We start from the raw sequence: 60,948 nt of genomic DNA, 5'->3' as shown, positions 1-60,948 counted from the left end.
TCCAGACAGTCTTCTGTTTTAAGAAAGGAGGAGCTACTCAGTAACAACCAGTGGGAGGATCTGTTATAGGTACGTAAGACCTAGACTGAAAATGAGGTAGAGGGAAAGAAGTGAACAGAGATATAGGTCTAGACAAGCCAAGCATATATAGAAACGTGTGGAGCTAAGTTTGATTTAAGAAACTTTAAGGGAAGGAGTAGAGAGTAAAAATGCAAGGCCACTGTTTTCTACTTAATCTGAGGGTAATGTGAGCATTACTAGACATACGTAAATAAAATTCGACCCTTATAGTTACCAGGTTGAAAATAAATTCTTGATTGATTAAAGACGTAAGTATCAAAATTTTTAAAAAGTGAGAATCTTGCCGGTAAATTTTGGAGACTATTTTTACAATCTTGGGGCTGGGTAGACCTTCTTCATCTAGTTTAAAAACTCAGAAGTTATGACAGAAGAGATGGAAATATATCAGTATTGAAAGTTAAGATTTCTCTGTATTTAAAAAGCTAAATCAATGGGAAAATGATATGATCAGAAAAAAATGTAACAGATGATTCTAAAAAGTATTGATTTCTGTAATATGCAAAGTATTCTTACAAACACAAAAACTCAAAATTAAAAGGAATCTCTGACTCTTGGTTTTTTATTCCACCAGGTAGATTAATTTTCTAAATTGTAGCTCTAGTCAAGTCACTCATTGTTCTCTTTTCTTTCTTCTTCACTCCTTGAGTTTGTTGAGGCAATTTAACACATTTATTAGAATTTTCCTTATGCTATACATCCTTTGTTTAAAGTCTTTTTTTAGCACTTACATTACACAATCCCAGATGGAATATATCTATCATCTATCTATCTATCTATCTATCTATCTATCTATCTATCTATCTATCTATCATCTATCTATCTAATCTATCTATCTATCTCTATCATCTATCTATCTATCATCTATCTTTTGTATTTTTTAGCGGTGGCTTGGGAGTTTCTGCAGGGGAGGGTTTCAAATTGTTCTGAGATGAAACTGACTAGGATTCTGAAGAAAGAAGCACTAAATGCCAGAGTGATCATTGCAAAGTGTTTACTAGGGGAACTTATGTACAGAGGAGGCTGCTGTGTATCCTGGTGATGGACAATAAGACAAGGGATGTTCTGCTTAGGTATATCCACAGTGAGAGGGTCAGGTTATGATATTTATCTGAGAGCTTAAGGAATCTGGCTTAGGTCCAGGGTTAGTATCCTTTGGTGTTTGGGGCAATAACCTAAATACCTTTATCAGTGGCTGAAAATGTTCAAGGCCCAGGCCTGGGTTTAGGCCTGCAAGGGAAAACATGCAGCTGGCTGATATCTCTTGATCAGGAAAGAGAAAAAAGTAGGGGCAATGGAGGAATCCTACATGATGGTACATGTATGTGAACGGGTATATTTGTGTGCATGTGTGTCCACAATCCATCCTGGAATTCAGTGGTCTCTTTTCAATCTGAAAAAAATTATTCTATTATTTATTTAAGCACCAAGTCTTCTCCACCTATTCCAATTTCTCTTAATCTATCCAGTAACCATTTTTCCCTCAATTTATCTACTCCTGTCTTTAGTTGCCAAATGATATTCTTAAGCTCTGAATAATATTTCATGTTTCACTTGAATTCCCCTTAAGATCTCTTCCTATTCCAATGCAAGTTGACTTCTTTTTCCTCCTCAATTTGCCTAGCTAGGCATGTGCTCTGATGTTCTGAATCATTTCTCTGGATACCGATTCATTTACATGGGATGGTACATTTTTGATAGCTCATTGGGGCTGATGTCTGGTTATCAGAATGCTCCTTGTGGTCGCTGTTCTACAGGCGGTAAAAGGTGAAGAGGACTACTTCTTTCTGTCCAAGATATAGAAACCAGTAATGCATTCTCTTGCTGATGTACATAGAGAAGGCCTTCCTGTCTCCTCATTTTTAGTCCTTTCCTGGCCTCAGGAAGGACTCAGCCTACTCCTTCATATTTTTCTTAACCTGTGCAGTGCTAGTGCCAGGCATTCTTCATGAAGGGCTGACTTTGACATTTACCAAAGTCCACACCAAGTTCTTTCCAAGATCTGCCACTCTCCCATTCTCATCTTGGAGGTTCCTGAAGCTGTTCTCCAGACACTTGTCTGACCCATTTAGGTGCAATGATATATATTATATACGTCATAATATAAGTGATTTATATTAGCGAGTGTATGAGATTACTTGACCGAAATACATGTTAATTGCCAGAAGCTGAACTGTCTTTAGGGTAACTTCCCTTTTACACATACACATAATTGCATAAAGTAAGGCCCCTTGGTGATCATCTGTGCTGAGGCTGCAGGCCACAGTGCGCATGATTAAATCTTGAGTTCATTATTTTCTCTAGCTGGTTATTTATTTGTGGTGTAGTTAGTATTTTCTGGAGAAAACTATTGAACCGAGTGAAAAATGAACTATCCATGGGATACCCATTATCCCAAACACGGTGTAAAATCCATGATCCACGTCTAGTACTAAGGAATATATGAGGGAGGCAGAGATAGAGCAAACCAGTGAAGGAGAGAGAAAGAGAACATTTTACAAGATATTATTTTATTCATATGCTACCCATTATGCAGATTTAACAGTGTTGGCTACTAAGGATTAGGTGGTAAAATACTACACAGTGGTCGCCATGCTGTGCTTGACCAGAGCTGCCCACTGATTTCCAGATAAAGGCTGCATCTATGACAACAAATTTCTGAATGAAAAATAGAAAATTGTATTCACTAGTTTACATGTTTCTGATTTACTATTTAAAAATGCTTCCCTGGACATTGACATAGCTATGCTTCATATATAAATAAGGATTTAAATTTAGAAGCGAATTATCATCATATTAACTACTACAGACTTCCACTCTATTGTATGCATCAAACCAAAGATACAAACATTAGAAACTTTAATACATCAGATTGTTCAGGATTAGTGTCCTGCTTAACTGAACGTAACCAGAATCCCTCTTCAAATCTTTCTGTAATATATTTGTAAACTTGTCTGCATGCTGATCCAATTAGGAAATATATTAATTTGTTTGATTGTAGGTACTTTTGCAGTCTTGGGGACGTTGAATCTCAGTTCCTACTGGTCAAATCTGTAAAGTACAAGATAGATTAGATGGGTGCTAGTGACCAAACATTTACCTTTTTAAATGCTTATTAATTTTTTAAAAAATAAACTAAACTTCAGTAATTCACTTAGTAATTTCTTCTAAAAACTAACAATAAATGATGACAAATAAAGACAAATAAGTAACGATAATCAGGATATCTGAACATCCTCATAGGTAGGGCGCTTTATTAATTAAGGCTTTATTAAATGTGGCCAGCAATCCTGAATGTGAAAGTATCTCATTTTTTTAATAAACTCTGAGTATTATTAATTTTTTAAGAGAAGAAAGAATATTGAATAATCAAGCATAAATGGAAGTCTTAGATAACTTGGTTTTGCAGGAAATAAACTATGTCTAAAGCAAAATTTAGTATTTTATCTTCCCTCATCATTGTAGATACAACATAATACTTTAGCTCAAGAGAATTACATATTTATCATCATCATTAATTCTCCTCTGTTTTCTGTTCTTTAATTCTACCACCAAAACCCGCTGATCCCAGATGGATTTGCAATTTCTCATCTTTACCACTATTTGAATTCTATTTCAGGACTAAGGCACTGCTATGGCAGTAAAAAAAAGTCAGATTAATTATCTAACATTTTCTTTAATCTATGCTAATATTTTACTGAACTGGCTCAATTAATAGTAATTTGTTTACATGTATTTTTCCACTGTGAATATGAAGGATTTATTTTGCATTTATCCTCTGCTCCCCATGAATTTAAACACCTTGAGGCCAGGGTCCATAGATTTCACTTTCTTTTCTGGTCCTTCACAGACTAAACCTACATTCTGGATGGCACCTATAAATGCGGAGATTTCCACTAGTGAAAGTTGTGTTTCCATTAGTGAAGTTGTTCAAAACAAACAAACCTGTTTTGCTACACGACTGAGCTCCACCGCAATATCCACTCCAGAATTTCCAATGCCGATCACTATGATTCTTTTCCCTGAAAAGTCCTCGGGACTTTTGTATTCCCGACTATGGAAATAACAGCCTTCAAATTTCTCAATGCCTGTGGTGGAAGAACATTTCTTATTATTAGGAGTATTTTTCACATTGCTAACTCAACACATAGAAAGTTATATTCTGGTTCATCTGGAAGAGCAAGACTTTGAGTCTGGGTTAGCTATATGGAACATTACCCTATGTCCTAAAAATGTAATTTTATATTTCACAGAGCTCAGGAAAGCAGGGAGTAAACTCAGACTTAGTACCAATAGATGCTAAATATAGACTAGTGACCATATAAAGTATTTAGTAAATAGTAGATCTATCTGTCTTGGACCTATTCCAAATTGAAAGTTTCACAACAATTTCACTATGATCTAATTTATTCATGATTACATTGTCCTCTGCAGTCTTAGGCAAAATGATGAAGCTGGAAACTGGTTGTTGTTTGGTTTTGTTTCATTATTCTATGAGGAAGTATAGGGCCTTTCTTCATCAACTTGACATCTCCTCTGACTTCCAAGTGCCTAATACCCTCATGTTGTCCCTGGCTCTGCTGAGAGCTTCAGAACAGCCCTAATCTGTGTCTGGCATTCTCGGACATTGTCTCACTCTAGGCGTGTTTGTATCTCTGTCCCCTGAAACCTATTAAAATATATATGTCCCACAAGTGTCTCTGTAGGGTATGTCTCTCAGCCAGGAAGCAAGTCAAAAAGAAGCTGATACATATACTACAGTTATTAATATAACCTATATATTTTGTTATAATTATATAATAATTTCCAGAATATATTGCATTTTAACATTTAGAAAATCAGGTATTTTTATTTTGTAAATGTTTGTGTTGGTGTGCAGACACAGAAAGGTCAGGTATTTGTCATACATGACTGAGCTAGTCAGTTGGACAACCAAAATTCAAGTTTAAGTCCCTTGATTTTCATCTAGGACTCTTCTGTTTTCAGTTTGCCTCAACCTCCAAAGAATTTCTTATGATGGCTTGTTAGACATCATGGAAAGGCACTGAGATATCAAGTATTTCTTGATTGACTTCTGATAGCAATTGATGTAAAGGGAGGGGAAAGGGATCAGAAGTAAAGGGAGAGGCTTTAGTTAGAGGGGATAGGGAAGCTTTTTTGTTTTGTTTTGTTTTGTTTTGTTTTTTCAAGTAATAATCTCATTTGAGATGGGCACCATTTTATCAAACAGAATTCAAAGGAAACAGTAAGTTGCCAGTGTGTTTTTATCAACCACTGCAAACCAGTGATGAATGTTATTTAAAATTTTGTCTCATACTCTAAAATTTCTAAGTTTGTGGATTTGCCAGCTTTTTGCTTGATTTGCTTACCATTTGTCCCTTATTTTTAGTAATTTCACTTTCTCTGAAAGGAAGTGAGATAAGATGAATGGACACAAAACTAAAACCAGTTGAAAGTGGGCCAGGGCTAATTGTTATCATTAATTAGAATCTATTTAAAACTATAGAAAGTAATAAACAAATGTTATGTGTTTGCCTATTTTTGTTGTTTAGTTTTGTCCTGTTAACAGAAATATTGGGCATTTAGTTGTTTGTTATTCAATGTGACCAGAGACTAGTAATAAAGTTCATGCTCAATCATTTTGCTCTGTGGGTTATCTGGAAAGTACTTTTCTACCAAACAGATTCTTAGCGACATACCTGGGAAGGACTGAAGTGGTAAGTAGGGATCTGTGTGGTGTCCACTGCAAACTAAGACCCCATCAAAGACCAAAGTCTCTTGTTTCTCTTCAGTCTCCACAACAACATCCCATTGTCCATTGATAGAAAAATCTGGGTGCTTCCTCACACTTTGCACTTCAGTCTGAGAACAAGATGATACACTATCACAGTCCTCAGGTTTAATCCCTCCTCCCCAAAACCCCATAAGTCTGAGTAATATAACTTATCTGAGACTCTTCTATCTTCATCAGAGGCATTTGCTCTCTCTTTAGTTCCCACTCCCATAGTGACTGCCTTTGCCGTGTGTGCATTTTCAAGATATTGTGGGTATTTTATTTAAAAATCCAATTTTCCATAGAAATAGAAATAGTTGATACTTAATGGGGAAAAAACAGAGGAGTGACTGAAGCTGCAAGAAAAATATCTTTCCAGGATGACTTCCACATGAAAGAGACTAATATTCCTTATATTTTTCATATTTTAGCACAAACTTCTCCAGTTTCCCTGCACTTGGCTTTTGAGTTTCAGACAGGAATTAATATCCCACCATGACTATAGAGATAGATTTTTAAGTGTGAGTAGGGGGTCACAGTGGTAGATTATGGGAACTACATGGATCTGAAAAAAGTCTTCCTTGTGTTGTTTATATGACCTTCATTCTTATTCTACTTACACACAATATAATATGGCTCAATTACTACTGCCACTATTGTAAGTCCTTCAACAGTTGAATTTAAGGCTGACAGAAAGGACCCTTACAATGCCACACCAAAGTCTTGTTAGAATAGGTTCTGTTGGGCAAAATTCTTCAACCTTATATTCAAGTGAAATATTCAAAACATTACTTCTTTATAAGTGGTGATTTTCTAGGGTGGAAGCTCACTGATGATCTCTTCCTCTGATCATACCTGAAGATGCCAAATATAGCTCATGTGTGTACAACTGAGTGTGTCTGCACACATACATGCATGTGTGCTCACATGCACACACACATTTACTATGCAATGATTCATTTAGATTTTACCTTAAAACGAATGTAATTCAGGAGGCCAAAGTGTGTGGCATACATCCCGAAGTAGTCCATGAGTTTGGAGTTGTGCATGTAGTTGGGAAAATGATCAGGGACAGGGAAGTCACTGAAGCACATCATCTCCTTGGAAGTATTGATGGTCACAGATTTGTAGATACTAGGCATTTTCTCTGAAGTATTTTTCTATAGAAGAAAGCTTCTCTTAATAAAATAAGCTTTACAATAACAAGGGAATCTAAATAAAATATTTTAGAGAAGAAAAGTAATCGGGTATAATAAATAACATTGCCTTTTACTTTTCCATGAATATTTTCTCTCTTCTGTCCATATCTACTAGAGAAAAAAGCTACTCTGAATCAACAATAGGCTTATGCTTGATTGCTCAATGGAAATGATAGAAGTCAGAAAAACTGGAATGTTATCTTTAAAATGCTGAAATAAACTTCAATACCCAGTGAAAATATCCATCAAAATTGAAAGTGAAATAAACCTGCATTCAGACAAACAAAAACTGAGAGAATTTCTTGCCAGCAATCCCACACTATGAGAAACATGCAAGGAAGTTCCTCAGGCTAAATGGGAATGAACAAAGATGGAACCATGCAAATACAGGAAGAAATGAAAACACTAGGAATCATAAATATGTGGATAAACATAAAAATATTGACTAAAACATTAGTAACAGTAATATCTTGTGGGGTTTATAAAATATTCAAGTAAAATACATAATAACACAAAGGTCAGAAAATGAGGCTAAACTGTTATAAGAGCTTTGCCTTCTTCAGGTAGAAAGTAATAAGTCAAGGATATGCATTAAAATTAAAAAGGATAATTCAAAAATGGATATCTAAATAATTAATGTACAAAAAAATGAGTAAAACCAAAAGAAAGAAGGAAATGAAGAGTAAAGAAAGAAAGATATAAAACAAATCAAAAGCATACCAGATAGTAAATTAAAACCCAATATATTAATGCTTGATTATATGTAAGCACTCCAATTAAAACAAAAAATAAAATACCAGACAAAAGCCTCTTTATTTTATTTACAAAAAACTAAAGGCAACTGGAGTGGCTACATTAGACAAATTAGATATCGTGGAAATATTAGAGATAAAGAGAAAGAAATAATAACAATATAAAGGTCAATTCTACAGGAAGATATTAAAATCTTAAATTCAAATGCACCTAGTAACATAATTTCAAAATATGTAAGGTAAAAATTAACAGAATCAAAAGGAGAAACTAATATACAAAGTTTTTCTAGGAGAAACTCATAAACTCATATTCATAGCTGGAGAATTAAACTCATCTCACTAACTAATAGAACAATAGAACAAAATTTGGTAAAGGCATAGAATATTGAAGAACATAATTAAACAACTTAATTGATATATATGGACAAATAAACGCTACAAATTTACACATTCTTTTGAGGTACCTATAACATATTTTCCAATATAGGCCTGTGTTGGGACACTTAAAAAGTCTAAATAAATTTTAAAAGATTAAAGTCAGAGTATGAGGCCAGGTGCGGTGGCTCATGCCTGTAATCCCAGCACTTTGGGAGGCCGAGGCAGGTGGATCACTTGAGATGAGGAGTTGGAGACCAGCCTGGCCAACACGGTGAAGCCCCGTCTCTACTAAAAATACAAAAATTAGCTGGGTATGGTGGCGCACGCCTTTAGTCCCAGCTACTCGGAAGGCTGAGGCAGGAAAGTTGCTTGAACCCAGGAGGCAGAGGTTGCAGTGAGCTGAGATTGTGCCATTGCACTCCAGCCTAGGTGACAGAGTGAGACTCTGTCTCAAAACAATAAAAAATAAAAGTAAAATAAAATAAAGTCACAGTATGTTCTTCAATAACAGTGGAATTAAATTAGAAATTAATGAGAAAAAAATAACCAGAAACTCTCCAATTGTTTAGAAATTAACACATCTAAATAACCTTGGGGTCAGAGACTATATTACAAGGACATGAGAAAATGTTTTGAACTGAAAAATAATGAAAAGATAATGCATCAAACTTGTGGATGAAACAAAACAGTGATTAGAGAAAAATGTATAGATTAAATGCATATGTTAGATAAGAAGAAAAAGCTGTAAATGAAATAGCTAAGCTCCAAATCAAGAAGCTAGATAGGAGCTCCCAGAGAGCTGAACCCATGGAAGCTGACAGGAAGGTGAATCAGTAAAGATAAATTTTGACGTTTTTTGTCGACGATAATTGGTGCCCTACACAGGTGTCTCAGAGAAGACTCAGAACTCCCGAAGGAGTTGCCTGAACCCAGATCTAAGGTACCAGCAGGGGCCCATTGAAAGATCCCCCGACTTCACGCTTCCCCTCTGGTGGAGCTGCAAGAATTATCAGTGGAATTTAAGATAGTCAACTAGACACAGCCAGGAAACACATCTCCCTCCAAGAGACTAGGACATGGGAGGACTGGCACACTCAGAGCAGATCTTCAGAAGGAAGAAATGAGAGTGGATGGAGGGAGGACGCAGGTGCTGGCCTGAAGAGGGAGGAAGCTGAGAAGCCTGCATGAGGCAGCTGAGCACCAGGACTCATTCCTAACCCCCAGCAACTCCTGGGAAAGGGGTGAGTTGAACAGGTGACCTGCTCTTACTGTAGACTTCTGTAATCCTAGCAGCAAGAGACCCCATACCTCCCATGGACACTTGAGCTGACAGGAAAAGCTGCTTACAGAGGTGGTGGGGCAGGACTCAAGCAAATTCAGAGCCCAGAGGGTTAGGCATAGTGGAGCATGGCTGGAGCACCCATCTCCCAAGGCTCACTGTGTTCTTCTAGGAGACTTTAGCTTTAGTGTGACATTGGACTTGGACAGAGCAGGGTGGTCTTGCCTGTAGGATCAGGACAGTCTGATCTGAGTACCCCATCTGCTGGCCTCACCTGGGGTCCCAGCCTGGCTGCACCCGCTGGCAGTGCAACCATGGATGCCCAGCTAGGGTGCTTCCCAGGTCTTTCATCATAGCTCCTTCTTGGGCTGCCTGCATCCAACTATAGGAGAACTCCAGCAGAGAGCCACCCTTCCCCCACCAACACACAAGTAAAAGTAATAATCTGTATACCAAATCCCTGTGACATGCAATTTACCTATATAACAAGCATGCACATGTACTGCTGAACCTAAAATAATTTTTTTAAAAAACAACCTAGATATACAATAAAATAAACATAAAAATGAAGAAAAAGAAAATAATAAAAATATAAGCTGAAATCATTGAAATATAAATTAAATGAGCAGTACATGGCATGATATTGTTTGTTATTTTAGAGGATTAAGAAAATTAATAAATCCCTAGCAAGATTAACTACCCCCAAAAAGAGAAAACATAAATTGTCAATATTAGGAATAAAAATAAAATAACACTATAGAATCTAAACATAATAAAAAATATTTTAAGAGGTTATTATGAATAATATCCCTCAAACTGTTGACTTAGAAAAAAGGACAAATTCCTTGAAAAACAATACTTACCAATCTGACATGAAAAGAAAAAGAAAATCTGAAATCCTTGTATCTGTTGAATTTGTCATTAAAAAGCTTCTTACAAAGAAAACTGGCTCAGATAGCTTCAGTATTGAATTCTTCCAAACATTTAAAGAAAATAAAATAATGCCAATAGTACAGAAATTATTTAAGAAAATAGAAAAAGCAGAAACATTTCTCAACTCATTTCATAATCTTGAGTTAGAATGACCTTGATATCAAACCTGACATAGGCATTATAAGAGGGGAAAATTATAATACAAGGTCTCATAAACATTGATGAAAATTATATTTTAGCAAGTTAGAAATATCAGAAAAAAATTAATCTAGCAATGTAATCTAGCAATGACTAAAAATATTTTCAAATGATCAAGTAGGTTTTTCTGAAGACAAAAATTTATTTTATCATGTGAATATTAATCTATAAAATGTGTTGCACTAACATAACAATGCTAATTATTGAGATGTTGATCTCAGGTGATGTAGAAAAATCATTTTATAAATGTTAACATATGTTTGTGACTTTAAAAAACTCTCCATAAACTATTTATAGATGGAAATTTTCTTAATCTACAAAAATCTTAGCTAACATCATGCTTACTGGTAAAATACTGAGCAGTTTTTCTTTTAGGCGAGGTTGGGAAGAGTAAAAAGATATCTTCTATTAGCACTTTTATGTAACATTATTCTTAAGGACCCAGCTAATGCAATAAAGAGCAAAAAGAAACAAAAGTCATAAATATTGGAAAGTGAGAAGTAAATCTGTTATTAAGCATAGAAGTCATGATTATGTACATAGCAAATCCAAAATAATCTACATTCAAAGCATTACAAAATTTAGCAATGTTGCTGGTTACAAGGCTCACATAAAAATTAATGGTTTGATATACTAGCAACAAATTGAAAAGTGAAATTTCATAACAGCTGTTATTTACAATAACATAAAAAACATCAAATACTTAAGAATAATCTAACAAAAGATATGCGAGGCTTCTACATGATTGCTGAGAGAAGTGAAAAAGTCATAAATAAATAGAGAGAGATACTATTACATAAATGAGATGACTCAGCATTATTACAAATTTAATCCTTTCCAACTACATCCATAAAGCCAATGCAATCCCAAATAATATTCCAGCAGATATTTTTGTGAAATTGACAGCTATTTCTAAAACTTATATTAAAATGTAGAGATCCTTGAAAATTAAAGAAAATACTTATGAAGAAAAACAAAAATACCAAACTTTACTATAAAGATACAGCAATGATGCATGGATAGAAACATGGACCAGTGAAACAGACTAAGAAACAAACTCACACATAAACAGCCACCAAATTTCCAAAAATGAATGAATAAATAAAAGGCACTATTGTAACTCAATGGGGGAAATAATGGTCTTTTCAATAAATGGTGCTATATCCACTGGATATCCGTATGTGGGAAAAATGAACGGGATCCTTATATCTCACCATACACAAAAAGTAATTCAAAATGGATCATAAATCCAAACATTAAAGGTACAGCAATAACAGTTCTGAAGGAAATACAAGAAACCATCTTCAGGACTTTGGGATAAATAAAAGTTTCTTATCTATAATACAAATAATTACAAACCATTAAAAAACTGGATAAAGTGGGCTTCATTAAAATCTTGAGCCTCTGTCAAAAGTTATACTATCTTTATGACAATAAAAACACATAACACATACTAGGAGATATTCACAACAAATGCATGCAACAAAAGACTCATATACAAAATATAAAAAACAATTCTTACCAAAGAAAAAAGATAGACGAATTAGATTGACAATGGACAGAAGACTTGAACAAATTTTTAACAAATGAGAATATCTATGCCAATAAGCATATTACAAGATGTTCAGCATCTGTACGCATGAGGGAAATACAAAGCAAAACTACAATCAATACCACTCCATATCTACCAGAATGGTCAAAATAAAAAGACTAACAATACTAAGCATTTGGAAGGATGTGGAGCTCTCATACGTTATTGGTGGAAATGTAAATTGATACATTCATTTTAGAACACTGCTTGGCAATATCTACTGATGCTTAAACTTTGAGCCAGTATTTTACTCCTAGGAATATTCCCAAAAGAAATAAATTCGTATCCACCAAAAGGCATGTGCAAGAATTTTCACAATTGCCAAATAGTAAAAACAACCCAAATTTCTACCAAAAAAGAAAGAGTAAATACATTGTGGTATATTCAAACAATGGAATACTATGCAACAATTAAAGTTTTTAGATGAATTAAAGCTATTCTCATATAATGAATACATTTGACATACACAAATGATGGGTGAAAGAAACCAGACACAAAATTTTATCAACAGGAGACTAAGTGAATAAATTGCAGTGTTTTCATATACTGGAATACTACACATTAATGGTAAATAGAAAAATAAACTACTGCTACATACACGATTTGAATAAATCTCAACCACATACATTAAAAGTCAAAAAAATACAAAAAATAGTATAAATGCATTATTTCAAAGACAATCAGGAGTAATTAATGGTGATAGACATCAAAATAGTGGTTATTCTGGGAATGGCTAAGTATTGACTAGGAAGAAACACACGGAACTATTTTAAGATTCTGGATATAGTCTATATCTTACTTAAGCAGTAGTTGTATAGATATATAAATATGTAAGAATTATCAAGCTGTACACATAAGATCAGCTTACTTTATGTATTTTAATGCATACATTACACCTCAGCACAATTTTTAAAATAAGAAAGATAGAAGGTTTTACATTGAACAATAAAGTAAAATCAGATTTTATGCAGGCAAACCTAAAATAAAATGAAGTAAAATTGAAAATTAAGTGATGGAAAAATATGCTTATCAAGTTATAACAAAAATATCTACTTTAGTAATATTTTAATTTTACTTTTAATTTTAAATTCATGCATACCTGTGATTAATAGCACACAATATAATTAAAGGTAAAAGGAACAAAAAGATATTTCATATGGATAAAAGGAACTATCCACTAAGAAGATATAATAGACACAAACCTTTTTTAAATATATGATAAACATTCAAAAAGAAATAGAAAAAAGTCAACATATAAGAAATTATAAAATATTTTTTAAAAATCCATGTATCTAGAAACCTGGTACAGTTTGCTGTGATCTCCCATTGGAATATTATTGAGTAGCTTTCAAACTGGACAATTTTCTTTAGCGTTTCTTTGTTTTATTCTCAACAGAGCAATCAGGGTTGTCTTTTATAATTAAAACACAAGCTGTAGAACATTGCTCCTTTATTTAAAACCATCTCATGGTTTTAATCTATATGGAAGTCAAAGTCCTTATCATGGCCTCTAAATGCCAATATGATCTGGACTCCCATTCCCCTTCTGACCACCTCCTAGACTTCTTCCTCTGGGCCACTACGGTCTAGACCCACTGGCTCCCTGACTTTTCTCTAACATACAAGGCATGCTCCCACCTCACAGCTCTGCACTTGAAGATTCCTCTGAATCCCCTTCCCCAGATCTCTTCTCAGCTTTCTTTCTTACTTTACAATTCTTTGTCAAAAATCATTTTGAGGCTTTTCATGACCACTTATTTAATTTATATTCGTGAAACTCTCATTTCCTGGTTTATTTTTCTCTATTATACTTACCAGCACTAACCATGCTACTTTTTAATTTAATTATCCTTTCCCATTAGAATGTAAACCTTTTAAGGGCAAGGATTTTTGTATTCATATTTACTAATATATTTCCTGGCACCTAGAAAAGTTTCTGACACATAGTAGGGCCCAAAAAATATTTGTTGAATGAATGCACTCTTAAAGAAGAAACAAAATGGGTATTATAGGACTTTTAGAACTGAAGGTCAATTAAAGCCACACACAAGAAAATCCAAAGGTTATGGAGGAATGGAGGAATATTTGAATGACCCTAACATCAGGTTGGAGGGTCTATCTGAATGCTGCTTGGGCACTGATTTGCTCTAGTGGCACCTGAGGAAAGTCCCTGTGGGGCAGCAATGTTGATAACTTTGCCTCAAGCCCACTCTCCACATTCTGGATGGAGAGTGTTCTGGCTCTTGAAACATGGCCTGGGTGGGCACAAGAGCCAGGAGCAAGAGAACGAAATCTGCTCATTCATGCACACCCCGTGAGAAAGCCAGCCATGACTGGTGAGCAGAGTGGCTCTCTGGTATTATCAGAACTGGAAAATACTGACCAGAAGTGCTGGACTTCAAGGGCACTTCCAAAGATGGCAGAATGAAGCACCAAAAGAAGATGAGACCACCCAGGAACTTAAGCCTATTCAACGTTTGGCACCAAGTTTGAATTCCTCATGGCAATAAATCTCCTGCTGCCAAGAACTGAGAGAAATAAAAAGTCATTGCCCTCTGATTGACAAGATAAGATACCATGCAGTGGCCAGTCAGTCAGCAGGTGTGACCACAGAAGAGAAGATGAGATTACATGGGAGAAGCCCAGCAATAGATCATCCTACCCTACCCTATACCCATGCTAAGTCAGGGGAAAAAATAGTGTGACATCTCTAACTTTGAGCACAATATCATCTGATCAGTTGAAAGAATCCTCAACCACTATATCTTTCTAATATTTTTGATGACCACATGGAATCTCAGCTACCCTGAAGAGAATCTGATAAATTTCATGGCTTAATCTGAAATTGACATATATTCATATAATTCCTCAGTTAATCCATAATATAAGCAAGAATATTAGAGTCATTACATAATTCCTAATATGTGATGTGCTGTATGTTTCCTCTGAGGAAACCAGCATCAAATTGTTCTAGCTATTTTTTTTTAAAGTTACATGCCTAAAACCAAATGAAATCTAAACTTACTTGAAATTTCCAGAGATGTCCAATATCATCATTTCTTTCAAAGCAGGTGGGCTCCAGATCTTCATCCAGGCAGCACTTGATGGCCCCCAGTCCGCTAATTCCAGCTCCAATCACAGCAATCGCTTTTTGGCCATTGTGTCTCAGCTGGTTAGTAGAAATTTAGAGCTCTGTCACTGTCATCCATCCCATTTAAAAAAAATTACTTGTCACAAGGACCTTCAGTCTGTTGCCCTAAATTTTCACTATTCTTATTAACAATGAGAACACCAGTATGTTGATTACCAATCAGGGACTATGATAGGTATAGGGACACAAAAGTATACAGAAATAAATATTCCTTCCTCCCACCAAATTTCTCGGTATAGTCAGAGAGAGAAATGCAAACATATAATTTTCAGGCTATGTGATAAATGTAATAGTACCATCATACCCTGTGTGCTATGAGCAGGCAGCACAAGGAAGGAATATCTGACCTGCTGCGGAAGTGACACAGTACAAAAACCTAAGGATGAATGACTAGGAATCAGCTAGGTAAGAGGCCAGGAAGGGAGGTGTGTGTGTGTGTGTGTGTGTGTGTGTGTGTGTGTGTGTGTGTGTGTATGCTCGCACATGTGCATGTGTGTGTGCATGTGTGTGGATCGTGTGACATTCCAGGTAGCAGAGACAACATGAGTGAAGCCAGAAGTGATAAATGCAGAAGAATATGGAGAAACATAAGAAGTTCAGTGAGATAAGGACATCCATTAGATGTACGAAGGTTGTGTCCATTTGTGATCCTTGCTAGAGAAGTTTCAGTGTGCTGGGTGTGGTGGCTCATGCCTGTAATTTCAATACTTTTGGAGGCCCATGTGAGAGGATCACTTGAGGCCAGGAGTTCAAGACCAGCTTGAGCAACATAGAGAGACCCCATCTCTCAAAAACATTTTTAAATTGAGCTGGGCATGGTGGTGCACATCTGTAGTCCTAGCTGCTTGGGAGGTTGAAGTGGTGGGATAGCTTGAGCCTAGGAGTTTGAGGCTACATTGAGCCATGATTGTACCACTGCACTCCAGCCTGGGCGACAGAATGAGACCCTGTCTCTAAAAAGAAGGAGAGAGAGAGAAAGAGAGAGAGAGAAGTTTCAGTGGAGTAGGAGGGTAGAAGCCGTCTTACAATAGTTTGAGAAGAAAATAAGACCAGATTAAGTAGACACACTGACCAGTAATTACACTGTAGAAAAGCCTATGAAAGCAAAGTAAATCCAACATATTGATTTTTTTCTCTCTTATTTAATGATCTGATAAAAGCTGACTGAAATAACAGAAATTTCTTTAAAACTATATATTCAAAATTATTATAAAAATACCAAAACTTAGTATCTCTAAGCCATAGATTGTACATTCATTCATTTACTCCTTATTTATTTGTTCAACAAACACTTATTGACTCCTAACAGTGGACCAGGTACTGTGCTTGTTGCTGAGGCCACAGAGAAGAATATGACACGGTTCTAGACCTCAAGGCCTCAACCTAAAGGGAGAAGAGGGTGGTGCAGATAAAGTTAAAGACACTACATTGCAACTGCTGAGTTTAAGATACATGCTGTAGGGAAAAGAAACAGAGATCAGACTATTACCGTGTCTGAGTAGAAAAGGAAGACATAAGATACTCCATTTTGATCTGTACCCTGAACAATTGTTTTGCCCTGAGATGCTGTTAATCTGTAACTTTGCCCCAACCTTGAGCTCACAGAAACATGTGTTTATGGAATCAAGGCTTAAGAGATCTAGGGCTGTGCAGGATGTGCCTTGTTAACCATATGTTTACAGGCAGTATGCTTGGTAAAAGTCATCGCCATTCTCCATTCTCGATAAACCAGGGGCACAATGCACTGCGGAAAGCCACAGGGACCTCTGCCCCGGAAAGCCGGGTACTGTCCAAGGTTTCTCCCTGCTGAGATAGCCTGAGATATGGCCTCGTGGGATGGGAAAGACCTGACCACCCCCAGCTCGACACCTATGAAGGGTTTGTGCTGAGGAGGATTAGTAAAAGAGGAAGGCCTCTTGCAGTTGAGATAAGAGGAAGGCCTCTGTCTCCTGCCTGCCCCGGGAATGGAACGTCTTGGTATAAAACCCGATTGTACATTTGTTCAATTCTGAGATAGGAGAATCCCTGTGGAGGGAGGTGAGACATGCTGGCAGCAATGCTGCTCTATTACTCTTTACTCCACTGAGATGTTTGGGTGTGGAGAAGCATAAATCTGGCCTATGTGCACATCCAGGCATAGTACTTTCCCTTGAGCTTATTTGTGACACAGATTCCTTTGCTCACATGTTTTCTTGCTGACCTTCTCCCCACTGTCACCCTGTTCTCCTGCCACATTCCTCTTGCTGAGATAGTGAAAATAGTAATCAGTAAATACTGAGGGAACTCAGAGACCGGTGCCAGTGCAGGTCCTCCGTATGCTGAGTGCCAGTCCCCTAGGCCCACTTTTCTTTCTCTATACTTTGTCTCCGTATCTTATTTATTTTCTCAGTCTCTTGTCCCGCGTGACGAGAAATACCCACAGGTGTGGACGGGCTGGCCCCCTTCACCCGCCGCCCAACATGGGTGCCTTTCTCCAAGGTGAAGTTACGCTAAGAACGTGAGCATTGAGGACAGTGGATGAGAGATTCCCGGGTATGTCCACTGTCAGCACAAGTAAATAGAATAGATCACTTAGTCCCACTCCAACTTTTGATTTTTGCTACTGCACATTTGCCAACAGGCATTATTGTTCCAATGGATTTTGTGGAGTGGTCATTCCTTCTTCATAGTACAATTAAGACTTTTACATTGTACTTAGATCAAATGGCTACATTAACTGGTCAGACAAGATTACGAATAATAAAATTGTGTGGAAGTGACCCAGATAAAATCATTGTTCCTTTAAACAAGGAACAGGTTAGACAAGCCTTTATCAATTCTGGTGCATGGAAGATTGATCTTGCTGATTTTGTGAGAATTATTGACAGTCATTACCCAAAAACAAAAATCTTCCAGTTTTAAAAATTGACTACTTGGATTTTACCTAAAAATGCCAGACATAAACCTTTAGAAAATGCTCTGACGGTATTTACTGATGGTTCCAGCAATGAAAAAGCAACTTACACCAGGCCAAAAGAACGAGTCCTTGAAACTCAATGTCACTCGGCTCAAAGAGCAGAGTTGTTGTTGTCAATTCAGTGTTACAAAATTTTAATCAGCCTATTAACATTGTATCAGATTCTGCATATGTAGTACAGGCTACAAAGGATGTTGAGACAGCCCTAATCAAATATGGTGTAGATGATCTGTTAAACCAGCTGTTTAACTTGTTACAACAAACTGTAAGAAAAAGAAATTTCCCATTTTATATTACTCATATTCGACCACATACTAATTTACCAGGGCCTTTAACTAAAACAAATGAACAAGCTGACTTGCTAGTATCATCTGCATTCCTGGAGGCACAGGAACTTCATGCCTTGACTCATGTAAATGCAACATGATTAAAAATAAATTTGATATCACATGGAAACAGGCAAAAAATATTGTACAACACTGCACCCAGTGTCAAGTTCTACACCTGCCCACTCAGGAGGCAGGAGTTAATCCCAGAGGTCTGTGTCCTAATGCATTATAGCAAATGGAATCACACATGTACCTTCATTTGGAAAATTGTCATTTGTCCATGTGACAGTTGATACTTATTCACATTTTTTATGGGCCACCTGCCAGACAGGAGAAAGTACTTCCCATGTTAAAAGACATTTATTATCTTGTTTTGCTGTCATGGGAATTCCAGAAAAAATTAAAACGGATAATGGGCCAGGATACTGTAGTAGAACATTTCAAAAATTCTTAAATCAGTGGAAAATTACACATACAACAGGAATCCCCTATAATTCTCAAGGACAGGCCATAATTGAAAGAACTAGTAGAACACTCAAAGCTCAATTGGTTAACCAAAAAAGGAAAAAGACAGTGAGGACTACAACCCTTCCCAGATGCAACTTAATCTAGCACTCTATACTTTAAATTTTTTAAACATTTATAGAAATCAGACCACTACTTCCGCAGAACAACATTTTACTGGTAAAAAGAACAGCCCACATGAAGGAAAACTGATTTGGTGGAAAGACAACAAAAATAAGACTTGGGAAATAGGAAAGATGATAACATGGGGGAGAGGCTTTGCTTGTGTTTCACCAGGAGAAAATCAGCTTCCTGTTTGGATACCCACTAGACATTTAAAGTTCTACAATGAACCCATCAGAGATGCAAAGAAAAGTGCCTCCGCAGAGACAGAAAACCTGCAATCGAGCATCATCGACTCGCCAGGTGAACAAAATGGTGATATCAGAAGAACAGATGAAGTTGCCATCCACAAAGGAAGCGGAGCTGCCGACCTGGGCCCAACTAAAGAAGCTGACACAGTTAGCTGAAAAAAGCCTGAAGAAAACAAGGGTAACACAAACTCCAGAGAATATGCTGCTTGCAGTTTTGATGATTGTATCTACCGTGGTAAGTCTCCCCATGTCTGCAGGAGCAGCTGCAGCTAATTATACTTACTGGGCCTATGTGCCTTTCCTGCTCTTAATTTGGGCAGTCATATGGATGGATAATCATTGAAGTATATGTTAATAATACTGCATGGGTACCAGGCCCCACAGATGATTGCTGCCCTGCCCAACCTGAAGAAGAAGGAATGATGATAAATATTTCCATTGGGTATAATTATCCTCCTATTTGCCTAGGGAAGGCACCAGGTTGTTTAATGCCTACAACCCAAAATTGGTTGGTAGAAGTACCTACTGTCAGTGCACCAGTAGATTTACTTATCACATGGTAAGTGGAATGTCACTCAGGCCACAGATAAATAATTTACAAGACTCTTCTTATCAAAGATCGTTAAAATGAGCTTTGGGCCAAAGGGAAGCCATGCCCCAAGGAAATTCCCAAAGAATCAAAAGACCCAGAAGTCTTAGTTCGGGAAGAATGTGTGGCTGATACTGCGGTCGTATTACAAAACAATGAATTTGGAACTATTATAGACTGGGCCCCTCGAGGCCAATTATATTATGATTGTACAGGCCAGACCTACTCATATTCACAGGCCCCATCCGTCTGGCCCATTAATCCTGCCTTTGATAGTGATTTAACTAAAAGGCTGGACCAGGTTTATAGAAGGTTAGAATCACCCTATCCATGGAAATGGGGTGAAAAGGGAATTTCACCATCTTGACCAAAGTTAGTTAGTCCTGTTACTGGTCCTGAACATCCGGAATTATGGAAGCTTACTGTGGCCTCGCACCATATTAGAATTTGGTCTGGAAATCAACTATAGGAACAAAGAATCATAAGCCATATTATACTATCAACCTAGATTCCAATCTGACAATTCCTTTGCAAAGTTGTGTAGAACCCCCTTATATGCTAGTTGTAGGAAACATAGATTAAACCAGATTACCAAACTATAACCTGTGAAAATTGTAGATTGTTTACTTGCATTAATTCGACTTTTAATTGGCAGCACCATATTCTGCTAGTGAGGGCAAGAGAGGGTGTGTGGATCCCTGTGTCCATGGACTGACCGTGGGAGGCTTCGCCATCTGTCCATATGTTAACAGAAGTATTAAAAGGAATTCTAACTAGATCCAAAAGATTCATTTTTACTGTGATTGCAGTGAATATGGGTCTTATTGCAGTCACAGCTACTCAGAATTGTGGAACTCTGAGACCCAAATAGATCAAAAATTGGCAAACCAAATTAATGATCTTATACAAACTGTCATTTGGATAGGAGATAGGCTCATGAGCTTGGAATATCTTTTTCAGTTACAGTGTCACTGGAATACATCAGATTTTTGTATTACACCCCAAGCCTATAATGAGTCTGAGCATCACTGGGACATGATTAGATGCCATCTACAAGGAAGAGAAGGTAATCTTACTTTAGATATTTCAAAATTAAAAGAACAAATTTTTGAGGCATCGAAAGCCCATTTAAATTTGGTGCCAGGAACTGAGGCAATCGTAAAGGCTACTGATGGCCTTACAAATCTTAACCCCATCACTTGGGTTAAAACTATCAAAAGTTCCACTATTGTACATTGTGTATTAATCCTTGTATGCCTGTTCTGTCTGTTGTTAGTCTACAGGTGTATCCAACAGCTCTGAAGAGACAGAGACCAAAGAGAATGGGCCATGATGACTATGGCAGTTCTGTCAAAAAGAAAAGGGGGATATGTAGGGGAAAGAAAGAGAGATCAGACTGTTACTGTGTCTATGTAGAAAAGGAAGACATAAGAAACTCCATTTTGATCTGTACCCTGAACAATTGTTTTGCCCTGAGATGCTGTTAATCTGTAACTTTGCCCCAACCTTGAGCTCACAGAAACATGTGTTTATGGAATCAAGGTTTAAGGGATCTAGGGCTGTGCAGGATGTGCCTTGTTAACCATATGTTACAGGCAGTATGCTTGGTAAAAGTCATCGCCATTCTCCATTCTCGATAAACCAGGGGCACAATGCACTGTGGAAAGCCACAGGGACCTCTGCCCTGGAAAGCCAGGTATTGTCCAAGGTTTCTTCTCCCTGAGATAGCCTGAGATATTGTGGGATGGGAAAGACCTGATCATCCCCCAGCCTGACACCTATGAAGGGTCTGTGCTGAGGAGGATTAGTAAAAGAGGAAGGTCTCTTGCAGTTGAGATAAGAGGAAGGCCTCTGTCTCCTGCCTGCCCCGGGAACAGAATGTCTCGGTATAAAACCTGATTGTACATTTGTCCAATTCTGAGACAGGAGAAAAACCGCCCTGTGGAGGGAGGCGAGACATGCCGGCAGCAATGCTGCTCTGTTACTCTTTACTCCACTGAGATGTTTGAGTGGAGAGAAGCATAAATCTGGCCTATGTGCACATCCAGGCATAGTACCTTCCCTTAAACTTATTTGTGACACAGATTCCTTTGCTCACATGTTTTCTTGCTGACCTTCTCCCCACTGTTACCCTGTTCGCCTGCTGCATTCCTCTTGCCGAGATAGTGAGAATAGTAATCAGTAAATACTGAGGGAACTCAGAGACCGGTGCCAGTGCGGGTCCTCCGTATGCTGAGCGCCAGTCCCCTGGGCCCACTTTTCTTTCTCTATACTTTGTCTCTGTGTCTTATTTCTTTTGTCAGTCTCTCGTCCCATCTGATGAGAAATACCCACAGGTGTGGAGGGGCTGGCCCCCTTCAACATGCGAACAGTGCTTCAATCTTGCTGAATCATTTGTAGTGACTTTGTAAACTCATGCCGTTTCTTCATGAAAATGTCATTTGTTGAAAATGCTGTTTACACTGCAGAAGTGACCTCCCCTTTCTCTTGGTTATTTCCTATGTAAAACCTTCCCCAAACTTCTCAGGCATCATTAAGCCCAACCATCTTGGTGACCATACAGTGTTTTGCATACATCTCTATCATTGCATTTCCCATATCATTTTATTAGTTATTATCCTGTCTTATCTTGATTGAATAATAAGCACCTAGAGATTTGAGACTTATAGCTAATAAATATCTACAGAATAAAATTTGAGTGAATGAATTAATTTCTAAACTTCCCTACTTTTCTTTTACTTGCTAACATAGTCGGGCAATCAGAATACTACATCATGTAATTATAATTAGATAAAATATGTTAATGCCTATCCCCACGTTTCCCACCACAAAACAATATATAGTATAAGGCAAAGATGAGAGACCAACCTTTGGAAAGAAGGAAATCCAAATTTAATTTCAGCTTCTTAATGAAAGTAGATATATTGGCTCCTTCTCTCTTCTTGAAAACAGTCATTCCACAGCAACTTGAAGATATGTATAGGTTATCAGATTAGTTAATGTATAATCCCTTCCCATGAGTCTTACAATTTGGATTTAAAAAATTGCCATGAGCCTTTTAGGGATGGGCTGGGACCATGTCTAATGTGATGGTATTTATAATTTACCTACTAATATTGGTCTGCAATACATTTTAATGCTAATTGACATATTTTAAAGACCACTCAAATGAAATCATTTTCATTGGCTGGGAAAAGTATAACAAATATGTTGGGAAATAAACAATCTCATTAATTCACTAGTCAGAAGTCAAAACCTTTGTATCTTTTTAGATAATTTAATATTAAGAAAAATTATAGTGTAGACAATGAAAATGTCCATTTAAGGCATATAACTTTTATGAGAAAACAAAATAAGATAAAAATTACAGAAGAAATATATCAGATTGTTACTAATTATTAAACTCATGTGAGAGAACTATGAGTGATGGTGTTTTTAATCTATATACCTTTCTATACAAAATACATAAACATAAAACAAGTAAAAATGGTCGTTATTAAATACCTAGATTTTGGGCTCTCACTTACAACCTAGGAAGAATTTTAGACCCACATCTTTGAGTTGAAAGGGAAATTTAAAAGTCATCTAGTCCATTTTTTTAACAAGCTTAGGAATCCTCTTTACAGTACAGCTCACTTCGTTTATCAAGTCTCAACCACACACCATGATGAGGCTGCTGCTGTTTCATAGACAGTATATTCATTTTCAAAAAGCTCTGATTATTAGAAAGTTCTTTCTTACCTTACATTAACACCTGCTTCTCTTATATACAATAGTCCTTGTTCTGTGCTTCTATTCTGTTTTCCGTATGATGACTTTGAGACAACTGTCACCTTATCTAGCCTTCTCTTTCACCAAAGAAATTTCCTCATTTCACTTAACTGGTTTTTTGTTTGTTGTTGTTGTTTTTGTTTTTTTGAGACAGAGTCTCACTCTGCCACCCAGGCTGGAATGCAGTGATGTGATCTCGGCTCACTGCAACTTCCGCCTCCTGGGTTCAAGTGATTCTCCTGCCTCAGTCTCCCAAGTAGCTGGGTTTACAGGCGTGCACCACCACACCCGGCTAATTTTTGTATTTTTAGGAGAGACAGGGTATCACCATGTTGGCCAGGCTGGTCTGGTGCTCCTGACCTCAAGTGATCCGCCCACCTTGGCCTCCCAAAGAACTGGAATTACAGGTGTGAGTCACTGTGCCCTGCCTAACTGTTCTCTTAATACAAGTTGTGACATGGTACCTATTCTGGGCGCTAAATAAATATTTGTTGAATTGCCCTTGGAAGTGAGCTCCTGTCATAGTCACAATCTCCACCCACCATTCAGAGAAGGGAAATAAAGGGCAGGGGTCACTAGGGTCATCTTAGAATTCTGCCTATCACTATAACCTTCTCTTCCTTCCCGCTAATCTTCACTTGCTCTATATAGAGGCATTTTGTAACAGCACCACATAATAGGATATCCTTTTATCAGTCAACACTCTATGACATACAACAGCAGAATGAAAATTTTGTAATGGGAAAAAAATCTCAACATATGATTAACTGATAAAATCAGAAATGTAAAAGCAAACAGAAAAAAATTCAAATGAACAGAAGCTCTTTGAACATACATTCTAATTTAACCAAGTAATGTAAAACTTAGCATTCCATTGCTGCAAGTGTCGGACTTTGTGCTTTCTTTTTTTTTTGTATTTCTTTTTTTATTAATTTGTTTATTTTATTTATTTATTTTTTAAATTATACTTTTTTATTTTTTATTTATTTATTTTTATTATACTTTAAGGTTTAAGGTACATGTGCACAACGTGCAGGTTTGTTACATATGTATACATGTGCCATGTTGGTGTGCTGCACCCATTAACTCGTCATTTAACATTAGGTATATCTCCTAATGCTATCCCTCCCCCCTCCCCACTCCTCCCACCCCACAACAGGCCCGGGTGTGTGATGTTCCCTTCCTGTGTCCATGTGTTCTCATTGTTCAATTCCCACCTATGAGTGAGAACATTCTTTCTTATACTATATTTCTGTTCTATGCTTCAGAATTTGTAGGAGATGAAGGACATCACTGGTTTATTCAATTCACAGACATTTTCAAATGACAGTTTCCTGTACATCTAAAATGTTACATTTTCTTCTCGGTGTTGTTTTTCTCCTTCCAAAAAGATCCATGGAGCAAACTCTCTCTTCATGCCTTTGAGCCATATCTACACCTAAAGTATAAATCACAGAAAAGCATGGAATCTTACACCTATGGGCTTCTCCCCGGCCCCCCGTCCTATTGAAAGCAAACATCATCTCTCATACCTGCTTTTCTCGTGCTGATGCCTCACGCTACTCTTTTGGATGTAGGTATGGAAAAAGAAAGCGATAACCATGCAGTTACTACTGATAAACATTTTTTTTTCTGAAAGCATTTACAAAAACTCTTGTTTCTGAAATATAAAATGCAATAAAACTAACTTTAAGTTAGAAGAGAAGTTAAATTTGATTTTAAAGTTCTTGGTTTGGCAAAGAAATGTATTTCTATAGTCTGAAATGCTAAGAGTAAAGGCACTGTCTACTCTGCTCTCAGCTGAATTAAGTTTATCTTTTTGTGATGGTTCATAGACAAACAGGACTCCTTGTTTATCTTTCCCCTCTGCTTGGTATTAGCAAGTCTGACACAGTCGTGGAAATTTGCATGCTGTCAATATTTTCTAAAAGCAGTATCACGGTTGACTTCACAGGGCAGAATTGGGCTAAAGTTTTGTATGAGGGAAAATAAACTACGAATTAAGAACTTAATCTCACAGGAAACATTCAAAGAAATAGTGACTTAGTGCAGATTTGAGAACTGTTGCCACATCTGCTGTGCTATCCTGATTCCTTCTCTCTGGCCCCGGTTCACCTTTACCACCACCACCACCGCTTGTGCCTCCCCCACTTAGGAAAGTCTTCTCCAAGATCACTTGCTCAGAGCTCTCCTCTGTGCTATATCTGTATCTGGGGAACATTTTATTTCCCTGTATTTTGTAAATAATTTCCTGTATTTTTATATTTCTTATATATTTATATCCTCTCATAGAGCAGGGTTCCCCACACCCCTGGGCCAGGAGGACGTGAGCAGTGGGCAAGCTGGCAAAGCTTCATCAGTATTTACAGCCACTCCCTATCACTCACCTTACCTTCTGAGCTCTGCCTCCTGTCAGATCAGCAGCAGCATTAGATTCTCATAAGAGTTTAAACCCTATAGTGAACTGCACATGTGAGGGATCTAGGTTGCATGCTCCTTATGAGAATCTATACCTGATGATCTGTCACTGTCTCCCATCACCCCCATATGGGACCATCTAGTTGCAGGAAATCAAGCTCAGGGCTCCCACTGATTCTACATTATGGTGAGTTGTATAATTATTTTATTATATATTGCAATGTAATACTAATAGAAATAAAATGCACAATAAATGTAATGCTCTTGAATCATCCCAAAACCATCCCTTACCCCTACCAGTCTGTGGAAAAACTGTCTTCCATGAAACCAGTCCCTGGTGCCAAAAAGGGTGGGGACCACTGTCTTGGAGGATGAGATCCTTACATACAGAACCCATGTCACTCATCTGTGTTATAACGATAAGGGAACAAAATGAGAATAGAGAAGAAATTGCAAGCAGTAACATCATGAAATGGCTTATGATGTCTAAAAAGAGAGGGCCAGTATTTAATGCCTCCAAAAATAAGTAGTCAGTAGGCTTTCTACTTAAATTTCCCTGCCATTAGCATGATGTATCACTTTATGTCTATGCATGGGAAATAAACTCTCTTTTAGAAGCAAGTTAAAGATGCATTAAAATAGCAGAGCCAGCTCCAAGTCTTTGCCTCCAGTGCTCAGGCATTTCATTATGGTCCCTACCACTAGAACTCATCCCCCAGGCCCCATTCTGGCTTCTTCATCTGTGGCCCTCTGCACTGTCACACACGTTACCACAGCAACTTGCTTCCACACAGACTCAGTCCAGCTGAAACTCCACCACTTCTGCTGTGAAGGCTTAAAGGAGCACAACCCACACAGCTCTAGTTTTGTCCTGCTTAGGAAGAAATCTTACTATCTATCATCCACTTTTGTCCAACCTATTTTGTTGGGAATCTTCTGCTGAGAACTCTGGATCAATATATCTTCTTGTCCAATTGCCTTTTCAGTAGCTCAAGCATATAGAAAAGTGTAAAAAATAATATAAAGCAGAGTGTCCCAACTGTGTGCAGGAGGATGCTGGGGAGTGGGAAATGGGTGATGGGTGTGCTGGGATGTTATAAATCTCTGAGTCCACGGTGCAGGTGAGAAGTGTCCTGGAGCTGCTGGCTCTTCTTGGCCTGTCACATTAAACTTCCAGCACCTCTGTATGTTCACCCATTGTGTTATGAACATTTTATTTCCAATGTGGGCCATGAAGTCAAAATAATTGGGAAGCATGGATACAAGGTATTTTTAAACTCACCAGCTAGATTTAACATGTATTGCCATTTTGCCATGCATGTTTCAGAATACTATTTGAAGTAAGAGCTAAGGCTCCATATTCTGCTCACCCTTAATTTCCCTTCTTCACCATTCCCCAAAGATGACCACTCTCCTGGAGGTGGCACGCATATGTAATATACGAAACGTAATGTGCATATGTACACTTAGCAGTCTACACTATTGTGTGCTTATCAACTTTACCTACTCTCCACTGCAAGAATTCTTTCACACTTAAGTGTTTAATTAGGCATGGTACTTTTACAATTAAAATTTGGCTTATTTGTACTTTTTTTAGAATTACTGATATATTCTAATTTATTGCTGCCTTATCAGGTTGTGTTTTCTATTTACCATGTCTTTTCTTTGTTAATTTTTTCCCTTTTTGTCTTGCAGTTTGATTTATTGCATTTCTTTCTCTTTTTTTTAATGCAACCTATGCTCTTTCCTTCTACTGGTTTGGAAGCCCATATTTTATTTCTGTTTGTTTGCTGATTACTCTTAAATTTTAATATGCATACCTGAGGAATCATGGCAGCCAGTGAATAATGTAAGAACCTCAGAACACTTTATTTCTGATTACTATTTACTCCCCCAGTTTTCACTTATTCCAACTTACTGTTTTCAGATATTTTACTCCCACCTATTTAAATTACCAGTTATAATTTACATTAGATTTTAGGTAATTATTTCATAAACTGTTTGTTTGTTAGTGCTTTGTACGTGGTTGCATCTTGCATCCCATTGTTTCCTTCTTTGGATCTGTGAATGATAATCTCTCAATCATTGTAAAAAAATAAAATAAAAAACAAACAAAAAAAACCCAGAAACACTCCCCAGAACTAAAGCTTTATTTTGCCCTCTTGAATTATAGTCTAGCTAAGGATAGAATTTTAAATTTTGGAGCTGTTTTTCCCTCACACTTTAAAGATATTTTTCTCCTCTCTTTTTATGCCGATAAGAAATATGCCAATATAATTATTGTTCCTTTGCTTATGGTGGATTTTTTCCCCACGTCTGAGTATATTTAAGATTGTTTTCTTTGCTCCTAATATTAATGCAGGAATTTTGCTCCTTAGCTCAACTAGGTCTGGGTTCTTGTCTCACAACCAGGAGGAATTAGGCATGTGGGCATGAAAGAGTGAGTGGAGTAGAATTTATTAAGTTAAAAGTAAGCTCTCAGCAAAAAGAGGGGACATGGTGGGTGGTCTCCTACCTGAAGACAGGAAAGTTCTCCCAATATGGCTGAGCCCGGGGCTTTTTATGGGCTCAGAATTAGGGAGTGTATGCTGATTGGCTTGTGAGTATGCAAAAAAGGTCGAAGTGAAGACCTCACTCAAAGGTGGGCATGGCAGGGTAGAAAACCAATTAGGAAAGGGTGAGAATATGTATAATAGGTGAAGGATGGGGAGCAATCAGAGGAAAATGCACCAAATGGTAAGGCGGGTTCTCAGTCTCGTCTGAGGGTTTATCTCGGTCACTTTCTGGCTCGAAGGTCAGGTTTCACTGGGACCCACCCCTTTCTGCCTGGGCATTTGTCTGCCTCCTGCCTCTTATAAGTATGATAAACTTTCATTATAATACCTTTGCGTTGGAATTTATTTTAAAACTTATTTGCTCAAAACTATTCAATATGAAGATTTATGTTAGTAGTCTTGAAATATGCCTTTTTGCCATTCTTTTAATTGTTTCTTTCTGGACTTTCTATTAATTATATATTCAGCTTTCTTGGACACATAAGAAATCATTCTTCTTAGGACATCATTCCCAATGTGTCCCAAGTTTTTCTTTAATGTTTATATCACTTTATTTCTCACATTGCAGATCGATAATTCTTTCAATGTATCTTCTAGTTCTCTGATTTGTTTTTCAGCTATGTCTAGTTTAATTTCTGATTTTTTAATAGAAATACTATTTTTTCTTTTTTATATTGTTTTTCTTATGACATATTTGTTCTTCTGTCTTTTTAATAATTTTAAATTCCTTTTTTGTTTCCTTGATATTGTTCTATTGTTCTGAGATTGTTCCGTTGTCTTGGATTTGAAATTGTCCTACTATCTCAAATATTTGAGGTATTAATTATCCTGTTTTTGGCACTGTCTCATCTTAGATAATTTCCATTTACATGGTTTGAAAATTTGATCTCACCTTCAGTGGAGATTTTTTTTTTCCTTTGGGAGTTCCTTATACTTTCATGTATATAAAAGAAATTCTATACCTGCTATTGATTGCCATATACTCTAGCTATTTTGGAATCTGTCAATTTCTTGCCTTGGAACTTTAAATACCATGTGGAGAGTGTAAATTTGGTCTCCATACTCATGTATGTTGTAGGCCTGAAGTTTCTGTTTCTCTTGGGAGCTTATTTTCCTAATTCAGAAACCCATATAAAATTAATCTTCTTGATAATTCCCTGTGATAAAGGTCAAAGTTATTCTATACTCCATTTTACTCACAGTGGTGTCTTCCCTTTAAGCTTCCCTTAAGCTCCCTTAAGCTCTTGGCTATATGCAGGGATTATACTTTGAAATCCCCATGTCACATGGTCCATGTGTTCAGTTGGGGTTTCAAATTCTAGTCTGGAGTCCACAGGGCCTCTTTAAGCATGGTATTTCCTTTGGCCATTTGGACATGAAATTATGAAGTTACTGCTCTGACTTCAATTTCCTTCTTCACTTCTGAATCCAGAAATTTCCTGTTCTTTTTTTTGAATTCACTTTGTGCGCTCATATTTTCATGTTTGTTTGTAGTGGAAAGAGGTGAATAGTTGTCCATGTTGGCTCAATCTACTAGGTTGTTAGAGCTAGAAGTCTCTTAATCATTTAGATCGCAGGGACTTTTGATAATTTCTACAAAGTTCTCTTTTATTTATATACTATTAAGATCTAGTTTAACACATATTTATGTATTTATACTCTCATGTATATGTATGTATCTCTCCATGTATATGTGCATATATATATATATGAATAAATATTGTTTTATTACAAATTCATCCCCATGAACATATGTGCATGCAGGGTAACTCACCACATAAACGGCATTTGTGTTTCCTAATTCATTGATCAGTCTCAACTGCTTTTTGGCTGGTATACATGAGACCAAACCAATTTCTTGGGGTATAATAGAAAATTCAGACTCTGGGGAAAATGAGATATCCCTTATGGAGGCTCAGAAATCTGTTTTTGTTAGAGACTCCCAGAATTTTGTAAGAGTCATCAATCAGCTCCCATGTACGTCTGAAAGTCCTTTATCGCATCCCTGAGTAAGGGCCACCCATTCCTTCCTTAACACTCTCTAGAAATGGGGATCTTGTAACTTCCTAAGCCAGCCCATTCATTTTCAGGCAGCTCTGATTACTAGAACAATCTTCTTCACTTTGAGCTGAAATGTATTTCTCTACCATGTCTACTGATCAATCCTAGTTTTGTCTTCTGAGATGACATAGAATAAGTGCATGTTCTTTATAAGACAATTCTCAAATGTTTGAGAAAGCCACTTTCAATTTTTCTTTTCCTTTATGAAATATTCCCTTATTTAATGATTCCCCATATCTTGTGATTTGAAATCCCATTACTATCCTGGTCATCTTTTCTTGACCTGCTCCAGTTTGTTAAGGCTTTTCACAAGATGTTGTGCTCAGTGTTCCATATAATAGACGAAAGCACAGTGCAGGACCATGGATGAACTAGATTTCCTTTCCTAGAGGAGCTTTTGTGGAAAGTTTTTGCTTTAGTGAGTCATTAATAGACAATACTTGATGAGAAATTACATAATGGACACAATGTACATGACTCCAGTGATGGATACACTAAGAGTCCAGACTTCGCCACTATGCAATACATCAATGCAACAAAATTACACTTCTACCCCAAAAATTTATTTTAAAAACCCACAATACTGTAAGTTTGTCCAGATTTCCTTCAGATTTTTAACAGCAATTTTAATCTTCATAATAATCATATTTAATATCATAAGTGAACAGAACTTAGTAAGTTATACATATATATTTTTTAAGTAATACAAAATAATAGTGTATCACACCTTATTTGGTGCCAATCCAAATATTTGTACAAATGGATTGTTATAAAACAAGAGGCCCAACAGAAGATGAATTCACAGTGAGCTTTTTTGGGTCTCAAAAGAAAAGCACCTCTACACTGGCAAGCTATGGCTGCTAGCATATGGGTGGCCAAATCAATAAAGACCAACTTACAACTTTTATGTTTTGTTGAGGAAATCTCCTAGAGATCTCAAATATTATTGCCTCTGGTTTAAAGAAAATATTTAATCAGAAGAAGCCAAAATGCATTTAATGCTAAGAATCTTATTCATATTCTGGGGGTTTTGTCCAATGAATAGAGCATGGCCATTAGTGTTTCTAGACAGTAAGATTCAGATTCCAATAAGCATGTGATAAAATAGCTCTGGATGAGACAACATCTATTTGGGATAATATTAAAGTATAGAGAATAACCACCAGTCCCTTGGAGTTGTGCCTGAGGCAGAATGTCTTGATGCCGGTCAGGTGGAATGAAATTTAGATTGGCTCCACTTCCTTTGGAGAAAGGAATTGCTAAGTAGAAAATCATTGCCTTCAGTTCAATAGTCAGGTTTTGAGCCACGTACTGGGTTAGGTATTGAGGTAGAAGCCTGAATAAGATACAGTCCTTATCTTCAAAAAGTTTGTTGTTAGTGACAAATACAGACCTATAAACCAATAACATAACATGATCCAGGTATATTAAGGTGCTCTACAAGGGAGGGCAGGGATCACATAAGGCCATGGCTTTGGTGGTTAGGGAAGGAAGGAAGGCAATGCATTCCATTTTACACATGGTAAGTTTGGTGTGTGCTTACAGCAGAGAGTTGGATATATGGATCTGAGTGTACTGTGGAATGATTGGAGTTAGGATGTAGATCTGAGATTCATAAACATATGCTGTTATGATAGTTAAAACCAAAAGAGTGGGTAAAATTGCTTAAATGGGGAACATCTACTGAAAAGAGGAGTAGGTCAACATTTAAATGGCAGGAGGAGGTTGTAAAGGCAACTAAAAATGAATGATCCAAGAGGTAAGAGAACCAGGAAAGTGATGATGAAGATGATGAGGATGTGGATGTTGATGATGATAGCGATTAGGCTTTATTCCTAATGCTTTTTTATTCGTTAATTAATTTTGTCCTCCAATAATGCAATTTTTATCCAAATTTAACAACCATGAAATTTTGGGTCCAGAGAGAGCCAATATCTCACAGCTAGCAGGTGGCAGAGTGAGTATTTAATCCCAATGGAATGGCTCTTCAGTTTGTACTCTAAATCAGGGATCCCCAACCCCAGGGCCATGGACCGATACTGGCCCATGGCCTGTTATGAACCACGCCACACAACAGGAGGTAAGTGGTCTGCTGGAGCAAAGCTCCAGCTGTATTTACAGCTGCTCCCCATAGATCACATTACTGCCTGAACTTCACTTCCCATCAGATCAGCAGCAGCATTAGATTCTCATAGGAGCATGAACCGTATTGTGAACTGCATATGTGAGGGACCTAGGTTGCATTCTCCTTATGAGAATCTAATGCCTGATGATTTGTCACTGTCTGCCATCACCCCTAGATGGGACCATCTAGTTGCAAGAAAACAAGCTCAGGGCTCCCACTGATTCTACATTATGGCAAGTTGTATAATTATTTGATTATATATTACAATGTAATAATAATAGAAATAAAGTGCACAATAAATGTAATGTTCTTGAATCATCCCGAAACCATCCCCCAACCCCCACCAGTCAGTGGAAAAATTGTCTTCCATGTTACTGGTCGCTGTTGCCAAAAAGGCTGGGGACACCTGCTCTAAATAATGCACTGTTCTGCTTCTGGGAGTCAGAAAGGATAAAATTGTATTGGAGTGGTGGTCTGTGTTGTTAGAAGTAGCAAGGAGTCCAGTAGAAAGGTCTGACCAGAATTAGCTCCATGGGTGCATGACGTGTGCTGTCCCATGGCCCTGCTGTCCGGACCTGGCAGTTGGCACTACTCTGCCATTAGTGTCTTTAAATTCTTAGTGAATTTTAGGCAAAACGTCCTGCATTTCTATTTTGCACTGAATCCTGAGAATTATGTAGCCAGTCCAGGGTCTGAGTTATAGAAATAGCTTTTTGTTTTCATTTAACCCCTAACACAAGTAGCTCAAACAAAGAAATGTGCAAGAGAAGCCAAGTTTCTGTGGTTAAGTGTGAAAGAAAAGTGAGACCAAGGATCTGGGAATACAAAAGCTTGTTTAAATAGAAAAGGGTGAAATAAGATAATAGTCAAAAAGTTTGCAGGGTAAAGAGAGAATGATTGATTCTTGCTTGATTTTCTTCACAGCCTGAGGGAGAATTCTTAAGAAAGTGGGTCAGGTTGAAGATGTTAGGGAGGAGGCATAATTGTGGTGGAACCCAGAGAAGGAGGAGGAGGAGGTGGATTCCAAGGCTCCTAATGGGGATGCTGGCCTTGACCCTGAGAAGGGTCTCCTCCCAGACTGGAGGGAAGTTTGATGCAAGGGTAGATGATACAGGAGTTTGAGTCAGCTCATAGTTGATTGCCTCAATTTTTTTAATGATGTAGGAGGTAAAGTGGTGTTCTGAAGGAGATGGGAGCTGTGGATGGGGTCTCAGAAAGGGTAATTTTTGTTTGTTTGTTTATTTTTACAGACAAGGTCTGGCTCTGGCACCCAGGCTGGAGAGCAGTGGCATGATCATAGCTCACTGTAACCTCAAACTTCTGGGCTCAAGCAGTCCTCCCACCTCAGCCTTCTGAGTAGCTAGGACTACAGTGTGCACCCCTATGCACAACTAATTTTTCATTTATTTTTTGTAGAGATAGCATCTTGCTATGCTGCCAAGGTTGATCTCAAACTCCTGGGCTGAAGTGATCCTCCAGCCTTGGCCTCCAAAAGTGCTAGGATTACAACAGGCATGAACCACCATGCCCAGCTCTTTGTGGGATTTCAGGAAAGCTAGAAGACTGGAGGGAGCTACTGAGAGGAATGTGAGAGGGAGCTGACATGAGACAATACAAAATCCCTGGTGAGTCCCATCATGAGGGCCCTGTCTAAAATTGCAGCCTCCCTGCTCATCCTGCCTGCTCTATCACTTCTGATCCTCCTTAATTCACTCTATTTGTCCCTATACCATTGTCAGCTTTAAAAATATTCTATATTTTATTATTTTATTCAGTTCCATGTTGGCCTCTTATTACTAGAATGTAAATTCCATAGTTGTCCATTTTGTATGCTGATGTATTCCCAGTAGGCAGGACTGGCATGGAGTATGCACTGGTACATATTTATTGAATGAATGCATGAATTGCCATGCAGCATTGAAGGTGGAAACTGGAGCATTGCAGATGTATCAATATCCCATAGATGTAGTTTTTCTCCAGCAGTACTTAAGAGGGGAGTAAAGATTGGTCTGGATCTGGAGTAAATATATTGCTAAGCTGATGCTGCAGAAGAGCAGGGATCTCATTGATCTTAGGGAAGTAAGGATGTGAATGGAGCTAGGAGAGCATGGAGATGACTAAAGTTTGGCACAGTACAGATGGAAAAATGACCCATTCCAAATGTCGCCCATTGATGACAGTGAGGCTTTAGTGCACTTCTTCCCCATCAGGATCAACTGAGGACCTGAGAAGAGCTGCTCTGTGAGTAACACCTTCAGTGCTACTGCTAAGCAGGGAAGGGAGGAAGGAGGTGAAACAAGAAAGTAGATCTAGCATGTTCTAAATAATTACTGTAGCTTGAAATAGAGTATTGTCTCTGGTTTTATGTAGGTGTGGCTTTACTTATGCTTTGTTAGCTAGTCATATACCAGATTAGTGATCTTATAAGAGAGGTCAGGGACTAAACCTGCCATTGAGGTGCAGGAAGAAAATATTACCCTTCTACCATATTTTTGTTTGAAATGCAAGAATTGCATTCCGCTTTACTGTATTTAATATATGGGTTAATGTTGACATAGGTCCTGTGTCGAAAGGTCACAGGCCATTTGTGGTCACCCCGAGGGATGTGGAGGGCTTGGCTGTGGCACCCTCACTAGGTCTTTTGCTCTCGGCATATTGTGGCCTGTGGCAGCTTGCCTGAGCTGGGTTCTATGGGTTTATAGATTATATCATTCCAGTTCAACGAAACTGAACTTCACAAGAAGGACATGTGGCTTAAAAAAGATTATTGCCAAGAAATCCTTGATTGATGATAATATTAATAATGCAATCACAAGTTACAAGGATGTCCTTGTTGACATTTCTGTGATTCCTATTATGAGCCCTTCAACTTCCCCATTAAGGAGTGAAAAATAATGTAAACTCATCAGATTTGCCAAGTTCTCCTGTTTGGTCAGTGTGGAGAGGCACTGAGGCATATTCCACGATGCCCTACCCTCAACAACTCCTGCTACAGCCTCCCTCTTTCACTTACAGGATGATTTGGTTTGTGAAGGATAGTTTATATCAGAAGTTGTCAAACTATGGCCCATGAGCCAAATCTAGCCCACAAGCTAAGAATGGTTTTTACATTCTAAATAGATGGGGCGGGGGGGTGGGGGGAAAGAATATTTCATGACACTGAAAATTAAATGAAATTCTAATTTCAGCACCTATAGATAAGTTGTATTGGAACACAGCAATGTTCATATTTTTACATGTCACCTATGGCTGCTTTTGCACTACAACAGCAGAGTTGAATATTTGTGACAGAGACCTTGCAGCTTGCAAAGCCTGAAATACTTATTGCCTGGTCCTTTACAGAAAAAGTTTGCCACCCCTTGGTTATGAGCACAGTTTGTAGAACTCATATATTATGTAAAATAAAAATCCCAATTAAAAAATTCTTTATGTTTATTGCAGAATTACCATGTGAAATTGATTACATGAGTAAATAGTGGATATTGTGGGCACCTGGAATACAATCAGTAATGAAAGCAAAGGGGCCTGCCCTTTTGCAGCTTATATTCTAGCAGAGGGAGACAGATTGTCGATAGTTAAAACAATGATTGGCTGGGTGCTGTGGCTCATGCCTGTAATCACAGCACTTTGGGAGGCCAAGGTGGGTGGATCACCTGAGGTCAGGAGTTCAACACCAGCCTGGCCAACATGGTGATACCCTGTCTCTACTAAAAAAATACAAAAATTAGTTGGGTGCAGTGGTGAGCACCTGTAATTCCAGCTACTCGGGAGGCTGAGGCAGGAGAATCGCTTGAACCCGAGAGGCAGAGGTTGTGGTAAACTGAGACCGCATCACTGCACTCCAGCCTGGGCAACAGAGCAAGACTCCATCTCAAAAAAAGTGATTAAATAGCATGTAGGAAGGTGAAAAAAAAGAAAAAGTAAGGGAGATGGAGAGTGTAACCGGTGGGTGTGAGGTATGTCTGCCTTATTATTCAATTTGTTTTCTTTTTAAAAAATATATTTAAGACCTACAACATCATGTTTTGAAGTACATATACATAGTGAAATGATTACTACAGTCAAGTAAGTTAATTTATTTTCTTAATCTTTATGACTTATTACCATTTTTTCACTCCAAACTTATGTTATATAAAGCAAAATAATTTAATGGTCTACAAAGCTTATGTGTTCCTCTGAGTACCTGGGAAAAGGAGAAAATACAGAAAAAATGTTCTAATCCTTAGTACATCTACTTTCCAGAAACAGAAACTCAATTGTAAGGATGCCTGAGGAAATTCCTTGGCAGATAATGCACATAATCCTCTGAAATGAACCCTGGTCACAGGTCAGCAGTTTTTTTTCAATAAGATTCTGTAGAAATAAGCAATGTTTTCCACAACATCCAACTGTATTATATATCAGCAACAGTAGCTGAACAAACAGCTAAGCTACTCTTCTGGCTCTCGATCACTACCAACATTACTTCCTTCATTTTAATCCAATGGACAATGCATGTGAGAACATTCTTTAGAACTTATTCTTATCTAATTAGCAAACATGGAAACACATGATGACAACATCACTATGGTCATCTGTGTCTAGTTCAAGGCCAGCTGGAAAGGTCTGCTCCACTCCTTGAAGTCACCGTCTCTCCTCGTTTTTATACCCACTCATTCATTATTTAATGAATGCCTTCTGATGGGGGGCTAGCAACAAAGTACCATGAAGGATAGAAATCAGTCAATAAAAAGAAAGATACAAATGAACAATATAAAGAAAACTGCAAGAAAGAAAAAAAGCAGAAGATATAATCCCAATGTTTGAAGAATTTTCATTATGGAAGAAATTACTTAAAACGCTATGTTCTCAGCATTAGAAATGATCCATCAATGAATCTTTCTTTCAATTTTGATCCCCTTAATTTAATAGTTTAAATAGGTGCTTTTTATCTTGCTGAGAAAAAATAAATTGAAACTTTCTACTAGGGAGATCTTTCAGTAGCCTGGTCCTTGGACACAGGTAGCTCTTATAATTTCAGGGTTTTTTTTTTAAGGATTTAATTCCAATAATGCCTATCTATCCTTTTAAAACTTTTAAAAGTACCTCTGTATACGGAATACTGCAGCTAGTTGCAAGCCATGTTCCTTTATAATATAGTCTGACCTGTAACATGATGTGAGAACTTCTTTAGGGACTCCTAGGCAATTTCTCTCTGTTCACTTTTCCCCTGACTTCTTCGTTACTTGGATAATAATGTGCAATGCCCAAATTTACAAAGGTGCCAAAGGGTCATGCTAATTAAATACATTAAGATGATGGTCATATGAGGAGGGAAATGTTACAGAATTAAGCACATAAAACAATTTTATGACTTAAATAGAGTAGGCCTAATGTAATGATAAGCGTATGGTATGAGACAGAATCAGATATTTTAAGCTCATTATAAATGATATCTCTTTCTTCTCATTTATGTACAATGACTGGGGTTTTGTCCTTGAAAGATATTTGACAACAGCAGGAGCTTGGGTTCTTTGTGTTGAATTACTGTATTTAAGTGAGTCAGATATGGTCCCCGGTGAAGAAAAACAAAATTGAAACAATGAAAGACATTAGGGGTCAGAGAGAAGTTACCAGGTTGGGGTTGGAGACTAGAGACTGGAACTGAGGGACAGTAGGCAAAATCAATATGTAATAAGGTTTAAAACCCAGTAATTTAACATTAGAAGGGAAAATATATGATTATAGGAGAAACAATAGAAGACAGAAAGCAAATCACGGCTTAAAGTGCCCGGAAGAGCTGACCCCACTTGGTGAGTCACCTCTTCCCGGCTACGGAGCTTGTAGAGTTCCAATAAAATCAGATTATCCTGACAAACCCTTTCTCTCAAAATTCCCAGTAGCCAGTTACTCTTGATACTTGAGTAATTTCTTAACAGTTGTTCAGCTATTGGTTAACATAGCATTCCTATTTCCTTCTAGATCATAAACATATTATGATATATCCAGGAAGGGCTCGAGGAGATTATATCATTACAAAGATCACTTTTGGGTCAAATGGGACCAACGTGTTTTGCAAAAGGGACTGGTAGTGATGCAAAGTCTTAAGACTGACCCCGGTGAAGAAAAATAGACAATATGCAACTCAGGGCAAAATTGAAATTTGCTGGGCCTGTCACCAGGGAAATGTCAACCGAGTCTTGGTAACTAAATTGAATGACACTTCCACAGGGGTGTATATTTTGGTCTATTTTCTCAGTGAGTCCTGCAAAAAGATTAAAGTAGGAGAAAAGTGAAGACCGTCAGTAGAAGCAGAAAGAACATAAAAGCTCCTCTGTTGAGCATTTTTCCCCTACGTGCTTCTAAGGCTGCATGTACACTGTGTGGGAGAGCCAACCCTTGCTAGCCCAAATGAGCAGCACACACAGTAAAGATGGCCCACGGGGAATGTTGCTGAGTCCTACGGTGATGTACTTCCTGGAGGAGATGTAAGAGCTGAGCCCTGGGAGAGCACACCTGTCCCCCATCAGTGACTGACCACAAGGCCAAGTTTGCCTAACTGCAATCACCAAGTCGTTATGCTCTCCCCACATTTAATGTCTGCACATGTATTATTTCTCTGTGTATTTATACTAATTCAGTTTTGCTCTATGAACTTGTATTGTGTGTGCTACTTGAGACTATGGGTCTGTCAGTCTTATCTACCACTGTATCCTCAGTGCCTGGAACAGAGTTGGGTGTCATAGTTAATTTTATATGTCAATTTGCCTAGGCTGGGGTGTCTCTGGTCAAATACCAATTTCGATGTTGCTGTGAAGGTATTTTTTAAAAATGTCATTAACATTTAAATCAGTGACTTTGAATAAAGCAGATAACTCTTCATAAAATGAGTGGGCCTCATCCGATAAGTTGAAGACCTTAAGGGAAAAAGACCGAGTGACCTGAGAAGGAAGGCATTTGCCTCCACACTCGAGACTGCAACATCAATTCTTCTCTGGGTCTCCAGCCAGCCAGCCTGACCTGCAAATTTAAGACTTGGTAGTCCCCACAATATTATATAATATCTATCTAGGTATCTCCTATTGGTTCTCTTTCTCCAAAGAACGCTAATACAGTGGGCACGCAATAATTATCTGTGTGATAAATGATTAGGAGGGAGAACGGGGATGTGGCACAGCCATGCCTGCTCCAAGTAAATAAATTGTCCTAGGAGTGTTGGGATAGTATATTCTGCATTAAGACACTATTTCATGACATCAATTGCCTGGAGAACTCATCAAAGTATACATTATCTTTTATAGGTGGTCCAAAATAAATTAGTGAATTAAGAGATATGTAATGGAGACATGGGCTCTTTGTTTTGATAATTCAGAAGAGTTGAAAGCATGGGTTTCTTCTACAGCAGGAGTGGCTTGGCTCCTGACAAATAAGCCCACTCCAGCTCAGGTGGAGAATTCCTTTCAAACTGGGATAGAATGCCCCGGGCCATTCAAAGAGCTGAGTATACATTACACATAGGTGAGCTGGGATGTTTTCGGATTGCAGTTTAAAAAGTTTAACCCAACATAAGAATAAATATAGAGAAACAGTACATTTGCCTATTTTTGAAAACATCATATTAAAAGCATTTTGGCTTAATGAAATTGTTAAGAGTTCTCATGTATGATGTAAATGTGTACTATAAATAATTTCCTAAAATTTTTCATATGCCTTCAGCTGTGTTGCTGGTTTCACTCAAACACCACTCTCTGAAAAGAAGAAAATTAGACACTGAAAAATTGCTTTGGATGGAAAGAAAGACTGATACTTAACCTTAATTGTTGGTAAAGAAAGAATTATGATTTGGGAAATTAAGTCTGTACCTTGCGGAGTTTATAGTGCAGCTTACAATAAAATTGAAAAATGTAGGTTTTTCTACTCTGAGCTCATTTTACCCTTAACACTCAGCAGTTTTCTATACACTTAATGAAGGTTGACAATTCAGTCCACTTTATTAAAAATATTTAATTCCTCTTTCTGTTACATATCTTAGTTTATTTTTTATTGTCCAACCTACGGATCGGATCAGTAAACTTTTTTTGTAAAAAGCCAAATAAATATTTCAAGCTCTGTGGGCCACATAGTCTTTGTCTTAACTGCTCGAGTCTGCTGTTATAGGTTGAAAATGGCCACAAAAATATCTGTGAACAAATGGGCATGGCCATGGTCCGATAAAACTTGATTTACAGAATCAAGCAACAGGCTGGGCTGGATTTGGTCTGTGGGCTATAGTTTGCCAATCTCTGGTATAACCATTTGTGTCACTTTATTTTCTCTTCTACATAGACTTTGTCGTATTCAACCAATTCGAGAGCTTTACTCATTTACAATTATTTTCATAAGTGATGTTTGGGCTTTATTTCTGTCATTGTGTTTTATAGTTTCCATATTTTAATGTATCCATATTTTTCCTTAGCTAAATGAACAGGGATTTCTTTGCTTACCTCTTATCTGGCATTTACAAAGTTGTATGTATTGGTTTTGGTTTTATTGGTTGAAGTTTTCAGAAGTGTTCTGTAAGCTATGCTTGTGTCATCGTCATCAGGGAGTTCAAAGAATTCTGCATCAAAGAATGATTTTTAAATTTGTTAATGCTTAAAAAAATCAAAATAATGTTATTTCATGACATGAACAAATTATATGAAATTCAAATTACAGTGCTCATAAATAAGGTTGTGCTGGAACCCAGCCATGTTTGTTAAAAACAAACCACGGTCTATGGCTGCTTTTGTGCTACATTGGCAGAGTTGAGTAGTTGCTGCAGGACTATATAACCCACAAAACAAAAATATTCGCTATCTCAACCTTTGCACACAAAGTTTGCTAACCCTTGCTCTAGACTCTAGAGAAAGAGGTTGGAAAACAATGTGAGCAGTGTATGTTGGTTGCTGTTAGTTGGTTCAATACTATAAGAAAGAAATAAGCACAGATGAGAGTTGGCCAGTTTGCAAGCAAGAACAAAAGAAATAAAGAGAATCTAAAACTTTGTGGGCTTATAGGATTGGAAGAGGCAATGGCTTCTGAACCCAATAAGTAAAATATGAAACTGGGAAGACCTTTGAGTGGCAATGGTTGATTAAAATTTAGCCTTAGGAACAGAATTAAATTAAGGGTACAGCCAACCTACTCATTGTTAAAGCCTTGGAGTAGACTAAGGTGCCAAGGTCTAGCCAAGGCAGTGATGCCAGGAAATCCTTTTGGTTGAGCAAAATAACTCAAGGTGTTCTCTCCCATTAATATCTGACAAGGCCAAAGAACATGCAATTGATTCAAGGCAGGATTCAGGGACAGAAGTAGAAAAACAAGAGGTAGGGATGTGTGTGTGTGTGTGTGTGTGTGTGTGTGTGTGTGTGTGTCAAGGTGGAGAAGCATAGTTGTGAGAAGCCAAAGAAATGCAGTAACTATAGGAAGCATGTAAAGAGAGGGCAGTGGCTATGGCTATTGGTACTTGGAGTAGTCTGGAACCAAACAGATAAGAAGCTGAAGTTGTGACAGAGTTGTACTGACAAAAAAGCCATCTGCCTAGACTAAAATAGATTGTAATTGTTTGAGATTAAAAATGACATTGGACTGCCAAACATCTGTGAAGATAGACTGTACACAGGAAAAACTGCTTAGTCACCGAGGAGAGCAGAGTCCCTAAGACCCATTTCAGGTGTGACCAAGAAAGATAACTGAAAATGCAGAACTGCCCAAGTGGTGGAACACAGAGTACACCAAATTTGCAGAAAGTGGAATCAGGGCCAACTCAGAAGCACTCCTCACTCCCAGTGGTGTCTCAGAATTACCACAGTGTAGTCACAAGTGAATGATATGTTTCAAGTACCCCCTTTTAAATTGGAGAATTTATTAATAGCATGAGTTAGTCTCTCTTCATCTCAACTTGTGTTAAGATAGTTTGAGATTTTAACTCCAGGTTTCTATTAGTATTTTTAAATCCCATCATTATTATATAACTTATTCTTCAGAAGATGACATTGGCCTTTGTGTTTTATATTGTACTTGGAAATGAAATAATTGTTAGACATTTCTATGTTTACATGGTTTCAGAGAACAATTCCATTCTTACAATTTCTTTATTCTCAAGCTCTTAATTTTCTTCATTTCTCTTGGTAATTTTTCAAGAAAATTGAAGGGACTGTGACTGGGCAACTGTGTTGTTTCAGGCACAAGATATAACCCTTAAGAGTTCCTGGATTTTAATCTCCATGCCTAGTGATTCAGTGTGCAGCTGTAGGCTAGACAGCTTAACATATCTGTTTCATTTCCTGAGTATAAAAGGATATTAAAACTTTCTGACCTCTGAAAGATTTTGTACAGAGTATTATCTGATGTCAAAAATTATAACACACATGCAATGATTGTTTCTTTCAAATAGAAACCATCAAAGATTTAGGATAAGCATATGGTAAGAGACATGTTCAGAAAATGCTTTGCATTTACACCGAACTCCTCCAGCATATTTGGGTTCAGTGGAACTTGATTATTTGGGCATAAGTATTTATTGTGAATATCCACTGGTGTGAGCTAGGTGTTGTGTGTATAGAAGCTGTTAGAGTAGGTGTTTTTTTACCCAGCGCAGGGCCAGCCTCAGGCAGAACTGGCTGTGACCAAGGAAGAATCTCTCTCTAGGTCTTTGCCTCACCTAAAGAGGGTGCTGACCTGGTTGTCTCAGGGTCCTGAAGGTCTGGTATCTACCATCTCTACATTGCCCATGAGATTGCTCTCAAAGTGTGGTCCTCAGATAGCAGCAACAGTAGCGGCAGCATCTTACAATTTGTAGAAATGGAAATTCTTTGTCCTTACCCCAGATCTGTCTAATCATGATCTTTGGGGGTAAAGTGCCGCAATCTGTATTTTAAAAAGCACTCTAGGGGACTATGATGCATGTTAAATTTAAGAACCATTGTTGGAGAGGATTATTTGTCAGTGAGAGGTCAGACCAAAACTATGAAAAAAACAAAACAAAATTCTCCTTTTTGCTTGTAATTACCCTTATGTGATTATGTCTGTAGCAATGTGGGAAAAGAGGAGACATGGTAAAGACGTGTCTCCTTGGAAGTCTCATCTACTGAGAGAGGTTCGAGGTGGAGGCAATTGAAATATGTATCACATTCAAATTTGAGTTCCAACATCACCTTTCTGGATTAATAAAGTAAAGAAAGCTTAAATAAAAGTGGAAATTCTTGCTTCATTTTCAACCTATAAAAAGAGACTTTAAGTGCAAGCAAGGTAAGGAGTTTGAGTACAGTTCTACAGACCACAAAGAGTAAAATTAAGGTTTTAAGCACAGGAATGATGTGACCAGATTGGATTTTTAGAAAGTCAACTCTGGTGGCAGTTTGGGAGATGGTGTGAGGTGACAAGAGAGGCTGGATGCAGGGAGACCAGGACCAGGGCACAGGGGAGAGAAGTCGGGGGTCGGGAGGCTGTGATTCTGACTCAGATGAAACAAAGGAATAAGAATCAGTGTGGTGAGCAGAGGGTCTCCCAATTATGTCCCCAGACTACCTCTTCAGGTTCATCTTCCTCACCCAGTCCCACATTCTGGCATGCAGGCTGATCTACTCGCACACACACACTGCATATTTGATGCCCTTCTCTTTTGCTGGAAAAAGCTCCTAAACATCTTCTTGTGATCTAAATCAACTTTCCTCTTCTCTGCAAATCCTTCCTGATTTCCCTTCATTGAGTTCTTTGCTCTATCCTCTGAGTTCCAACAGCATTTTGTTTATATTTTGGTTATAGACTGAGGCACCAATGCTAAATTGTTAATTATCTGTTTACATGCCTATTATTTCTCATTGTGAGTTCTTCAAAGACGGGGATAATATCTACTTGTTCATTTCTTCAACAAACATTTTTTAAGGACCAGTTTGTGGCAGGAACTGTTCCAGACAAAACAGTGAAGATCCCTGTCCTTTTCGTCACTTTGAAGAGGAGACAGAAAAACAAATAAATAACAGAGTAATAGTTGTTATGTATTATGACAGGAAGCAAAATAATGCAGTATAAGGAGGATAGGAAGTGACTGTTTTGAGGCATGCTGTCTTACGCAGAGCAGTCATGAAAGACCTGACAGACAAGGTGACTTTTTTTTTTTTTTGAGACAGTCTTGCTCTGTTTCACAGGTTGGAGTGCAATGGCACTATCTTGGCTCACTGCAACCTCTGAGTCCAGGGCTCAGGCAATTCTTGATTCTCGTGCCTCAGCCTATTGAGTAGCTAGGATTACAGGCATGGGCCACCATGCCTATTTTTTTTTTTAAGTAGAGACAGAGTTTCTACTAAACCAAACCTGTTGGCCAGGCTGGTCTCGAACTTCTGGCCTCAAGTGATCTTCCTGCCTCAGCCTCCCAAAGTACTGAGATTACAGATGTGAGCCACCACACCCAGCCCCAAGATGACATTTGAGCAAACATCTGAAGGATGTGAGGGAGTGTGCATTGTGGACCCTCTGGGGGAAGCATTTTCCTGGAAAGGGGCATGGCAAGTGCAATGGTCATGAAGTGGGAGTGGGTTTGGCTTGTTCAAGGAGTGAACATGGAAAAGAGTAGTGGTAGATGAGGTCAGAAGAGCAGTGGGGAAGCAGATCAGGAAGGACTTGTAGGTCATTATTAGGGTTTGGCTTCTACTCTGAGTGATGTGGAAGCCACTGGCAGTTTGAAGCAAAGTATTTCATAATCTCGCTTACATTTTAAAAATATCAATTGGCCGCTATAAGGAGAAGAGACCACAGAGATTAAGGGGGAATTGAGAAGTCCAGTGAGGAGACTACTGCAGTAATACCGACAGAAGATGGTGGCAAGGGCTCAGGTGGTAGCAGTGGAGGTGGTGACAAGTGATGAGATACTGGATTTATTTTGAAGGTGACAGGATTTGTTGATAGACTGAGCATGGGGTATGAAAGAGAGGAATCAAAAGATTCAAAACTTTTTGGTTTGGGACTGAAAAGATGAAGTTTTCATTTATAGAAATGGGGAAGCCAATCTCTAGAGTAAACCACCAGAGTTTGGCTTAGTTAAGTTTGAATATGCTGAATAGACACGTGGTTAATGTAAGTGTAAGCTTTAGACTTCAGCCTTTTAAAGTTAGGTCGAAGGCTAAAGGTCTGTGATTGGGCATCATCAGTACACAGACGGCACTAAATCCACAAGATCAGATGCTATCCAGTGAGCCTGTTTATTCCCAGCACTCAGCACAATGTCTGATGTAGTGGATGCTCAATAAATATTTTTTTGAGTAAATTAAAGAAAGAGTAATATATTTCAGATAAAAAACAAGCTTATACAGAATATCAGGACTAGGTTCACTAGTAGTGATTGAATCAGAGACTAAAATACTTCATCTCTTTGATTAATTATTAAAGTGTTTGTAAATGTTGCAAATACCTTCTACTCTTTTCACCCACATCTGCTTCTTATTCTTCTGAGTGTGTTTATAGAATTTTGTATGTCTACTATGTGACTTATTCAATGGATTTTCAATAGTTTTAAAATAACACAAAATTATGTGTAGTTCCTGACTTCTGTTATTTCCTCTTTTTCTCTCCACGCCACCCTCCGTACCTTAAAAAAACCTCAAACATACCTGAAATAGCCTGTTACTTCAATATCCATGATTCTATAGAATGTGGCCCTCATGGAAAGGGTTTCTGGTGATATTTTTCACTGTTAACATTTTCTAGATTATTTGAAGAGATACTTTTTCTTAGCCTGTGCTTCAGATGCAAAAACAAGAATTTACCAATTGCAAGAAGCCAACAAAAAATGTGTTTAGTATAAAGAGATGCCTAGGAGTACTTGGAATAACTCAGAATATTTGTCGTGTTACAGAAATTAAATGTGCAGTTCAAAAGTAATTTCTTACACAAACCACTTTACTTGAAATCTCTGTTTACAAAATCTCCATTTTGGCCAAAATATCCGCACATGGGAAATTTTGGAATTATTGGACAGTTCACTGCACTAGTCTAGTCTGGATTGAGAGAAAAACACTTGCATATGCTGGGCTCTTAATTATTGTGTACCATTGTTGGTCTATACTGTAATAATGCACAAAGGAGGATTATCCTTTAACAATGATGAAAATGAGGACAAAGATGAGAAGGACTGCACTGATACTTTTAAGCCAAAATAACAGAGAATGAAGGCTGGTCACGAGTAAGGATACGAGTCCTCAGGGGCTTGATAATTCTCTCTCTCTGGGTCAGGATGGCTTCCTGGCCTCCAGCCCACTTCCCTGGCCTCTGAAGGCAGTACTGGTAAGGTGTGCATGGTCCAAAGAAAACTTCCATAGCTAGCTTTGGATCCCACAGGAAGAGTGAGAGGAGGTTGGGTTTCGCTCCAATTTCAGAGGCAGTTTCATCCATGTAATCTACATAGTACACTCCGTGTGTATCTTGAGGATTTTTCAGCAATCTGACACCAAAAAGGAAAAAATCAGAAGCCTTGTGTCACATGATAACTTCTATCCCTCCAAGCAGTTTCCTGTAAATACTGGGTAGACCTTGTGTGAGGAGATCATCTATAGGGAAAAGATGATGGCTATCAGTGGCTTAATAGCAACTGTGTCATTGACGGTTGCTTCAAAAAGCAAGAGATAAGTCTGGTTTCCTTATTTTCTGCTACCGTGGTTTCAGGAGTTTCTAACGAAATATTCATGTAGGTGTATTTTTCTCCTTCAAATACTTGGAAAGGTTTTTGGATAGCAATAGGTGTGTTTCAGAAGATTTTTGCCTTACTAATCATATTTTTTCCTTTTCCTAAATTCTATATTTTTGCCATGCATTTGGTTTTCATTCAGGAAATAACCTCATCTTGGTAAATTGGTGGTGGGAACTATGCTCTATGAATTGTACATGACAGTTATTTAGGTATATGTGATGTTAATTTTATGTATTACTGAAATGCAACTCTTGGCTAACCTTCTTAAATCAAAGTTACTGGATAACTGACTGTTCTTAGGATGTAAGCCCTTTGATCTTAGAAAACACGCTGTGACATTTACATTGTAGATTCTCAACACATACTTGTTGAATAGAAATAAATTACATCCCAACCCTAGTGGTTGAGAATAATTTTCCATTAAGAAGGTCTGGCACAATCTACAAGCTGCTGAACTCACATCAGAATTTTAATTGGATTCTATGGTGATTCGCCAACTCATTTCTCACATTGATTTATCTTCCCAATTCCTTAAAGGAAATAACTCCTTAAACTCCTTAAAGGAATCCTGGGAAATAAAACAATCTTTCAATTCATATTACATTTTTCTATGCCTTACATTTATAAGGCTATCATAAATTTAAAACTGTATGCTGTGGCTGCCATTCCATGAACTTTAAACAAATTTCTGAAGTTTTCATGACGGACCATTCTGTATCCATTTCACCCCTAAATATTCCATACATGATACTATGCTTGGTTAAGGGGAAATTTAAAAGTTGATAATTTGAGATCTCACCTAGGTAAATAGATCAAGACATTATGATGAGTAAAATAAAAAAAATTTGGTAAGCAAACAGCTCCACCTAAACCCTTTCAATTTACTTTTACCAAAAAACATGTTTCTTATACCTTTTCCAACTTTTTTCTCTTCTTTCTTATGTCAGCCATCATGTCACTCACTGAAAGTAGTTTGTTCAATCCTAGGAAAGAAATTCTGGATTTCAACATGGCTTTCTTATTGAGAAGATGCGGTTTCAGGAAAATATAGACACCCCAAAGGTCCGTTTGGTAAAGAACATCATGAGTGAGGTAGCACAGGCATGGGGAAGATGAATCCAGGGACAGCTCTGGAATGCCCTCCACTCATTGTTTTAACAGTGCACATGCCTGCCAGATGCAAACATACAACTTTGTCACATGCCTGATGAGTTCACATTTTGATTAGCAGACCTCAAAGCCCTCAAAGCCCACGAAGAAGGATGGACTAAAGGGTTGAGTCTCACCCAACTGACAAGGCACAAATGAGCATGTTTGTAGTTCCATTATCAGAATATATACTCTGGTTCTCCTTTAAACAGGGAGTTAAACTTGTTCATTTCTATTACTACTTAGTTTACAAATATGGATTGTAGCTATTAATGGTAATTCAAAGTCTTCTGATTGTTTTCTTTACACCAAAGTTTCCTACTAATTTTCCATCTTAATGGATGGAAGTCACCTTCTTACAATTCTGTTTCATTCCTAAAATGGGTGACATCCTACATTTTGAAAAACACAGAATGTTCCAGGAAATAAGGAAAAGTTTTTAAAAGAGAAAGAGACAAATAAACAGAATTACTACAATATGACTGGCATCATTTTATAAAGGTAGGTTTTGAATTTGTCATCACTGATTCATTCTTGAGCTTAGAATTAATGGTAAAATAAAGAATAATAATAACGGATTACAACAATGGCTAATCTCTATTTATTCGATCAATATTTACTGAATGCCTCCTAAAGTCAAGGTGCTCAATTGTTAATTCTTACCATCCTGCAAAGTAGATATAAGTCTTCCCATTTTTACAAATGAGGAAATTAAGGTCAAGTAGCAGGTCAAGATCATGCAGCCAGTACATGGTAGAACTAGTTTTTAATCCCAGGTTTATTTGATTATAAAGCCCTTGCTCTTTGAATTGTGCTGTAGTGTTATTCCAGTGGCTCTGTGACTCTGCCAAATTTACCTGCTTGTTTTCTTTATATTTTGAATGGACACTTGAAAGATAGGCAAAAAATGCTTTCTTTAATTTTCGCTTATTCCAGAATGACCCTAGCAACATTGGGAAGTAAGAGAGCTATTATTTCCCACCTCTACTTCATGTTGAGATCTTTTTTTTTTTCCCTGCTGCTCTCACTTTCTATGCTACATACATCCCTGTAGTGCTCTAAAGAATTACTTGCCAATACGTTGTCATTAATAACTTACGAGAGTACTTTTTATTTTTCATATTCACACAGGGATCATGAAGATTAAATAAGTAGCCATCAAACACTGAAGTAACAGATCTCAAGTGGCAGAATTTCAGATATTGTAAAGGTTTTAACTTCAGAGATGCTTTACGGCAAAGGACTTTTGCAATGTCTCTGAAATCACACCACCTGATGGCAACCTTTTCTAAATATTCCTAAAGTCAGCACATACCTTTAAATACACATACAGCCCAACAGCTCTGGACCTCTGAAGAGGAAATGGTGGCTCCCACTGTTCGAAGGATGCCAGTGAAAGCTAGTGTTGGCTCCTCCAGCTGAGGAGGGAACACATGTTTAAACATGGAACACAGCTGTCCAGGATTGATGAGTCTTCCTTCAAGAAAGGGAAAGACAAGGTGTAGCCTGTGGCAAAGATGACGGCATCAATCTCCTCTTCTGTGTCATCTTCAAAGATGGTAGTTGTCTCAGTGAACTCTGTCACATTCGGTTTCATCACAAGTCTTCCACAAATTACATGGTTGGGTAGATCATCACTCATAGAAATTTGATGGCTCAGGAATCGGAATAATACAAATTGAAGTACAGGAAAATTAATAGTAAGTCATTTTGCTTACTATTAATTACTATTTGCTTACCATTAGTGACTCAATGCTTAATGAAAGAGCCGCATTTTTGTTTTACAGAAATATTTCTTTTCCTCAATTCCTTTTCTGAATTACTTACTGCAGAAACTTTCTGTATTTATCAGAATGCCAATGATATTTATTAATGCTTACTATATGCAAAGGAAAGATTTTAAAATGTCATATAAAAGCTTATACTGGTAATACATTAATATCTAACTTCTTTTAAATAATTTCATTCATTAGAAAGTTTTAAAAAATAGTTGCCAAGGTGTTTGCATTGGAACAGGAAAATCATACCATATTTTTATTTTTACTTTATATTGAGAATATACATGCCATTTTAATAAATTTACTAGCACCATCTAATTTCAATACCATTAGTGGTCTTCCTGCTTCCACCCTCGACTCCCTACATTTTCTCTTACACTTAGCAGCCTGAATGATTCTTTTAATATACAAAAACATTCTTCAGTGGTTTTCTATTTTACTGAAAACAAAAACCCAAATCCCCACCATGCTCTAGTCCTACAAAGCCCTATGTGGTCTGTCCCTGCCTACCTCTTCCACTTTCTACTACTTCTCTTTCCCTAGTACTCTAGCTATATTTTCAAGCAAAGTTTTATTCTATTGACACCATATTTGAATTAATCATACAATGCGTAAGTTTATACTTATCCCAAATTTTACTCTTTTCAACCTCGTGAATATTTGCTGTTAGTCTGTAGTCAGCATTGAGTGAATTCCACATTCCATCTTTCCTCAACCCCACCATATCTGCAGATTTCTACTGTCATCATGCGGCAGACCATCAGTCTACCTTCATCATTTTCATTGTCTTTCTGAGAAGATTTTTCTAGCTCCATTATGTATTTTTTTAGATTCAGTGTTCAGAATACACAATTGTATGCTTCAGATGCAGACAAAAACTGTTTTCATACAAAAGTTGAGCGATATTTCCTCATTTGTTTCCAGCAAACTTCCCTTTTTGAGTTTTGGGGCATGGAAGTGGACGAGTTCACTCTTTTAACTCACATATTGGCTACTGATACAATAAGGAACACACAGAAGGTGCTCAGAGAATATTTATTGATTTACTACACTTGACATTTGGCCATTCCCTTCCTGAAATTTTCTTCTTTCTATTTTGCCATCCTTGCTATTGATTCCTCTAATTCTCTGCCTTGCTCTGGCTTCCGCCTGACCAAACATGGTGCTCCTCTATGGCCCTGCGTGGTATGGCACACCCACTTTGCTTGGGAAATGTAAGTAAATGTAAGTTCTTTCAATGGCATTGACTTCTTCATGTTGTCAGTCAGTCACCTCCATAAGTTAAAATTCCATAGGTATAATTTTACTATAGTCAGAAAATTAATAATATAAAACAACACAAATTTGTTGAGCATTTACTATGCATTAGGTGCTAGTATAAGCTATACATGTGCTTTCTCCTATTTAATGCTCAAAACAATTTTCTGAGTTGGTGCTAATGTTGTCTCCATTTTATATAAAATAAAAATTAGGCATAAGTAAGTAGTTAAGTAAATTTGGTGATATCACATAACTAGTAAATGGTGAAGCAAGGATTCAGATAGCTGTCTGGATCCAGAATTCTATTCAAGGCAAAGAAAGCATTTGCTGCATTTCAAAGGATTCTCCCTGCCCCAAGTCTCCCCTCTTATTGCTCCCCTTATATTGCCAGATTCCTGATTCTTTTGGCTTGGGAAAATGGAGGTGATGCTTTATAACACAGTACACCATCTACTGCCTGTCCACCTTATGCAGGTCTCAGAGTCTAAAGAAGGAGTGAATTTCAGAAGCCGGAGAACCAAGAAGGAAATGGTCAAACACCACGTGTAGTAAATGAATAACTATTATCTGAGTATATTCTGTGTGTTCCTTATTATATAGGTAGCCACAATGTGAGTTAAATGATATTATCTGAGTATCTTCTGTGTGTTCCTTATTATATAAGTAGCCAGTATGTGAGTTAAATGAGTGGGCCCATCCACTTTCATGCCCCACTTAGGTTCCAAATTCCAGAAAAATGAAATAATTCAAGGAGACTAGAAATTAACAAATTGACACATAAATCCCATCCATCAGCTAATTATAGTATTAATATTACAGTATCTAGAGCACTTTGTTAATCGAGTCCCTAGAATCTAAGTATGGAAGGAGTCAGAGTTGGAAGATGGTGTCAAATGACAGGTGAAGCTGCCACCATAATCCTGGAACACGATATTTTCCTGTAAGAAAAGTGAGTAGAATGGTTTAAAGAAGCATGATAAAGGGAACAATGATTAACATTCTCCTAAGATAGTTGAAGTTTATTTTCAAGATGGTAAACATGGACTCTAAACCACTTCTATGTTCCAAGTCTCAGCTGCTGACCCCAAAAGACCCCATATTATGTTTTAAAAATCCCAAAACATACCTATGTGGGGATTGTAAACCATAGATTTCATGGTTAAATCGAGTATTTAATTTATTCTCTGTCCATCTGTTGATTAAGAATGCAGGGTGAAATTTGTTGAGGACAGATTTAAAATGAGTAAAGAGGGCAGTGTCCATGAGCATCCCATAATCTCAGACCTGGCTCCACATCCATGCACCCCGTCTTGTGCTGAGAAACACCTAGGAGAGAAGACAAATATATGAAAAATAACTGCCTCACAATGTATTTCCTTTTGTAAGATGTTTTCTCAGTTCTTCATATATCTCTTATTTGGCTCAAGAGGATAAGTGGATAAGAACTCTCTTGCCTTTTTAGCCTGAAGTGTTCCTCACTTCTCAAACTCAGTTAGACCAACAGATACAGTCACACATATACTCACACATACAGACACACCTAACATTGCTTATAGCTCCAGAAATCTGCCCAGGCCTCCCTCTGGATCTCACCCACTAGCCCTTTGAACCTTCTTCAAAACAGTGTTTCATCATATCATACAATCACTCAGGTTCCAAATTCCAGAAAAACTAAATAATGCAAGACGATTAGAAATTAACAAATTGACACGTAAATCCCATCTATCTGCTAATCATAGTATTACAGTATCTAGAGCACTTTGTTGATCATGTCCCTAGAATCTAAGTATGGAGGAATCAGAGTTGGGAGATGGTGGCAAATGTCATGTCAATGGAAAATAAAGAAATTAAAAAAATGGTTTTCTGGTATGTTGATTTTTGAAACCCTTGGCTGAGCTAATGAAGAGTCCAGATGCTTTAGTAAATATAAACGATATGGCAGTCATTAAAGTTTGAAGTATTTACTTTTAATACATTTTCAAATGTTTAAAATGGATTACCATGATGTCTTACAAAGAAAACAGGTGTGAAGAGATAATTAACAATAAAGACTGTGTGTGTGATGGGGTAGATGCTATACACATTTCATGCAATGCTCAGAGAAGTGGGCAGGTTGCGTTGAGGGGCAGAGAATTTTAGGGGCCAAACCTGTGCAGCTACATGGCTGAGCTCAATGGCCAAATCAGCTCTGGAATTTCCAAAGCCAATAACAACAATTTTCTTCTCCCGAAATTTATCTGGCCTCTTGTATTCCCAACTGTGAATATATTGGCCTTTGAACCTCTTGATCCCTGTGGGAAAGAACAAAATTACTAAAGCATTGGTCATTATTCCATTTATTTTAACTGATGGTATACTCCAAAGCTTATCACTGAACTCAAAGTTCATCCTACTAACGCATATCATTTGCTGGTCTACTGATGCTAGTGTCATGGACCCTGCCAGCCCAGCATCATCAGGCAGAATGAATCCTCCTACAGATTTGTTCTAGACTGTAAATTCCAAGACAGAACAGACCCCCAGACTTCTGAGAAACTCAGATATCTCACCTCTGACTCCTTTTTACTTATCTGTATCCTGCAAAGCCTTCAAGGAGGAGCTCAGCTCTTATTTAAGTAATATATTTTCCTCATCCATCACTCATGTTATTCACAACTACTGCCCTGGACTCAGTTTCCTCTGTCTTGTCTTCCCTGGCCAAGCTTCATCCTTGTATAGCTGTTTCCTTTGCTTCCTGGGCCAAGTACACCCTTCCTACTAGCACTATCGCTCTGTTCTCCTACTGGGGCCAAACGCTCCAACATCACCCACAAGATCTGCAGCTAAGAGGACGTAAGAACTTATTTTTTCCTAAAAAATAAGTTTTTTACTTTGATTTAAAGAGAAAGATTATATAGCAAAGCCATAAAAGCTGATTGATTTTGCAGCATTTCATCTTTTAAACAATATTGGGGTCTGCACATATGGGCTTCATTTGCTCCTCCTGTGACACTGCACAGCCTTAGTCAGTCCTGATGGTGGTTCAGTCTTTGCTGTGTCCCCGTTTCCCTACAGAATTTGCTCCAAAACATTAGCTTTCCCTTGGAAACAGTTATTTGATTCTCACATAGTGAACTCCTGGCATGGATCCAATTGTTCCTAAACTCTATGTTTGGCAAGTTCAATTGCCCATGGATAGGATAGACTCCCTATCAATTATCTTACTGCAGCTACTTCAATTATTTCCCCTTTCCTTGGTGCCAATGTCACCCCTCTCATTCCCTGAAAATAACCTTTCTTCTCATTTGTATGAAAACAACAAAGTTCTTAGGTGAGTTCCTCAACACCTAGAAGTTAGTGTGTTTTCATCTATCTTTCCTCCGTCTTCTTTTCTCCAGGAGAAAATGTTTCTCTTTTATTCCAAAATGAACCCTTTGCCCTTGGAGTCAATGTGACTTTTAACCTAGGCATGAACCTCTTAGTAGTTAAATTTGTAATGTGTAAAGTGGACATTATTTTACCTATTGCATAGGAACGGTATAAGGATCCCTTGATATGCTCCTATGACATAGTAAGTGCTTAGAAAATAAATTTAGCTCTCTCCTTTGAATATTTTCAATCTTATTCCATTCTGTCCCACTTGCAATGAGCATCTCTGGAACCTGGTCATCCTGTGGCCTCCTCAATCTCTCTCCCTCATGCAGGCCAACAACATTGGTATTATCTTGGACCCCTCTCTTTTTGTCACATCCCATTTCTAATTCATCACTAAATCCTGTCATCTCTACCATTAAACTACATGTGGGTTCCAAGCACATCTCTATATATCTCCATTGCTACCACCTCGATACATGTCCCCATCATCTCTATATCAATATATGTCCCCATCATCTCTCACCTGGGTTAGTGCAAGAGCATCCACACCAGTCTCCTAGCTTCCACCACTACCATCTTCTCCCAGCTATTCTTAACAGAGCAGCCAAAGTGGCGGGAGCATGCCACTCCTGAGGCCCAGAGTCCAAAGTCAGAGTCCAAACATAAGATTTAAAGGCCCTTCTTGATCTGGTCTCTCTTTCACTTTCTGTCCTCATCTTCTTCCCACTCTTTCCTCTGGTCCAGCCACACTAGAATTGTCAGGCACACTCCTACCTCAAGGCCTTTGCACATGCTGTTCCTTCAAAACAGTATGCTTTCCCCAGATACCTGCATCACTTCCCCAACTCCTTTGGGTATTTACTCAAATGTCCCTTTCTAACTGAGGCTTGCCTTGACACCTTATTTAATGTTGTAAGACAATCCCCTATTGCTAAAATTCCTCCTCCTTCCCTGCTTCCCCTTCCTTCAACAAGTATTGCCTCCAACATATTTCTCCCATTTGTGTCTGTCTCCATCCACTACCATGCACACTCCTTGAGGATGGAGGTTTGGTCTGTTTTGCTCTCTGCTGAGCCTCTGGTAAGTTGGTGCTCAATAGGCGTTTCTTGAATTATTATTGAATGCATAAGTACAGGAATGTTTAAATCTCGAATTAATTAACTAAACAAAAAATAGACCTCTCTTGGCCAATTATGACCTTCTCATCTTTTTATATACTGGGAAAGAAACAATGGATGTGGAGAAATCCAGAGTCTCCTGGGAATCTTGAAGGAGCCTAAGGTTCAGCCCTCTTCAAGAAGACTAAATACTTATATTTCTAGAGATGAACAGAGAGATCTTGTGCAGGGAAATCATTCCTGCATCATTCCTAGTATTCAGGGTGCTTGAGCTTCCAAATAGCAGAGCAATAACATTGCAGTCTATTTTAAGATGCATGGTAACACCAGCAAATAGCTATTTATATTTGTCATGCTATGCATATACATACACATGAAATAAAGCTAAATCTCAAAATATTTTCTGTAGCTTTGATTTTCCTATTTACTCCAAACTATTACCAACACAAAACAACCTTCCAATTGTGTTAAAATGTGGGACTTTCCTATTAAAAAGCCCAGATGCTGATGAGATACTAGTAATTTTTATTTTCAATTTTAAAACATTATCTATTATTGAACGGACTTTCAAAGAGCATGCATGATTTCACAGTCAGAAAAGGTAATATTTATTGTAAAAATAAGGTGACCTTCGGAGTTGAAAACTTTAAAAAAAATCAATAACAACGATAGAACCCCATAAAAGCAGTGCCTTAGCATTCTATATGACATACTTGGAAAGTCCTGGAGTGGTAATACGGGATGGCTATGAAGGCCACTACACACCATAATCCCATCAAAGACATAGGATTTCTGCTTCCCTCCAGTCTCGACCACAACATCCCATTGCCTTGTGCATGAGAAGTTGCAGCACTTCTTCACACTGCACACCTTTGACTGGGAATGAGACAAACTCAGACTCATAACCACTCCTCCCACTTGCCCTCCTTCCAAAGAACTCTTGGCTTTAATGAATAAGGTTGGTTATAGCCACTCTCCTCTGGGATTCCTTTAGAATTGATTTTGCTACTGAGGCCTCTTTAAGTAGAGCCTTATTTAGTCCAGTTTTCTCCCAATCATGGTTGGGATCATAGTTAGGGGTAAGTCTACAAAAGGGGTCCAGTCTGATGTTTCAGCCAATCCACCATATTTTTTTTTTTTTTCCTGAAGGAAGAGAAGAGAGAAGCTCCTGCTGATTTCACTAGAGATGTATGTAAGGTGAACCCTGTCACCCCCTAAACTGAATGGAGGCCTTGCTGTACTTTGTTCTGGCCTGGTTTTCCACCCTCCCAAGATGGTTCCACATGTGCTAAGTGCCCTCTACCTCATTTACCATAAACTGTATGTGCTTCAGAAGATGAAAGTGATTGATGTACATTCTGAGGTACTCCATCAATTTGGAATTGTGCAAATAGTTGGGAAGATGGGAAGGGAAAGGGTAATCACTATAGGCTGATATTTCCTTTGAAGTATTGCTGGTGACACATTTATAGATGATTGCCCTGCCACCTTCAGCCTTCTCCTACAAGAGAAGAAGACACTCACCATCTTTTAGAATACAAGAGTGACAAGTTAAAGAAGAAGTCTCTTTATATGTAGAATTATGAGGTTCCTGGACTAAATTCTTTCAAAGAAAGCAATTTCACATTACCTTTACTAAGAGATAAGATATTTTCCGGCAAATAGTTAAGAAGAGCAAAAAAAATTCTAGTGAGGAACAGACAGAAGGACAGGAAAATAAAAATGTGTGTAGTACACCGGAAAGTGAAAATAAGCAGAGGAAGATAAGGGCTGCTTCTCTGCCTGCAGAGCTTTGTAGGGTTTCAAGTTCCAGACTGATGGGTGACTGGAGAGTACTGGGAAGAGGGCATCCAGGAAGCCCTTGGCTGTTTGTAGTGACTCATAGAAAATAGTAGTGATCATACTTAGACTTTCTTTTATCCTTTATTTTTTATATTGGCAATTTTTTCTAATTACATGAGCAGCACATGTTTATTATTATTATTATTTTATAGAAAATTATGGTGAAGACTATCATTCATGATGATCCCTTTAAATATTTTGATGTATACCCTTCCAATCACGGCCTATCTTTCAAGATCTCTTGCTACATATATTATCTATTTATCTATACACACACAGATGGGTATATAATGTTTTATCACTACTGTACTTATGGTTTTGAAGAGTTTTCAATATATAATAACATAATTCAATTCTATGATGCACATTATTCTCATTTTCCAAGATATAATAGGAGTCCATACAACATACAGTATCTGTTGTGTACATTAACAGCCATTATTGATTTTTTTTAAAAAAATTATGGCTACATATCTAAGTAATTTAAAGGTAAGGTAAAACATACCACCACTGAAAATATGTTGTTTTCTCCTAGAAAAATTTATTGTAATCCTAACTACATTATTTTAATACGTGAACACACAAAACACAATTTTGGGGGTTTTAATAATGTTTTGTGTCATGTGTAATATTTCAAGCCATGAAATATGGAATGTAATTCATGCTAAAGTATATCAGCTTTAGGAAAAATCAAACTATATGTTTTCTTCTTCAAACTGGAGAGCATTGTTTATTAATAAAACTCATTTTATTGATGTACCTGTATACAAAAATACCCCCTCCTGATAAGGTTAGTCTCTGCAAATATGACCAGCAGTTTAATAAGTGACAGCCTAACATATGAGCATCCCTAGTGAAGTTAGATGACATGAGGTGGTATTTTGATGTGGTTCTTGATATATATCATTGTGTGGCTAGGAAAAAGAACCTGACATAAAATCATTTCTCTGAATCTATTTCTCTGTCTGTAAATAAGTCTTTGCATTGTCCTTGCAGTCGCAGTATTGTTATGAGGACAAAATAATGTTGCAAGAAGTCAGGGACACCAAACAGAGGGACCAGCTGAAGCCATGGCAGAAGAACGTGGATAGTGAAGATTTCATGGACATTTATTAGTTCCCCAAATTAATACTTTTATAATTTCTATGCCTGTCTTTACTGCAGTCTCTGAACATAAATTGTGAAGATTTCATGGACACTTATCACTTCCCCAATCAATACCGTCGTGATTTCCTATGCCTGTCTTTACTTTAATCTCATAATTCCATCATCTTTGTAAGCTGAGGAGGATGTATGTCGCCTCGGGACCCTGTGATGATTGCTTTAACTGCACAAATTGTTTGCAGAGCATGTGTGTTTGAACAATATGAAATCTGGGCACCTTGAAAAAAGAATAGGATAACAGCAATGTTCAGGGAAAAAGAGAGATAACCTTAAACTCTGACCACCGGTGAGCTGGGTGGAACAGAGCCATATTTCTCTTCTTTCAAAAGCAAATGGGAGAAATATCGCTGAATTCTTTTTCTCATCAAGGAACATCCCTGAGAAAGAGAATGTGTCCCTGAGGGTAGGCCTCTGAAATGGCCGCTTTGGGGGATGGCCGTCTTTTATAGTCAAAGCTGTAGGGATGAAATAAGCCCCAGTCTCCCATAGTGCTCCCAAGGCTTATTAGGACGAGGAAATTCCTGCCTAATAAATTTTGGTCAGACTGGTTGTCTGCTCCCAAAACCTGTCTCCTTATAAGATGTTATCAATGACAATGCGTGCCCGAAACTTCATTAGCAATTTTAATTTCACCCCAGTCCTGTGGTCCTGTGATCTCACCCTGCCTCCATTTGCCTTGTGATATCTTATTACCTTGTGAAGCATGTGATCTCTGTGACCCACACCCTATTCGTACACTCCCTCCCCTATTGAAAATCACTAATAAAAACTTGCTGGTTTTACGGCTCAGGGGGCATCACGGAACCTGCTGATGTGTGATGTCTTCCCCGGACACCCAGCTTTAAAATTTCTGTCTTTTGTACTCTGTCCCTTTATTTCTCAGACCAGCTGACACGTAGGGAAAATAGAAAAGAACCTATGTGAAATATCAGGAGTGAATTTCACCCGATATCTGGCTGAATTTCCCCAGATAAAATAATTCACATAAAATGCTTTGAAAACCTAACACAGGAGATCAGCAATCACATGCAGTGAGATAGATGTAATAGTGGTGTGTCCATAGGGTGCTTTGGACCTGGAGGCAGGTGGTGTTGGGAAAGCCTTCCTGGAGATGTGTCTGTATCACTCAGGGATCAACCAGGAACATGGAAACTACTCTTAACTTGAGACAGGGAAGGTAATGCAGGGAATTGATCTCACAGATAATAAAAGACCTCAAAAGCTAATGAGGTGTTGGTGGAACATCCTAGAGATTAGCAAAATCAGGTAGCCACCCCACCTCTAGGCTAGCCCTAGGCAGTTATGGGTCAGTAGCCTTCCACCTTCTCTCTTTTCCCTTCTGTGGCACCCTTGGAGGCTATATGGTCCAGGGGTATAAGTTAAAGTTGGAGAAAGGCTACTTAATCATATCTTCTATTGTTATTATGCTAACCTCTTAAGGTTTGAGAATTTGTCTGTGAGACCCTTAGTGTTAGTTGCTCTAGCATACATACGTTGTTAGGCTGAAGATAAAGATCTAAAGATTATATATTAGCATATATGGCAGCTGAAGTCAAGAAGGGATAAGGAGATAGCCTAAGGAATGA

General features: G+C 37.8%; 2 pseudogenes across 1 annotated transcript, besides 1 other annotated feature; both read right to left on the bottom strand.

Moving 5' to 3' along the window:
- Nucleotides 1-2,571: 2,571 nt before the first annotated feature.
- FMO9P (flavin containing dimethylaniline monoxygenase 9, pseudogene) lies at nucleotides 2,572-23,894 on the bottom strand (annotated as a pseudogene). Its single transcript, NR_002925.2, is given in 7 exon segments — nucleotides 2,572-3,129; nucleotides 4,024-4,166; nucleotides 5,778-5,940; nucleotides 6,823-7,011; nucleotides 15,207-15,350; nucleotides 22,953-23,050; nucleotides 23,826-23,894. The product of NR_002925.2 is annotated as a flavin containing dimethylaniline monoxygenase 9, pseudogene (transcript).
- Nucleotides 47,099-60,948, bottom strand: part of FMO8P (flavin containing dimethylaniline monoxygenase 8, pseudogene) — a 14,534-nt pseudogene continuing 684 nt past the window's right edge.
- Nucleotides 49,539-50,738: an enhancer, noted in NCBI's record as "CDK7 strongly-dependent group 2 enhancer chr1:166546309-166547508 (GRCh37/hg19 assembly coordinates)". NCBI's record gives its function as "activates an origin of replication core promoter dependent on BRD2, BRD4, P300/CBP, MED14 and CDK7 cofactors, with strong dependence on CDK7, by STARR-seq in HCT116 cells {active_cell/tissue: HCT116}" and the evidence as "EXISTENCE:reporter gene assay evidence [ECO:0000049][PMID:35650434]".

The sequence above is a fragment of the Homo sapiens genome, chromosome 1, assembly GCF_000001405.40.
Source record: "Homo sapiens chromosome 1, GRCh38.p14 Primary Assembly".
NCBI classification, from domain to species: domain Eukaryota; kingdom Metazoa; phylum Chordata; class Mammalia; order Primates; family Hominidae; genus Homo; species Homo sapiens.
The sequence above is the reverse complement of the archived record's forward strand: the minus strand, read 5'-3'. Positions and strand labels throughout refer to the sequence as shown.